The sequence below is a fragment of the Mesoplodon mirus genome, assembly GCF_964341445.2.
Source record: "Mesoplodon mirus genome assembly, chromosome: 5".
Lineage (NCBI taxonomy): Eukaryota > Metazoa > Chordata > Mammalia > Artiodactyla > Ziphiidae > Mesoplodon > Mesoplodon mirus.
In genome coordinates this window covers 56,632,590-56,704,113 of record NC_138980.1, presented here as the reverse complement: position 1 = coordinate 56,704,113, position 71,524 = coordinate 56,632,590, and the positions used below count along the sequence as shown (strand labels likewise).

Here is a 71,524-nt window from a genome sequence, read left to right as displayed (position 1 = left end):
CCCCTCATGACCCTCCTGTGACCTGCAGTGGTCCCTCTGGCTGCCTCCCAGCTCTACCTGTCTGCCTTTGGGGACCTCCTCTCAGGGCTGCAGGGCTAGTTTTTTCTGAGTAGGGCTCTGAATGGCTCCATTCACCTTAGCAGGGGAACCCAGAGAAAAGAATTTTGTGTGGAGTCCACTGGAGAAGCCAGAACTTTGATTTGCCTTTGAAATTAGCCCCCCTCCTCTCCCACTCCCAGGGGTCCCTCGCCACTTCCCTGATCACACCCGGCTGGCACCGACCATCTCTCCCCTGCAGCCCCACCGTCTCATCAGCATCTCAGCTCCAGGTGGCTCCACCATGTACCCCAGAGCGCCCTGCTTCCTGTGCCTGCTCATCTGAGTCATGTCAGGTATGGGCATCTTCTTCCATCTTGGCAGATCTTTTTCCTCCCTTGGGACTCCTGAGGACAACCCCCCCCCCCATTGTCTCTGCCTTTCCCAGGACTGCCCTGTCGACAGCAGGGGGAGGGAAGTGAGCCCTGGTTCTGAGCACTCAGCTCAGCTCCTCCCCTCACTGTCTGTGCCCCGTGGCTGGGTACTGTCGCCTCTGTGAGCTCAGCTTCCTCATCTTATGGTGACAAGGACGGACTGTGTGTGTTATCGCCCAAGTCCTTTCCAGACCCAGCAGGCCTCTCTGATCTGAAAGTCAGAGGCTATCATTTTAAGTCTAGCAGTCTGGGATTCATCGGCGGTACAGTGTGTGCACCTCTGAAATCTGACAGTATAAACCCTGGCTCCTGCGATCACTGGCAAGATTTAATAAAACCAAGACTCAGTTTATTCAGGAGTAGAGTGGGAATAACAGTAATCTTACAATTATAGGGTAGTTTCGACGATTAAATGATGTATATAAACACCTGGCCTGGAGCCTAGCACAAAAACAATAAGTGGTAGCAGTATTATTTTAACTTAAAGGAACCTGATTATACCAAGATTATGTAATTCTAAGAGTTTGATGTTTATTTCTAGATTCTTTGACTCTAAGAATCTATGATTTTGCTTACAAATATCAACAGTTGTGAGGGTCAGCAGGGGCACAGCCTGAAGGATTTCTGGCCCAGAACCTGACAGTAGGTAAATACCCGGGGGAGGCTGAGGCCCCAGGGAGACTGTCCCTCTGTCTCTCTGCTTCCAACCATCCCAGGAAGAGGTTAGGGCTGTAATAATCTCTGCGAGAGAACAGCTGTGCTTGAAACAGGATTTAGAGAGCTGGTGTCATCCCAGACGTCCTCTTCCAGATCTGTCTGGTCATTGGCAATAGCTATTCCCACGTGGTGCTATCCGATGCCCTTTAGGGAGCCTCAGGTGGAAGGGAAGGGACAGGCACCTTCCTGAGAAGAATGTAGCAGTTTATGAAAGGGCTGATGGTTGAGATTGGAGGGCTTATTTGAAGGAGAAGGAGTTGGAGGATGAGGGATACTGGAGGTGACGTGATCATTCATTTAGAACATGGGCACTGAGCAGGATGCTTGAGAGCTCGTATAGTCCAGGAATTTAAAAACTATGCTCTGAGGAATTAATTCTATTGCCTTACTGCCTGCCTTGGGGTGGGGACAAGAGAGGAGGGGGAGAGCAGTGATTGAAAAGCTGATTGGGTGGGTCTCAGCCCCCCCATCTTCTTCCACCAGAACAATCCTATTATTATTTTTCGACATTTCAAGAGAGGGTTCTGTTATCTAGACTCTATTGATTGGTTTGTTTTTAAGCTTGAAAATCGCAGTTTAGTCCAACCTCTTCCTTTTATAACTGCAAAAACTGAGATCCAGGGCCAGCAGGATGAAGAATACAAAGAGGTAGCCTAAGACAGGATCTCTCTAATGTGGTGACCTTGGGCAAACTATGTAACTTATGTGCTACTCATTTTTCTCATCTGTAAAACGGGGCGTGAGTGAAAGCTTCCTGGCAGGGCTTTGTAGGGTTAGGTCAGATAATGCATGGAAAGCACTCTGCACAGTGCCTGGGTTCCCAGTTTTTGAGTTTTTTTTTTTTTTTTTTTTTTTTTTGCAGTACGCGGGCCTCTCACTGCTGTGGCCTCTCCCGTTGTGGAGCACAGGCTCCAGACGCGCAGGCTCAGCAGCCATGGCTCACGGGCCCAGCCTCTCTGCGGCATGTGGGATCTTCCCGGACTGGGGCACGAACCAGTGTCCCCTGCATCGGCAGGTGGACTCCCAATCACTGCGCCACCAAGGAAGCCCAGTTTTTGAGTTTTGATCGTTATCATCCAAACCTGAAGTCAAGCTTGACATCTTCCTTTAATTTGCTTCAGCGACTTGTTGGCTTGGCGAACCCGTGAGCTCCAAAGCTGTAGGTATCTTGTGATGGCTCCCACAGAACCCCATCTTCCATGGAAGCGCTCCGTCCTGGGAGGTAGGACCTCTGCTATTGAAGTGTTTGCAGCCACCCTGTAATCAGGGTTTGGTGCGGGCCCTGGCAGAATCCAGCCACGACAGCCCCAGCTCTGAGAGCTACTCTAACCCAGCCCTTGGTCAGATTTCAACTCCAGACCAAACAGGATTCCAGATCCCAGAGGTACCTCCAGCTCGCTGCTCGGACAACAGCTTCTCAATTAGGGCAATCAAAGAACCAGTGGGCGTTCCTGGCCCCTCTCTTATCCTGCCCACTGACTGGCTTGCTTCTGTTTCATGGAAGGCCCCTATCCATAGACGTTTGGCTATTAAAGCATTAGCGTTATATTTAGATTTAAAAAAATATACTGTGGTCTTGCAAAGATGTCCACATCCTCACACCCAGAACTTTATACAGCAGAGAGGAGTTAAGGCCGTAGATGTAGTTAAGGTTGCCAATCAACTGACCTTAAAATAGGGAGAGTATGCTGGATTATTCATTCAGGTGGGCCCAATGTAATCACAAACCTCCTTAAATGTGGAAGAAATGAAACCATGAGTTAAATCCAGTTCACCTGCCTCCACTAATCCAGGTCATGTCCTCCAAGCAGCACGTAGCCTAAACAACGTTTGCCTGAGTTATTTTCCGGGAACTTGGAATCAGCCGTGTCTAGCTCGAGCTGGGCTGGTTTGGACTGGATAGGACCACTGACCCTTCAACTGGGCATGCGCGAGTGATCTTTTGCCAGCAGAGGGCCGAAAACTCCTCAGAACGTGCAGAACGTGTAGCCTAGTTACGCCTGCGCAGAAAAGCACTTATCGCACCTTTTCCCAATCACCTTTCCCGAGGCTTCCCACGCTCTCCCCGCTCCGCACGCCTCAGACCGCACTGCTTCTTTATCCTTTATTCGATAAGTACGCGGAGCCCCTTGCCTTTGGGGATGTGGATTTGAGACTTGATCTCCCTGTTCTCAAACCCCGCGTCTCAGCGTTTTGGCTGGCTGTTCGCTGAGATAACAAACCTGGTTCTGAAACAAAGGGACTCACATCAGAGAACCAGAGAGATGGCACCGTGAGGAAGACTCGGTCCAACGATGCTGGCTTTGAAGATAGAGAAAAGGGGGCCATAAGCGAAGGAATATGGGCAGCCTCTAGAAGCCAGAAAAGGCAAGTTAAAATCTTCCAAGAGCCCCCGCTGACGCCTTGATTTTGGCCCAGTGAGACCCGTTTCAGGCTTCTGACCTTCAGAACTGTAAGATAATAAATTTGGGTCGTCCTAAGCCTCTGAGTTTGTGGCAGTTTGTTACAGCAGTGATAGGAAATGAATACGCTATTCATGATAACTTTATTGAATGTCTATCATAGCCCAGGCATTGTGCTGTTTCACGCTTATCATTTAATACATATAATAGTTCTGCCAAGCAGGGGTCTTGTTCCCATTTTCTAAATGAAGAAACAGGGACTCAGGGAAATTATTGACCTGGCCAAGGCCACACGGCTAGTGTGTAGCAGAGCAAAAATTCAAAGCCCAGCACCACCGGCTCTAAAGGCCATGTTGCCGTCAGTTCGTCCAGGCTTATCCCCACTTCTCTGGAGTGGCTTAGAGAATCCTGCCTTAGAGAATCTTTGTTTTCAGATGCCAGACCTCAGTGCTCTAGGCCACCTCCTCAGTATGTTGAGTCCAGCTGTTCTCTGGGAGGCTTAGTTTCTCAACTTGTAAAAAGGGGATAATAATGCTCATTGGGCTCCCTTTTGGGGCTACAGCAAGGATTAAACCAGAATGTGGGTGGAAAAATTCTCTGCTCTGTTAAGTGTTCTCCATGTAAGAACTTCAGGATAAACCTCCCCCAAACTACCAAAACTTGCCCCAAACCATTGCAATTTCCTTTCCCTCCAAGGCTGGGCATGGCTCCCAGGATATATCCCTGCCAGGGACACTAGGAAAACCTTTTACACTGTGGTGAAACTACAGAAAAAAGAAATATTGGTCTCTGTCCCCCGTTCCTGGCATGAGCTTCTAAAAACCCTTGGAATTTCCCAAGTGACAGGAGTGTCTTTTGTTCTAATGAGGTGACTCTTGGGGGCTCCTGGATGAGGGCTGGTCACCATCAAGAGCAAGCCATGACTAGAAGCTTGGAACTGTCAACTCTACTCCCGTCCTCTGGGAAGGGGAGAGGGGCTGGGGAGTGAGTTGATGGATCATGCCTACGTGAAGAAGCCTCCTCCATAAGTATCCCCAAAGTATGGGGTTTGGAGAGCTTCTGAAGCTAATGGGCAAGTTCTGGGAGAGTGGGGCACCACAGGAGGGCATGGAAGCTGCAAGCCCCTTCCTACACACCTCGTCCTATGTATCTCTTCCATCTGGATGTTTATCTGTATCCTTCGTCACATCTTTTTTTTTTTATTTTATTATTATTTTTTAACTTTTTTATTGGAGTATAGTTGGTTTACAATATTGTGTTAGTTTCAGATGTACAGCAAAGTGATTCAGTTATACATATACATTTATTCTTTTTCAGATTCTTTTCCCATTTAGGTTATTACAGAATACTGAGCACAGTTCCCTGGGCTACACAGTAGGTCCTTGTTGGTTATCTATTTTAATATTTATTTATTTGGCTGCGCTGGGTCTTAGTTGTGCAAGCAGAATCTTTAGTTGTGGCATGCAGGATCTAGTTCCCTGACCAGGGATCAAACCTGGGCTCCCTGCATTGGGAGCATGGAGTCTTAACCACTGGACCACCAGGGAAGTCCCGGTTATCTATTTTAAATATAGCAATGTGTATATGTCAATCCCAAACTCCTAATTTATCCCCCCCCACCTTTCCCCTTTGGTAACCATAAGATTGCTTTCTAAATCTGTGAGTCTGTTTTGTAAATAAGTTCATTTGTATCATTTTTTTAAAAAATTCCGCATGTAAGTGATATCATATGATATTTGTCTTTCTCTGTCTGACTTTACCTAGTATGATAATCTCCAGGTCCATCCATGTTGCTGCAAATGGCATTATTTCATTATTTTTAATGGCTGAGTAATAGTCCATTGTATATATATACCACATCTTCTTTATCCACACCCCTGTCCATGGACACTAAGTTTGCTTCCATGTCTTGGGTATTGTAAATACTGCTGCTATGAACATTGGGGGTACATGTATCTTTTTGGATTAGAGTTTTGTCTGGACATATGCCCAGGAGTGGCATTGCTGGATCATATGGTAGCTCTATTTTTAGTTATTTAAGGAACCTCCATACGGTTCTCCATAGTGGCTGTACCAATTTATATTCCCACCAACACTGTAGGAGGATTCCTGTTTCTCCACACCCTCTCCAGCATTTAATGTTTGTAGACTTTTTGGTGATGGCCATTCTGACTGGTGTGAGGTGATATCTCATTGTAATTTTTTTTTTTTTTTTTTTTTTTTTGCAGTACGCAGGCCTCTCACTGTTGTGGCCTCTCCCATTGCGGAGCACAGGCTCCGGACGTGCAGGCTCATGGGCCCAGCCACTCCATGGCATGTGGGATCTTCCCGGACTGGGGCACGAACCCATGTCCCCTGCATCGGCAGGCGGACTCCCAACCACTGTGCCACCAGGGAAGCCCTCTCATTGTAAGTTTAATTTGCATTTCTCTAATAATTAGTGATGTTGAGCATCTTTTCATGTGCCTCTTGGCCATCTGTATGTCTTCTCTGAAGAAATGTCTATTTAGGTCTTGTGCCCATTTTTTGATTGGGTTGTTTGTTTTTTTGATATTGAGCTACCTGAGCTGTTTGTAGATTTTGGAGATTATTTCCTCTTTCAGTCACATCATTTGCAAATATTTTCTCCCATTCTGTGGGCTGCCTTTTCATTTTGTTGATGGTTTCCTTTGCTGTGCAAAAGCTTTTCAGTCCCATTTGTTTGTTTTTGTTTTTATTTCCATTTGTTTGTTTTTGTTTTTATTTCCATTACTGTAGGACATGGATTGAAAAAAGATATCCCTGTGATTTATGTCAAAGAGTGTTCTGCCTATCTTTTCCTCTAAGAGTTTTATAGTGTCCAGTCTTACATTTAGGTCTTTAATCCATTTTGAGTTTATTTTTGTGTATGGTGTTAGAGAATGTTCTAATTTCATTCTCCTAAATGTAGCTGTTCAGTTTTCCCAGCCCCATTTATTGAAGAGACTGACTTTTCTCCATTGTATAATCTTGCCTCCTTTGTTGTAGATTAATTGACCATAGGTGCATGGGTTTATTTCTGGGCTTTCTATCCTGTTCCATTGATTTATATTTCTGTTTTTGTGCCAGCACCATACTGTTGATTACTGTCGCTTTGTAGTATAGTCTGAAGTCAGGGATCATCATATCTTTTTATAATAAGCTGGTAAACATGTTTCCCTCAGTTCTGTAAACCATTCTAGCAAGTTAACAAGCCCCCAGGAGGTGGTTGTGGGAACCCTGATTTGCAGCCGGTTGGTCACAAGCATAGATGACAGCCTGGGACTTGAGTCTGTCATCTGAAGTAGGGGGGCAGGGGCAGTCTTTTGGGACTGAGCCCTTAACCTGTGTGTGGGGGGGTGTGGTCTGATGCTCTCTCCAGGTGGATATTGTTAGAATTGAATTGAATTGTAGGACATGCAGCTGGTGTCCCAGAATCGTTTAGGGTAGGGGTGGAAAAACCCACACATCTGGTGTCAGAAGTGTTGTGAGTGTGGTCGTAGTGTGAGAACAAAGGAGAAGCAAACAGGAGTGTAGTTTTTTCTTAACAATGGTGAAAACCAGAGGACTCAGGTTTGAAAGTGGTGGTTTGGATCCTTTATTTTGTTGTTTTGTTTCTGCCCATTGGGTGCCTGTGTGTTGGTGATGGTGGTTTGGGGCCATAAAAGAAGGATGATTGCTAAACTCCATTGGGACTTTTTACTATTACTGATGCCCAGACACTGTACCAGAGTCTCCTTGTCCCGATTGGCCCCTGCCATCCATACCAGTGATGGGGTTGCTTTTGTAACATGGTGGTTTAAGAAGATGCATCTGATGTTGTGTGTAAGATAGTAGAACAGAGGTGAGAAGACTAGCTGGGAGGTACTGCAACAGTCTAGATGCGATCTGATCACAGCTTTGACTTTGTGGTGTTAACAGTGGTGATAGAAAAGGATGAATTTGGTAACTATTAGGAAGGAAAAGAGCCTCGGGACTTAGTATAAATTTACAACTTCCTCTGTATGAAGAGAGATTTGGGTGCTGGAGTGGCAGGCAGGCATGTGGAATGATTCCACTTCCTTTTCCACAGGGAAGATAATTAGATCAGTGGTAAAAGCTGGAGATAGTGAGTCCGTATCTGAAAGAACTGTTGAGCAGCCAGAGCCACTCAGCGTCAAGATCACTGCTGGTGGAATTACCGTGGGCTCTGGAGTCAGGCTGAGCTAGGTCTGAGTTCTGGGTCTCCTACTTCCCCACATACCTTGGGAAAGTTAGCCTCCGTGAGCCTCAAGTTCCTCATCTGTAAAATCAGAATAATACTTAGCAGTCATTAAGAGGATGAAATAAGATGTATATAAAGGGCTAGTCTTGTTCCAGAAACACTGTAGGTCCATTAAAGGTAGCTATTGGTATATTTAAATACCAAGCTCCCCATCATGAGACATATCTAAGTGCAGGTTATGCTCCCTCTTTTGGAGCATGCTCTAGAAGGTTTTGAAATACTGGTGGAAGCTTGGATATGAAAATGTGTAAGGTCCCTTGCATAACCTACCATCAGTTCCGCTTCTAAGGAATTCGTTCTAAGGAAGCAATCTGATTGAAGGTGCATGAACAAGATGATAATTGCAAAATTGTTTATTTGGGCTAAGAATGAAAAACCCAAATACCCAAAAATAAGGATACATCACTGTCATGAAATACCATTCAAGTTATTTAAAATGTTGATGTGCATGTGTTTGACATGGAATGGTAATCACATACTAACTGAAAATGCAGATTATTATGTATTATATTCCATTTTAATAATATTTATTTAAAATATTTGCATTAGAAAGCCCTGGGAAAATATGCTTCAAATACTCATGGTGGTTATCTCTGGATTGTAAGTTTTGGGGCAAATTTAATCCTTTTTCTTGGTTTGTCTGTATTCTATAATTTTTCTCTAAAGAGTGAGAATTACTTGTGTAGTAGTAGTAAGTATAAAAAACAACAGAGCGGGCTTCCCTGGTGGCGCAGTGGTTGAGAGTCCGCCTGCCGATGCAGGGGACATGGGTTCGTGCCCTGGTCCAGGAGGATCCCACATGCCGTGGAGCGGCTGGGCCCGTGAGCCATGGCCGCTGGGCCTGTGCTCCGCGACAGGAGAGGCCACAGCAGCGAGAGGTCCGCATACCACAAAAAAAAGAAAAAAGAAAAAAAGGCACAGTAAGATGGGCTCACAGGACCCGTCAGATGCCTAGTGGTTTTACAGAATGGGGGATAAGCCTGTCCACAATCTTGGGATGTCAATTGTGGAGGCAGAAAACAGTGCCTGTAGGGAAAAAGGTGGCACTGGTAAGGCCAAAAGACTGACCTATCTGTGCTTAGCGGTCAGGCTGGAGACCACCCTTCTATCAGGTGCTCCATCACAGGGAAGGCAGAAATAAAGGCAAAGTTGGTCCCACAGTGTTGCCCACCCAAGTCCGGAAGAAAATCGGGCAAAGGTTGGGATATAAAACCGGGTTCAGAAAATGTGTCCTCCCTTAACTGAGTCTTTTTTTTTTTTTTTTTGCTGCACCACACGGCATGCTGGATCTTAGTTGCCCGACCAAGGATCGAACCCATGCCCCCTGCAGTGGGAGCTCGGAGTCTTAATCACTGGACCGCCAGGGAAGTCTCTCACCTGAGTCTCTTAAAATGAGAGTTTTGTGGACTCTGCATCTTTTGGCAGGTGGAGGCATTCAGAGGGCATTTGCTGGCCTGAACAAAGGGACACAAGAAAGGAGCCAAGAAGGGCAAAGGAGTTTGGGAGATTTCATTTGCAATGTGTGGGCAACATCAGTGCAGGGGAAGATGGACCAATCAGAAGTTGCACTTGAGGCCAGTGGGATAGGAGAGCCGATCAAACTGTGGGTAGGGCCAGTACAAATCCTGACAGCTCGACTGGGGAAGACAGGGTGGGTGGAGTGATAAAAATTGGGGAAGGGCACTGTCAGCCAAACAGACGCTGCCACTAGGTGTCTCAGGTCATCCCCATCTCCTGCCCGCCCCGGCCCACTGCCCACCAACTGTCTTTCAGAATCAAGCCCTTCAGCCAGCACAGTCACTTGCAGCTGGTGGAATCTAAGGGCACAGAGATGGGAATACAGCCGGTGGGCTTGGCGCTGCCAGGACAGCATGTGTGTAGACAGCAAGGACCTCCAGGGGAAGACCTTCATCTTCACAGGTGCCCTGGAGTCAGGGTCTCCAAGAAACAACTCAGAAAGCCCTTCAAACCTGTCTTCAGTATTTCTCCTTAGACCCACCTATAAAATGAGAGCATTGCAGTAGAGGATCTCTAAGGTCCTTGTGACATTTTGGGATTCTATGGCTAGTTCCATGTAGAATGGAGGAGTCAGAGTCCACCTTTGTCCAACGGAGGAAAGAGATGACTCTTCTAGACTCAGCAGGGTCTCTCTCTTACTCAGTTCCGACCCTAGCAGTAATGATAAGCTAATCTAGAGGGTCTTTTTTAAAAAATAAATTTATTTTATTTATTTATTTTTGGCTGTGTTGTGTCTTCATTTCTGTGTGTGGGCTTTCTGTAGTTGCAGCGAGCAGGTCCACTCTTTGTTGCCGTGGGTGGGCTTCCCATTGCGTTGGCTTCTCTTGTTGTGGAGCACAGACTCTAGGCGCGCAGGCTTCAGTAGTTGTGGCTCACGGGCTCTAGAGCACAGACTCAGTAGTTGTGGCCCCTAGGCTTTGTGGCTCCACGGCATGTGGGATCTTCCCAAACCAGGGCTCAAATCCATGTCCCCTGCATTGGCAGGCGGATTCTTAACCACTGCGCCACCAGGGAAGCCCCCTAATCTAGAGGGTCTTGATCATGACTACCAGCATCACCTGGGAGCCTGTTAAAAACAGATTCTTAGGCCCCACTGCCATTAACTCTGGACAGAATCTAGAAGCCTAACAAGTCCTATAGGTGATTCCAATCTTCAGGAAGATTTGGGAACCAACAGCCAGTGTGTCCCAGCTATGGCTGCACATCAGGTTCACGTGGGGAGCTTTAAAACCGCTGATACCAAACTCCCGCCTCAAGCCAGGTCCCCATGGACTTAGTCTGGGGCTGGGGCCCAGGAACTGGTTATCTTAAGAGCACCTCAGGTGACTGTACTGTGCAGCCAGGTTAAGAACCTTTGCATTGGTCTAATTCTAGAGCTTCTTCACCCAATACAGAAGCCACTCAACAGATAGGGCTATTTAAACCTAAATGAACTAAAAGCTGAACATTCAGTTAAGTTGCCCTAGCTACATTCAAAGAGCCCTATAGCCACATGTGGCTAGTGGTTACATCTTCAACAACACAGTTACAAGTACAGAAAGTTCTATTGGTAGCACTGCTTTAGAAAGCTAGTCCCCAGTTAATTCCTACTCAGTGCACCATTATGCACTGAAGAATCTGACTTGAGATTGTGTTGCTAAAAGTACCGTGAAAGAGTTTGATGAACGTTTGCCTCCCACAGGCCTGGTGCCTCATATCCAGTATCTCATTTGCTTGTTATCAGCTCTGCAAAATAGGCCAGAGTGGGATTACTGCTCCTACTTGATGAAAAAAAAAAAAAAAAACAAACAAGAACCAAGGCTCGGAGGAAGAAAAGTGATTCGCTTAAGATCCCACAGGTAGTGGGTGGCAAGATTAGGAATCAAACCAGAAATCTGGACTTCTAGTTCAGTATTTCCTGTGATATTTTTCACAAAGAAGGGTCCTTAGAGACTGAGTGGTCTGAACCCCTCATTGTACAAATGAAGACACTAAAGATCAGAGAGGGAAAGAGACTGAAGATGCACAGCAAACTGATGACAAAACCGAAACTAGCAGACTGGTCTTTAGCCTTCAGTACAGGACACCATGTGAGATAGCCAAGAGCATAGCGAATGGGGATGGGCAGGTAAAGTAGGATTTCAAGTCCCCATCAGGGACCTTATGCTTGTGGGTGGTGGTAGAGCATCAGGAAGCAACAAATCTGTCAAGCTCATTCTCTCGCCTTCCAGACCCAGAGGAACTCTTTGTCCTCACAGAGGATTATATGAGGTGGTGCAGCCATGCAGCTATCAGCCAGTTCTAGTTCTCTGTCAGGTGACCAACGCCCTGGCCCAGGTGACACTGCATTGGGAGTTACCCCCTAAGGAGGTCCCCATGGATGAGACCGACGTCTCCTTTTCAAGTTTTATTTTTATTATTTTTTTATTGAAGTATAGTTGGTGTGTAATATTATATAAGTTACAAGTGTACAATATAGTGATTTACAATTTTTAAATGTTATACTCCATTTATATTTTTACAAAATATTGGCTATATTCTCTGTATTGTACAATATATCCATGTAGCTTATTTAGTACATGATAATTTGTATCTCTTAATCCCTTACCCCAGTATAGTAACCCCCACTTCCCTCTCCCCGCTGGTAACCACTAGTTTGTTCTCTGTATCTGTGAGGACAGACATCTCCTTTGTTGTGAAGAGGGCTTCACCATCCACTGGCCCTGAGCTTCCTTGGCTGGCTCTCTCTTCTGCTTGGCCAGCCTGGGCGGCATGAGGCGAATCTCTACCAAGTACGTGCTGATCTGCATCAACTGTGCATGAACCTAGGGCTCTGGGTGGGCAGGGAAGGGGGAGGTTATGGGGAGAGATGCCTCCTTTGGGCACCTCAGGTTGGGGTTCTATGGATTATGGAGCTCTAAACAACCAACCAGATTTAACAGCGCTCCACATTTTCAACCACCTTGTCTGACAGCCAGTCAATCAGCTTAAGCTAGCTTGCATCAGGTCAGCCTGTTTATTCACCCACCCATTCTCAAACTGTTCCACTGATCCACCCTTCCTCCAACCAACCATTCCATTCATCCATCCTCCATTAATTCATTATACCCATTCACACGGCCTCTATCAATTCAACCATCTCAGCCATTTATCCTCTTATCAATTTAACTATTCCACCTATTCATTCTATTCAACTATTCTCCCATTCTGTAGGTGGTCTTTTCATTTTGTCAGTGGTTTCCTTTGCTGCGCAAAAGCTTTTAAGTTTAATTAGGTTCCATTTGTTTATTTTTTGCTTTTATTTCTTTTGTCTTAGGAGACTGATCGAAGAAAATTGCTATGATTTATGTCAAGGAGTGTTCTGCCTATGTTACCTTCTAGGAGTTTTATGGTTTCAGGTCTTACATTTAGGTCTTTAAAACATTTTGAGGGGTTTTTGGGGTATATTTTTGTATATGGTTTGAGGGAATGTTCTAATCTCATTGTTTCACATGTGGCTTTCCAGTTTTTTCAGCACCTCTTCTTGGAGACTGTCTTTTCTCCACTGTATATTCTTGCCTCCTTTGTCATAGGTTAATTGACTCTAGGTGTGTGGGTTTATTTCTGGGCTCTCTATTCTTTTCCATTGATCTATGTGTCTGTTTTTGTGTCAAGATCATGCTGGTTGATTACTGTAGCTTTGCAGTATAGTCTGGTGTCTGCAAGGGTTATACCTCCAGCTTTGTTCTTTTTTCTCAGGATTGCTTTGGCACTTCTGGGTCTTTTGTGGTTCCACATAAGTTTTAGGATTCTTCTAGTTCTGTGAAAAATGTTCTGGGTAGTTTGGTATGGATTGCAATAAATCTGTAGATTGTTTTGGGTAGTATGGCCATTTTAATAATATTAATTCTTCTAATCCAAGAGCATGGGGTATCTTTCCATTTCTTTGAATCATCAGTCTCCTTCATCAGTGTTTTATAGTTTGCAGAGTATAGGTTTCTGACCTCATTGGTTAAGTTTATTCCTAAGTATTAATTTTTTGATGTAATTTTAAATGGGATTTTTTCTTTTTACTTTCTCTGATATTCCATTACTAATGTATAGAAACACAACAGATTTCTGTATATTAATCTTTTATCTTGCTACCTTGGTGAACTCATTTATTCTCATAGTTTTGGGGTGAAGACATAAGGGTTCTCTAGAGTATCATGTTATCAGCAAATAGTGACAGGTCAACCTCTTCCCTTCCAATTTGGATACATTTTATTTCTTTTTCTGGTCTGATTGCTGTGGCTAGGACTTCCAACACTATGTTGAATAGAAGTGGTGAGAGTGGACATCCTTGTCTTGTTCCTGAATTTAGTGGGAAAGCTTTCAGCTTTTCACTGTTGAGTATTAATGATGGCTGTTGTTTTGTTGTAAATGGCCTTTATTTGTTGAGATATGTTCCCTTTATGTCCACTTTGACAGTTTTTATCATGAGTGGATGTTGAATATTGTCAAATCCTTTTTCTGTGTCTATTGAGATCATGTGAGTTTTGTTAACATTGTGTATCACACTGATTTTGCGTATATTGAACAAACCAGCCTTTTGTGACTCAATCATGGTATATGATTCCTTTTATATATTGTTGAATTCAATTTGGTAATATTTTGAGGATTTTTGCATCTATACTGAAAGATATTGACCTATAATTCTCCTTTTTGGTAGTGTCTTTGTCTGGTTTTGGTATCAGGGTAATTGTGGCCTTGTAGAATGACTTTGACAGTGTTCCCTCCTCTTCAGTCTTTTGGAATAGTTTGAGAAGGATCAGTATAAGTTCTTCTTCTTTTTTTTTTTTTTTTGTTTGTTTGTTTTGCGGGACGCTGGCCTCTCACTGTTGTGGCCTCTCCCATTGCGGAGCACAGGCTCCGGACGCGCAGGCTCAGCAGCCATGGCTCACGGGCCCAGCCACTCCGCAGCATGTGGGATCCTCCCAGACCGGGGCACGAACCCGCGTCCCCTGCATCGGCAGGCGGACTTTCAACCACTGCGCCACCAGGGAAGCCCAGTAAAAGTTCTTCTTTATGTTTGGTAGAATTCCCCAGTGAAGCCATCTGGTCCTGGACTTTTGTTTGCTGGGAGTTTTTAAAATTACAGTTTCACTACTAATGATCAGTTTGTTCTTTATTTTTTGGCCATGCCACATGGCTTGCAGGATTAGTTCCCCAACCAGGGATCCCCTGCACTGGAAGCATGGAGTCCCAACCACTAGACCGCCAGGGAATTCCTGATCAGCTTGTTCTAATTGTCTGTTTCTTTTAATATTTTATTTATTTATTTATTTGGTTGCACTGGGTCTTAGTTGTGGCACATGGGTTCCTTTGTTGTGGCATGCAAACTCTAGTTCGGCATGCACATGGGATCTAGTTCCCTGACCAGGGATCGAACCTGGGCCCCCTGCATTGGGAGCGCGGAGTCTTAACCACTGCGTCACCAGGGAAGTGCCCCATCTGTTTCTTCTTGACTCAAGTCCTGGCATGCCATTTGTTTCTAGAAATTGGTACATTTCTTCTAGGTTGTCCAATTTGTTGGTGTATAATGTTCATAGTTTTCCCTTAATGATTTTTTGTATCTCTGTGGTATCAGTTGTTATTTCTCCTTTTTCATTTCTTATTTTATTTGAGTCCCCTCTTTTCTTGGTGAGCCTGGCTAAAGGTTTGTCAATTTTGTTTATCTTTTCAAAAAAAACCAGTTCTTGGTTTCCTTTCTATTATTTTTTTTGATCTGTTTTATTTCCTCTCTGATCTTTTAGTTCCTTCTTTCTACTGACTTTGGGCTTTGTTCTTTTTATTATTCTTTTAAGTTGTAGGTTAGGTTGTTTGAGATTTTTCTTGTTTCTTAAGGAAGGCGTGTATCACTATGAACTTCCCTCTTAGAACTGCTTTTGCTGTATCCCATAGATACTGGAAAGTAGTGTTTTCATTTTCGTTTGCCTTGAGGTATTTTCTGATTTCTTCTTTGCTTTCATTGCTGACATGCTGGCTTTTTTTAGGAGCATATTGTTTAGTCCTCACATGTTTTTCCATTTCTCTTTCTGTAGTTGATTTCTAGCTTCATATTGTTGTGGTCAGAAAAGATGCTTGATACAATTTCTAGCCTCTTAAATTTGTTGAGGCTTGTTTGTGACCTAGTTTGTGATCTATCCTGGAGAACATTCTATGCAGGCTTGAAAAGAATGTATATTATGCTTTTTTTCTATGTAGTGTCCTGTGGATGTCAATTAAGTCCACCTGCTCTATTGTGTCTGTTAGGATCTCTGCCTTATTGATTTTTTCTGTCTGGATGATCTGTCCATTGATGTCAGTGAGGTGTTATAGTCTCTATTATTGTATTATTGTCAGTTTGTCCCCTTATGTCTGTTAGTGTTTGCTTTATATATTTAAGTGTGCCTATATTGGGTATGTATGTTAACGAGTATGATATTCTCTTCTTGTACTGCTCCTTTTATCATTATATAATGTCCTTTGACTTTTGTTATAGTCTTTGTTTTAAAGTCTGTTGCTTTCTTGTCATTTCTATTTGCATGAAATAGCTTTTTCTATCCCCTTGCTTTTAGTCTGTGCGTCTTTGACCCCGAAGTGAGTCTCTTATAGGCAGCATACTAAAAGGTCTTGTTTTTATCCAATCAGCCACCCTGTGTGTTTTGATTGGAACATGTAGTCCATCGACATTTTTTTCATACATATTTATTTTAATTTTTATTGGAGTATAGTTGATTTACAATGTTATGTTACTTTCAGGTGCATGACAAAGTGAATCAATTTTATTTATATATATATATATATATATATATATATATATATATATATATATATATATATATACACACACACACATATCTCCACTCTTTTTTTTAGAGTCTTTTCCCATATAGGCCATTACAGAGCATTGAGTAGATTTCCCTGTGCTATATAGCAGGTTCTTATTAGTTATCTATTTTATATATAGTAGTGTGTATATGTCAATCCCAGTCTCCCAATTTATCCCTCCCCCACCATCCCTGGTAACCATAAGTTTGTTTTCAACATCCATGACTTGACTTGTGTTTTGTAAATAAGTTCATTTGTACCCATTTTTTTAGATTCCACATATAAGGGATATCATATTTGTCTTTGTCTGACTTACTTCACTCAGTATGACAATCTCTGGGTCCATCCATGTTGCTGAAAATGGAATTATTTTGTTCTTTTTTATGGCTGAGTAATATTCCATTGTATATATGTATCACATCTTCTTTATCCATTCCTCTGCTGATGGACATTTAGTTTGCTTCTATGTCCTGGCTATTGTAAAAGTGTTGCAATGAACATTGGGGTGCATGTATCTTTATGAACTTTGTTTTTTTCTGGGTATATGCCCAGGAGTGGGATTGCTGTGTCATATGGTAGTTCTATTTTTAGTTTTTAAGGAACTTCCATACTATTCTCCATAGTGGCTCTACCAATCCTTTGACATTTAAAGTAATTTTTGATAGGTATGTGCTTATTACCACTTTATTCCTTGTTTTCCAGTTGTTTTTGTAGTTGTTTGTTCATTTCTTCTTTTTGTTTCTCCCATTGTGGTTTGTTTGTTTGTTTATTTAGGGCAAACCACATGGCTTGTGGGATTTTAGTTTCCCTTGGCAGTGAAAGCACAGAGTCCTAACCACTGGACCACCAGGGAATTCCCTCATTGTGGTGTAATTTTCTTTTGTAGTATGCTTGAGTTCCTTTCTTCTTGGTTTGTGTATGTATTATAGATTTTTGATTTGTGGTTACCATGATCTAGTTTAAATTGATAATCATTTAAGTTCAAACACGTTCGAAAAGATCTATGTTTTTACTCCCCCTCCCCACATTTTGCTCTTGATGTCATATTTTACATCTTCATCCTTAACTATTTACTGTTTGTTTTAGTTGTAGTTGCTTAAAATTTTTTTTTGATCCAAGTACTGGCTTATTTAAGTGATCTTCAGTCTTTATATTTGCTTTTCTTATTGGGATTTTCCCTTTCCTGCAGAGTCTTACTACTTTTCCATTTAGTGAAGACTCTTCAACATTTCTTTTAGGGTAGGTTTAGTATTGATGAATTCTTTTAGTTTTTGCTTGTCTGAGAAATTCTTAGTTTCTCCTTCTATTCTAAATGATAATCTTAATGGGTAGAGTATCCTAGGTTGCAGGGTTTTCCCTTTTAGGACTTTGAATATGTCATGCCACTCCCTTCTGGCTTGCACAGTTTCTGCAGAGAAAGCAGCTGGCAGCCTTATGGAGTTTCTTTGTATATGAATCTTTGTTTTTCCTCTTGCTGCCTTTAGAATTCTCTTTAACTTTTGCTGTTTTGATTATGATATACCTTGGTATGGGTCTGTTTGATTTCATCTTTTTTGGGACTCTGTTCTTTCTGTACCTGGATATCTGTTTTTTTAGGCTTGGGAAGTTTTCAGGCATAATTTCTTCAAATATATTTTTGATCCCCTTCTCTCCCTTCTTCTTCTCTGGAACCCCTGTAATGTGGATGTTAGCACATTTTATATTATCCCATAGATCTTGTATATTTCTTCCTTCCTTGCTCCCTCCCTCCCTCCCCCCTCCCTTTCTCTTTTTTCCCCTTCCTCCCTCCCTCCCTCCCCCCCTCTTTCTTTCTTTCTTTCTTTCTTCTCACTTATCTTTCTGCCTGCTGTTCTGATTAGGTGATTTGCATTATTCTGTCTTCCAGATCACTTAGGAGTTCTGTGTCATTTAGTCTACTATTCATTGCTTTTAGATTGCTTTTAATCTCAGAGACTGAATTACCTTTTTTTTTTTTTTTTGCGATACGCGGGCCTCTCACCGTTGTGGCCTCTCCCGTTGCGGAGCACAGGCTCCGGACGTGCAGGCCCTGCGGCCATGGCTCACGGGCCCAGCCGCTCTGCGGCATGTGGGATCTTCCCGGACCAGGGCACAAACCCGTGTCCCCTGCATCGGCAGGTGGACTCTCAACCACTGTGCCACCAGGGAAGCCCCATGAATTACCTATTTTTGATTGGGTCTTTATAGTTTCTAGTTCCTTATTAAAATGATCTGTGCTTAGATCAATTCTCTTAACTCAGTTCACATTTTTATTACCAACTTTTTGAACTCATTGTCTGGTAGTCTGACTTATCTGTTTCATTATTTTTTCAAGGGTTTTCTCTTGCTCTTTAAATTGGGAGTAGTTCCTCTGCCTTTTCATTTTATTTAACTTTCTCTATGAATTTAGGCGAAACAGTTACTTATTGTGGTCTCAAAGTGGTGTTTTTATGTGGGAGCATCCCTATGTAGACTGTGTGTGCCAGTGTCTTCAGTGTGAGGGCTGGATTTGATATGGACACCAGCCACATCTTTCCTCAGGGTGTGCTGACCACTATCACCTTGAGAAGGGGTGTGATTGGTATTGGAGAAGCCAGAGCCTGCACAGGGTGTGAGGTGGGACTCACTGTCTGCTCAGTGGTGGTCGTAGGCCTGTTGGGTGGGGCCTGCTCCCAAGTTGATGGAGTAGATGACTTGAGAGTCAGGCTCAAGCTGGTTCTGTTGCCTTTTTTTTTTGTTTTGCGGTACGCGGGCCTCTCACTGTTGTGGCCTCTCCCGTTGCGGAGCACAGGCTCCGGACGCGCAGGCCCAGCGGCCATGGCTCACGGGCCCAGCCGCTCCGCGGCATGTGGGATCTTCCCAGACCGGGGCACGAACCCGTGTCCCCTGCATCGGCAGGCGGACTCTCAACCACTGCGCCACCAGGGAAGCCCTGGTTCTGTTTCCTTTTAAGTGTGTTTTCCTCCTCCCTGCACTGAGGCCTTTGCCCCAAAGGAGGGTAACGCTGAAACAAGTGGGGCTCTGGTGCTTACAGGCGTCTGATGCACTGCCTGTGTAGGTGGCTGCTGCTCCATTCAGACGCAGCCCATGATCGCGTCGCTCCCCGTTCTGTTCGTCTGTCCCGGATCTAGTGCAAGGCTGTGGTATGGGGTGGGTGGAGCTGGAGCGTTCACTAGGCTGCTACTGGCGATGGTGGCCTTGTGGTGGTGGGAACTGAAGTGGCTGCGCTGCAGTCAGAAGTCTGGGCTGCTTCTGTGGTGCTGTTTAAGTAAGCGCCAGCAGTGGCCACTGCTGCCCCACCTGGACCACACCCCAGGCCCCCAGGTCACCTCTGCATCCCTAGATAGTCTTTTCCCAGGTCCGGGCTTTCCTAGATCCAGTGCCAGGCCGTGGTGTGGAGTGAGTGGGGCCGGGGTGTTCGCTCAGCTCAGGTTGGGGATTGTGGCGAGGCAGTTGCTGCTAGGGCAGACCTCTCCACCCTGTCTGTTGGCAGGCTGGTAGCCCTGTACTCCTCATGAGTGGAGTCCTGGCTTTGCCAGCATTTCTGTCTGTCCCACTGGTTCTCCAAGCAGCCAAGAGGGCTTGTCCCCTCCGTGTAGGACCCCAGGACGGGGACACCCAGTATGTGGCTCAACCTACTCACTCCCCAGGGTGAGCATCCACCCCTCTGATTTACCTCTTAGTCCCCTCCCAGGCTCACAGGTGCTGACCCGATGCTTTTCTTCCCATCCTACCCGATTCTGCAGGAATCTTTTTGTAGACTTGGTTACACAGGAACTCTTACAGTTTCCAGTTAGTATTCTGAGACTTGTTGCACACGTAGATGTATTTTTGATGTGTTTGTGGGAGGGACGTGAGCTCCATGTCCTCTTGCTCAGCCATCTTGTTCAGGCTCTGACCCAGACCTTCACTCCAACCATTCTAACAATAATTCAACATATGTGTCCCCCTTTCTCTCCCCTTCTCTCCACGGTAGACCCTTCTTTCTCCCCCGAACCCACCATCCAAGCTTCAGCCACATTGGTACGACTGGGAGAGAACTTCAGTGTGATCTGCATAGTTCCGAGTGAGCCAGAGGTGGCTGTGGACTTGAGTTGGGAATATCCAGGGCAGAAGGTAAGAGGAGGCAGTGTGTATGTGGTGGTGGTGTATCAGGGCGGGGGCGTGGGAGTGAAGGCTTGGGATGAGGGCCAGGAGCCAGAGGGGAGACATGGCTTGACTGGGAACCTGAGCAATCTGCATTCTAGTCCCAACTCTGACACTGCTGCTTTGAGTGACCTTGGGGAAGTCACTTCCTTTTCTGGGCCTCAGTTTCCTCATTTGTCAAGTAGAACTACTTATCAGCTTATTGTATTAAAATATATAATTTGTTTTAATTTGTCCAACAATTATTGAGCACCCACCACGGAGCAGACACTGAACTAGGTGCTGAGACTACAATGACGAATTAAAGAGAAAGATGGCTCCCCCCGCTTTGCAAGCTTACAGTCTAAATGGGGAGGAAGAAGTGGGAGATGAACAAACACGATCATCTACACAGTACTAAGTGCTCCATCGAGGATACAATAAGGCAATGTGAGTGGGTCTACTGAGATAGTGGTCAGGGAGTCTTCTGAGGTGACACTCAAGCTGACACCAAAGTGGCCCAAATCCCATGAAAATGGGTCTTGAACAAATGCTCATGCCCTGTGGCTGGGTGTCTATGTGATAGGAAATGGACTATATGCATTAGTAACTGTTTCGTGACCATCCCATGTGGGCCCAGACCTTCCCCAGGTGGTGGTGGTGATGTTCTTTTCTCTCAAAGAACTTAACCCGTAACCTCAAACATCTAAAGAAGAACTGTCCTAAGCAGTAGGCTACCAACCGTGCGGACTTTAGGAATTCTTAAAAGAGCCTCCTGGAGGGGCCGGAATTTGAGGTGCAAAGACTTGAAGGTGAGCCCCCCAGAGGCCTTAGGAAGTAGAGAGAGTGAGGTATCGTTCTCCCACTTGTCAAAAGTGGAAACTTGAGACCCAACAAAGGGAAAAGAACACCCCGATGGCTGGGAGACACTGGCTTTGCTAGGCCAGCATTTCCACAGACATGTTCCTTGGAATGGCAGAAAACCAAAAAAAATCATACCACCCCCTCCTCCAAAAAAAAGCATTCTTTGGAAAACACTGCCTCTTAAAAGCATTTGCCTTGGAGATTCAAAACATACAGGGACACGTGTTAGACTCAGTGGTCTGAGTCTCCCCAGTTTTACTTTGCTTGACTATTTAGCAAACAATTTTGCACCCCCTCTGTGGAGGAAACACCCCTTAACATCCCCACAGAAGCAGAGTGCAATAAAACCCACACCGGAAAGTGCCGTTACCTCCTGCTTCTCCTTGAGTTGGGGAGGAGACCCCAGCTTCCCTCCAGGGACTTGAACAGCTTATTTTTCCACAGAGAACCTGGCCTTTCAGGTGTTCTAATACTGAGGTGTGACCTTGGCCAAGTCGCTCCTCCTTTCCCTGAAGGGGTACCTTGTGCCTCTTACCTGCCCACTGTGCCCTAGTCAGAGATGGCACCTGGGGCAGCTGATGGACAGGATTTTTTGTCCCTGCAGCTGGGTCCACCCCCCGATGTCAGTGAGCAGGCCATGGAGATGTGGACAGGTACGCCAGGAAAGCCAGGTAGGATGCAGGGAACACCCTATATGTGGAAGAGACCCTGGGCCAGGGACGCTGCCATTGACACCTGCCAGGCCATGAACCTTCAGGGCCCAGGGACAGCTACCACCTGTGTCCTTGTGTTCCCCCGCTCCCTGGCATCAAGGTGTAGAGCAATAGGTAGAAGCAGGGGTAGGTAACCGTATAAACCTCGGTGGTTTTGATGCCAAGGAGGTGCCCCTTGCAGAGCAGAAAGAACCTTCACGTTCACCGCCTACACTCTGCCAGCCCATCACTGCTTTCACCTCTTGTTTCAGCCTCATGGCCTCACTCCAGGCCTCGCCCTATTCTGACAGCCAGGCTTTGAGCCAGCCTTTACGCCAAGCCTGGGCAAAGCCAGGGCCCGTGGGGCCCCAGTACCGGAGGAGGAGCCCAGAACTGCTGGTGAGTCCCCCCAGGCCCCAGGACTTACTCCTCAAGGATCCCTGCCCCTAGCAGAGGCCTTGAGTAAGGACCCACCTCCACCCTCTCCCAGAAAAACAGAGGCCAAATCAATGCAGTAGCACATGTTTTTTAGTCTCCATAGCTTGCCTACCCCAGGGTGAGGGTAGGACCTCAGTTCACCTCCTCACAACCACCACGGGCTGCATGAGGGAAACCCCACTTCCCACGACCTGCCCCTTCTCCAGCCCTCAACTCTCTCATTTAGAACGATGTTTTCTAAAGTGCATTCTGCAGCCTGAAGTGCTCAGGTTGGGGGAGAAACTTGGTCAAAGATGTTTAGGAGATGCTGGACACTTTGCTTCCTCCTTGGGAGTTTGCAGTGCATGTTAGCATCTTAAAGCCTCTGAGAAATCCTGCAGTTTGCAGAGCTGTTTAACTTGAGTGAACCTAGAGTTTCCCAAATTACTTGGCTACCCATTCTTTTCTTGGTTGTGACCGTTAACGTCCAACGAACTAGCCTATCCTAGTCAGCCTTTGGGAAAAGTTATAGGAAGGAGTATGTGTGTGTTTCATTCCAGAGCTGTCCCCAAGGCTCCTGGAAAACCTGTTTGCCCAGGGCTGGAGAAACAGAGTCACATCCGAACCCCTAGAACTAGAAATGGATGAAGCCCAGATCTGGGGGAATGAAGAAGGCAGTCTGGGATGCCAGAGGAAACCTCAGTTCCTGTGAGTTGACTTTCCCTACATGATGGTCTGGGGGTCTGGGGGACCCCAGGCAAGGCCCATTGGCTCCTGTGATCTCAGCTTGCTCTCTGCTAAAGCTGGGTAAGAACCTGCTTTGAGGATCTTTTGCAGATCAAGGAGAGAGGTGTGTATGAAAGCATTTAATTAAAATGCTTATACAGGCGTGGGATTGTTATTGTTTCCAGATGACCCAACACTTCCTGAGAAGAATCTTGAATCCACAGACAGTCAGGATTGGACAGGCCTGCCGGGGTTAGTTATTCGAGCCACCCCTTTGCACTGACAGGGAGGCTGAGGGCCAGGATCCGTGGGCCTGGAGTCAGGGGTGGTAGAAGGAATTAAGTGGAGAGCAGGAATGAAAGACAGCACTGCTAAGGGTGGGGGGCAGTCAGAGCAAGGAGGAGGAAGACCAAGTCTCAGACATGACCTCCCAGAGCCTGGGGAGGAAGAAAAAGTACGATAAGGTGAAACCTGGATGACAGATGAGGCCCTAGTCCTGGCTCTGCGGGTCCCACTCCCCACCTTGGTTTCCTCCTCAGTACAGGGATGAGGTTCCAGCTCTGGCTGTCGAGGGTACTTAGATCCACTAGGTGGCCCCCGTGTCCTGATGGCACTGAGGCTGAGGGACCGGGAGTACCAGGCAGTGAGCCTTGCCCGGTCCAGGAGGAGCAGCTCTGCCGGTAACCCCTAGACTGACCGGATTCTGGGCCTGGGACCGGTGCCATGCCCAATTCACTGCCCAGTCGGCAGGGCCTCCAGTGCCCCCTCCCAGCCACTCACCCTCCCCAGTTTGATTCACAGCATGTGGCCCGTGTCCTCCCCTGCCCCCCCAGCCCCTAGTCTAAACTTCAGACGAGCCTAGAATGGGACACTAGGGCCGTCTGTTCAGTTCCCCCAACTGGTTCAGAGGCTGAGAAAAGGCTGGGGCGGGAGTGGGGCTTGGGTAGGGGGGTGGCTGCGGGAAGTGAGGACCAGGGGGTTGTCTCCTCTTGGTCAGATGACCAATGTGGCATGGCTGCCCCTGGGGAAAGCCTCAGAACTCCCCGATCTGAAGACAGAAGGGGAGGGAGGAAAGGGCTCCTTTTGCTTGTCCCCTGCGCCAACTTGAGGGGCCTCCGAAGCCTCGTGGGTGAGTCTACGTGGCCCAAGCCCCCAGGGCTCACTGGCCACACATCCTGGCTCCCCATCTCACTCCCACCCTTGTCCCCTCCTAGGGACAAGAGGCCCCTGCTGTTTTCTCTGCCAAGTCCTCGAGAGAAAGCTGTGACCACAGCATCCCGGCAGTCCAGGCGCTATGTGGCAAGGAAGGAGACCTCAGTCGGGGTGAGAGAGGCCAGCGGGAAGGCGGGGGAGGCGTCGGCCCCGAGGACCCGGTACAGTAGCTGCTCCTTCTCCTGCTGGAGCTGCCGGCGTAACTGCGACTCCTTCTCCAGGGCCTCTTGGGTGAGAAGCAGGTCCTCAGAGAGCTGCCTGTGGACACAGACAGAGCCCAGGGTTGCCTGTGGGGAACCACCCCTCGGGGTCTCCATCGACTGCAGCGACCAGCCCACTTCCCCAGGAAGCCTGCCTGGGGGCCCACCGCCCCGCCCCGTCTGCCTGTCCGCAAAAGGCCACTCAGTTTGTCTCCATCCTGGCTAAGTGGGCTCCATGGGAAAGCCCAATCCAGGAAGAAGGAACAGGAAGCTTAGGGTTCAAGAGGCCAAATGAATGAATGAATCAGTTGTAAGGGATCCGTAAATGAGAACTAAGATCATGTGTCAGATCAGATGTAATTTGTTGGTCTGTTGAAAAAAAAGCTTTTGACCAAGGAGTGTGGCCCTCAGACACCCCCCAAGCCCCACTCCCACCCCGGCCTTTTCTCAGCCTCTGAACCAGTTGGGGGAACTGAACAGACGGCCCTAGTGTCCCATTCTAGGCTTGTCTGAAGTTTAGCAGACAGCTCTGGGTTCAGATCTGCTCTACCACTGAGACGTGTAACTCTGGACAAGGTATTCACTCTTGGTGAATTTGTAAAATGGGAATGATAACAGGACTGGCTCTTAGAGTAATTACGAGGATTAGATGAGATGATGTGTAGTCAACAAATTACATCTGACACATGATCTTAGTTCTCATTTACGGATCCCTTACAACTGATTCATTCATTCATTTGGCCTCTTGAACCCTAAGCTTCCTGTTCCTTCTTCCTGGATTGGGCTTTCCCATGGAGCCCACTTAGCCAGGATGGAGACAAAGAGATATTAATCAGCCCTGTGACTTCTGTTTCCGGGCAGAGCCGGTCCTTTGGGATTTCCCTTTGCTGACCCCCAAGCAAAGAGGAGCCGCATTCCCCAGACAGGCCTGGGCCCACGTCAATCCATTCCCAGGGCCTCTTGGAGACTCTCCCAACTGGAAGTTCACAAAAAAAGCGGTGGGGATGGGAGGAGGGGGGTGGGAACAGCTACCTGGACACAGCCATCTGGTTGCGGCCTCGGGCGTGGAGGTCCTCGTTCTCCTGCTGCAGGGTGGTGATCTTCTCCTCCAACAGCAGGTTCTTTTCTCTCTGTGACAAATAAGAGCGAGCTCAGAAAGCCACCAACCTCACTCGACACAGTGTGTGCTGTCACCTCCCTCTTATCTGTGGTCACTGGAAACACTGATTTACCTGAGACCAAATGTCACATTCGTGAAGCAATAAGATTACTTGGAACAATACAGCTAAGGCATAAACACAGGACTGCCCACTTTTCAGTTTGCCACTTTGCCAGATGAGTATTAAAAAAAGAGGAGCGCCACTACTATTTAAAATCTCCATCAGTTCACAAGAGAAAGAGTATTTTGGTTCTCCAGAAGTCAGAAGTATCTAATGTATAAAAATGTAAGTGTATCTGTTATGCTATTGCACAGAAATGGTTGAAAAAATTTATAGGGAAGCTCTGAGATGGTCTGATTTAAAATTTAGGTTGTGCGCCACACAAGAGGACAGGGAACTTCTTCCAGGACAACGTAACATAATCCGTTTGGATTCAACCCTAGGTTCCCAAGGCCTCCCTTCTCCTGGAGACAAAGCCACCTGTGTCCCCAGTGCCCACCACTGCCCAGGCCTGTCCTTGCTGACGCTGGCTTTCCAAATCTGTCTGACTTTTTTTTTTTTTTCAGCCTTGACTTCTTCCTGAGCCCCTGCCCGACCTGTGACATCTGCCAGCCCCTCCTGATTAGCCCGGCTACCTGCCCAGTGTCACCCAAGTGACAGCGACATGAGCAGTCAAGAAAAGTATAGGACCTGGATGACAAGGAGGCACTGTTGGCCCGAGACCAGCCTCAGTGGCTCAAGGGCCAGCACAGGGGCAGGTCACAGCTGGTATGGACCAGGCTGGGCCCTCCTCAAAGTGCCTTCCCTCTGCACACCTGACAGAGGAAACGCCCAGAAAGCAGAAGCATGAGCTGCCCCCCACACCATCCCCCACCAGCCGCTGCCAGCCACGGACCACTGTCTCCATGAGGATGAGCCGCTTGTCTAGCTCGTGGATTCGCTCGTTCTTCATCTCGATGACAAAGTGTAAGCTCTCCAGCTCCTGCTCCCAGAACTGGCTGGGGCTCCCGTACTCCTAGACAGGAGCACAGAGCCATCTCAGCAGACCATCCGGCAGAGGGGGCAGCGGGGCACAGGCGACCTCCCTCCTACCCACTCTGCCCCCAGCTCTGACTTTCACAAGTCACCTCCCTCTCTTGGCCCATGGAAAGTGCTTAATGTGCTTTATCTTACTCTATTCAATAGTGCATGTTGTGCTCACACCATCACAGATGGGGAAACCGTGGTTCACAGAGGTCAAGTCGCTTGTGCTAAGTGGTAGGTTTGCTCTTTGCACCTAGTTCTGAGTCCAGAGCCTGAGCACTTGACCATCCCATATGCCTCTCTCTGTACCTTACCTGCCCCCTCAGTGACATGGGGACACTGTTTCTTCCAGACCCTTGTGAAGGTACGAGTGTCAGGTCTGAGCCCTGTCCTTGAAGAGGGACTGGCCTTTCCTGTTGCCTAGACCTGGACCTGCCTGGAGGTGGAAGAAGGAGAAGCTGCGGGTGAACTGCTGCCTACCTGGATGTACTGCTTGTAGTCTTGGCTCAGGATGGACTCCTCTACCCTCTTCATCTTGGCCTGGAAGGTCTCCAGCTCTGTGGTCAGTCTGTCCGTGGTCTCCTGGAGAAGGGAGTGGGATGGAGATGATGAAACCCTGGCCCATAAGGCTGGAGGTGGACTTCTCCACCCCACAGGGAGGGGTCAGTATTGGGTTCTTCAGTCTGTTGTTGCTCTGCCCAACAGTGCAGGCTCTAGCTACTTCAGCCACTGCTTGAAACACACAGCCCCACCTCTCCATACCCTTGGGGACGATGTCAGGGTATTCAAGGCCGGTGGTAGTCTGGCATTCAAAATACATGCAAACCAGGCTCAGTGTCCTTGCCCTTTCTCTTCTCTCATTGCTCCCTCTACACGCCTTCTCCTGCAGCCAACATCACATCACTCTTCCAGCTGCCAGGTTCATTCCTGTCTCCATACTGCTCCCCTGCCAAGGATTTCTTCCACCCGAACCTTGCCCATTGCCTTTAGGATAGTGCACCCCCTTACTGTGGCTCACAGACTCCCACCGTTTGGTCCTTGCCTCCCTCTCTGACCTCAGCTATCTCCCACTTATACTCTATACCCATTCATCTTGAACTTGTTTCAGTTCCACAGGTACTCTATATTTTTTCCCTTTCTTCCATGCCTTTAAACACTTTTTTTTCCCTACCTAAGGCACTCTTCCTACCCTTCTTCATCCCACCCTCAGACTCCAGCTTAGATCTCAATCCCTCTAGGAAATCCCTGACCAGCCAGATTGGGTCGGACACCTTCTTTCCTGCTTCCACAGGTCCCCATGCATCCACCCATCGCTCTAATCACACTGTGACACCAGGCCCATGAAGCCTCCAAGATGCTCCCAACGGTCCTTGAAAAACAGGCCAACCCTTATCTCAGACCAAGTCCTCCTCCTGAGCTAATATAATAGTGTGGTGGGGGCTTCCCTGGTGGCGCAGTGGTTGAGAGTCCGCCTGCCGATGCAGGGGACATGGGTTTGTGCCCTGGTCCGGGAAGATCCCGCATGCCGTGGAGTGGCTGGGCCCATGAGCCATGGCCGCTGAGCCTGTGCGTCCGGAGCCTGTGCTTCGCAGCGGGAGAGGCCACAACAGTGAGAGGCCCGCGTACCGCAAAAAAAAAAATAGTGTGGTGCCCACATCACAGAGACTGACATGGCCCAACCCGTCTCACCTGCAGGGCTGCCTTGGCCTCCTGGAAGGAGTGGGTAAGGGCTTCTTTATCCTGCTCATGGGAGGCCTGGAGGACTGGAGGGAAAGGAGACCACTGTGAGCTCAGATCCCTGACACTTCACCCTAAAGCTGTCCGGCAGGCCCCATGAGCTTCAGAGAGCCCAGGTGACCCCCTGGGATCATGGGGGCCAGGAGTCTGAGAATGCTTTTATTCCTCCTCCTATCTCATGGGCTTGGGGCTGTACCAGAACTATAGTAGATATTTAATAGAAGCTCATGGAAGGGGAAACAAATGAGATCCTGGGAAGAACTGTGAATCCTACCAGATTGTGAGTGCCACCCACACCTGGCTGAGGGGAAGATCCAAACATATGCGGCAGGCTGTTAATCTCAGGCCACATCATGCTGTGGAAAATGCACAGGGCCAATGTTCTATAAGTTGGGTTAGCCAAATCACAAAATCATCGACTCATTAGTTGTCAAACTATGGCACAAAACTACAGTAAGTACATTAGATTTGGGGCCAGGAAATCTACCTGGTCCTAATTCTTCTTTAAAACTGAGAAACCTGGAGATCACTTGAAATACCTAAAACTCCTGTTGACTCAATTGTGAAATGGGTCAAAATAAGCCTGGCCTAGTTGTCTCTAAGGGGTGAGAAAAGGACATGCAAGGGCTCTCCAGGCTGGGCAGTGCTGTGCAGAGCTGGACTTATCACTCTCCAAATTCACAGAGTTTACTTTTCATCCTGCCTCCTCTACAAAGTTCCTTTTGGAAAATTCCAACCTTGTCTTGGCTGAAAGAAGATAAGAGGGAAATGACTAGTCACTGGGTGGGATGGGAAATAGGACAGACAACAGGAAAGTGTAGTACAGCCAAAGGCCCAGGTATATAAGGGGCCTGTGTCACAGTGGGCAGTGACACAAGGAAAAGAATATTCAGTAACATAAATGTGATAGAGCTGTCAAAAATTGATAAGATCAGCTATGTAAAAACCACAGGCTTAATTTTTATAAATTATGGGCTTAATTAACTGGCCTATCAAGACAGGTTTGTTTCCAGGTAAAATGGAGGAAGCACACTCCATGCAGTCTACTGAATTTAGCTATAAAGGCAGGACAGAATGAATGGAACAACTATTTTCAGACTCTGAAAAGTAAATGGTAGCAGGCAGACTGGGCAAGAAGATCAGAATTCAAAGCACCACTCAACCAGTACATTTAATTTAAACAAGACCCGGAATCTGATGTATTCAAACATCCAAAATATCCAGAATGCAATACAAAACTGCTCAGCATACAAATCCAAAATTCCTCAGCTTGCACTTCTAAACACTCAGCATACAAAGAAGTGGGAAAATCTCAATTCTCCTGAGAAAAGACATTCAACAGATGCCAACAGTGAGGTGCCACAGATGTTGAAATTATTAAGGGACTTTAAGGAAGCCACTATACAAATGCTCTGAAATAAGGGTGAACACTTTTCAAAAGGATGGAAAACTAGAAAGTGTAACCCAACATTAAAACTAGGAGGGAATTTTAGAACAAAAAAATGAAGTAAAAAACTCACTTGGTAGGCTCAATAGAAGAACGGAAATGACATAAAAAAGAGCTAGTGAACTTTTGAAGATCAATAGAAATTACCCAATCTGAAAGAAAGTGAAAAAATATTGGAAAAAAATGGACAGAGCCTCAGGGACCCAAAAGATAATCCCAGGATATCTGACATTTGAGTCAAAGACTCAGAAAAGATGCAGCACAGAAAAACTATAGGAAGGAATGGTTGGATGCTTCCCAAATTTGGCAAAACATAATCCTACAGATTAAAGATGCTCACTGAACATCAAAGTAAACCCAACGAAATCCACACTCAGATGTATCATTTTTAAAAACTAATAACAATCAGCCATAAAAAGAAACGAAATTGAGTTATTTGTAGCAAGGTGAATGGACCTAGAGACTGTCATACAGACAGAGTGAAGTAAGTCAGAAAGAGAAGAACAAATACCGTATGCTAACACATGTATATGGAACCTGAAAAAAAAAAAAAAACGGTTATGAAGAACCTAGGGGCAGGAAAGAGGCAGATGTAGAGAATGGACTTGAGGAGGGGGAAGGGGAAGGTGGGACAAAGTGAGAGAGTGGCATGGACTTATATATACTACCAAATGTAAAATAGCTAGTGGGAAGCAGCCGCATAGCACAGGGAGATCAGCTCAGTACTTTGTGTCCACCTAGAGGGGTGGAATGGGGGGGTGGGAGGGAGATGCAAGAGGGAGGAGATACGGGGATGTATGTATATGTATAGCTGATTCACTTTGTTATAAAGCAGAAACTAACACACCATTGTAAAGCAATTATACTCCAATAAAGGTGTTAAAATAAAAACTAATAACAAAAAATCTGGAACAGAATCAAAGAAAAATGGTGCGTTACATGGAAGAAGTACGTTTGAATGAGTTGTGGATTTCTCATTAGAAAGCTTGGAGACTAGAAGGCATAAGAACATTTTAAAACTGCTGAAATAAAAGAACTGTAAATCAAGAATCCTATCTTCAGTAAAAATATCCTTCAGGAAAGAAGGTGAAATAAAGACATTCTAGATGAAGAAACACTAAAAATTCATCACCAATAGACCTGCTCTAAAAGAACTGCTCAAGGAAATTCTTTTTTTTTTTTTTTTTTTTTTGCCGTACGCGGGCCTCTCACTGTTGTGGCCTCTCCCGTTGTGGAGCGCAGGCTCCGGACGCGCAGGCTCAGTGGCCATGGTTCACGGGCCCAGCCACTCCGCGGCATGTGGGATCTTCCCAGACCGGGGCACAAACCCGTGTCCCCTGCATCGGCAGGCTGACTCTCAACCACTGCACCACCAGGGAAGCCAAAGGAAATTCTTTAAATAGAAGACAAATGGTACCAGAGGGCAACTTGAAACTTCAGGAATTTAGGAAGAACAACAGAACTGGTAAACACCTGGGTAAATGTAATAGACTCTTCTTTTTCCTTTGAGCTCTTTAAAATATGATGGTTAAAAGCAAAAATTATAATGTTGTCTGACGGGGTATTCAGTGTATGCAGATGTAATACATAAGAGTACAACAAAAAGGAGAGATGATAGACCTATATGATGATAAGGCTTGTACATTCCACTTGAACTGGTAAGATATTAATTCTAAGTAGACTGTTAATGCATATTGTAATTCTTAGTGCAATCACTAATACATACATACACATACACACATATATACATACACAAAGAGATATAGTAAAAGAGAATAGGTAAGTTAAAAAGGAATACTAAAAAATGTTCAGATACTACAAAAGAAAGCAGGGAAGGGAAAATAGAGGATAAAAAACAGAACAAACAGAAGACAAATACCAAAACGACAGACCTAAATTCAACCATATCAATAACAACATTAAACTGCCTAAACACTCCAAATAAAAGAAACCCCAACTATGTGCTATTGACATGATATAACACCTACTTTTTTTTGTTTGTTTTTGGCCGTGCTGTGATTTTGTTTGTTTTTGGCCGTGCTGTGAGGCTCACAGGATCTTAGTTCCCCGACTAGGGATCCAACCCATGCCCTTGGCAGTGAAAGCACAGAGTTGTAACCACTGGACCACCAGGGTCCCTACAAAACCTACGTTAAATATGTCATAGGTAGGTTAAAAGTAAGAGTGGAGGGGCTTCCCTGGTGGCGCAGTGGTTGAGAGTCCGCCTGCCGATGCAGGGGACATGGGTTCGTGCCCCGGTCCAGGAGGATCCCACATGCCGCGGAGTGGCTAGGCCCGTGAGCCATGGCCGCTGAGCCTGCATGTCCGGAGCCTGTGCTCCGCAACGGGAGAGGCCACAACAGTGAGAGGCCCGCGTACCGCAAGAAAAAAAAAAAAGAGTGGAAAAGCAACATTTAAGAATAAGGAAGATTCTTGGGACTTCCCTGGTGGTACAGTGGTTAAGAATCCGCCTCCCACTGCAGGGGATGCAGGTTCGATCCCTGGTCAGGGAACTAGATCCCACATGCATGCCGCAACTAAGGAGCCCGCGAGCTGCAACTAAGGAGCTGGTGAGCCGCAACTAAAGAGCCCTCCTGCTGCTACTAAGACCTGGCACAACCAAAAAATAAATAAATTAAATTAAAAAAAATAAGGAAGATTCTCAGGGATGAAGACGTACACTACATCATGATAAAGGGGTCCATTCTCCAGGAAGACATAACAAACCTTAAATATTTATACATGAACAGTCATTCTTCAAATTACATGAAGCAAAAACTGACAGAACTGAAAGGAGAAACAGACAAATACACAATTACAGTTGAAGACGTCAGCACTCCTCAGTATCCGATAGAAAAGGTAGACACAGTAAGAATATAAACTGAACAATACTGTCAATGACTTGTTTCAATTGATTCATTTATAAAATATTCAATACACATTCTTTCCAAGTACACATGAAACATTCACAAGATAGACCATATCCTGAATCATAAAACAAGCTGTAAAATATTATAAAAGAAATGAAATATAAACTGTGTTCTCTGACCATAATGGAATCAAACTGGAAATCAGTAACAAAAAGACAACTGGAAAATGTCCAAACACTTGGAAGGAAATACACTTCTAAATATTCAGTGAGCCAAAGAGGAAGTCTCAAGGTAATCTCCCTTGAATATATTTTGAACTGAACAAAAATAAAAATATAAAACATCAGTTTGTAGGATGCAGATAATGCAGTGCTGAGGGGGAAATTTATAGCACCAAATGCTTATGTTAGAAAAGGAGATAGGTCTCAAATCAATAAACTTCTAGTTTAAGAAACTAGAAAAAAAAGAGCTAACTAGATACAAAGCAAACAAGCAGGAGGAAGGAAATAAAAAGAGAGGTCAGTGAGATTGAAAATAGAAAAATAGGAAAAAGAAATCAATGGAACCGAAAGCTGATTCTTGGAAAGGATTAATAATATTGATAAACCTCAAGCAAGACTGACAGAGAAAAAAAATTAAATGCACAGATTACCAATTACAGAAACTTAAGAGGGGATAGCATTATAGATACAGAAGATATTTAAAACAATACTAAGGGACCACTATGAACAATTCCTATGCACATAAACTTGACAACTTAGATAAAGAGTACCAATTACTGAAAAACTACAATCTTCCAAAACTCATCCAAGAAAAAATACATAACCTGGACATTCCTTTAACTACTGAAGTTAAATCTGTACTTAAATACTTTCTGGAAAGGAAATGTCCAAGCCCATCTTTTCTTGTGTTTATTTGCTGTCTGTATATCCTCTTTGGTCAAGTATTTGTTTAAATCTTTAGGTTTCTCTGACAAATTCTACTGAATATTTAAAAATGATATAGTACCAACTCTACACAATCTCTTTTAGAGATAGAAGAGGAAGGAGCATTTCCCAACTCATTCCATGAGGCAAGCTTTACCCTGATACTAAAACCAGACAGATGGTACAAGAAAAAACTACAGACCAGTAGCCCTTATGAACATAGAAACAAACATCTTCAGTAAAGTATTAGCAAATCAAATTCAGCAATATATAAAAAGACCAAGTGGGGTTTTGTAACACAAGTCCAAAATTTGAAAACTCAAATCAATGCAATCTACCATGTTGACAGTATAAAGAAGAAAAATCACATGATTATATGGATCATAGACCTAAATGTAAAACTTAAAACCATATAACTTTTGGAAGAAAGCATAGAAGATCTTTGTTACCTAGAGTTCAGCAAAGAGTTCTTAGATATGACACCAAAAGCATAATTGATAAAAGAAAAAATAACTTTGGAATTTATCAAAGTTAAAGCTTTGCTTTGTGAAAGCCATTAAGAGAATGAAAAAGAAAAGAAAAGAAAACAAAACCAAAACACCCACACAGACTAGGAGGAAATATTTGCAAATACAGAGGACTTGTATCCAAAATATATAAAGATCTCTCAAAACTCTACAGTAAGAACAAACAAGCTAATTAAAATGGGCAAAGGATTTGAACAGACATTTTACCAAAGAGGTTATACAGACAGCAAATAAACACAAGAAGAGATGTTCAACATGATTAGTCATTACTGAAATGCAGATTACACCCACAGTGAGTCATCACTGCTTATTTATTAGAACAGCAAAAAATAAAAAGTATTGACAAGTGTTGGTGGAAAGGAACAGTGGAACTCATCCATCGCCGATGGGAATGTAAAAAGATGGCCCCTTAGGAAAGCAGTTTAGTCATTTCTCATAAAGCTGAACATACATTTATCATATCCATTCCACTCCTAGGTGTTTACCCAAGAAACTTAAGAACACACAGAGACCTGTACACAAATGTTTAGAAGAGCTCTATTCATAATTGCCTCAAGTTGGAAATGACCTGTCCCCCCTGGGACAAGGGGATGAGTGAACACTAGATCACAACTCAGCCATGAAAAAGAAGGTACTATTGATACACCCAGCCACTTGGATGACTCTCAAAGGCATCATGATGAGGGAAAGAGGACAATGTTAAAAATTATATTGTATTATTTTGTTTCTCTAACAGTCTCAAAAAGACAAAACCATAGTGGTGGAGAACAGATCCGTGGTTGTCAGGGGTTGGGGTGGGAGAGGATGTGAATACAAATGGGCAGTCTGAGAGAGTGTTTTGGGGGTGACGGAACTGTTCTATATTGGATTATGGTGATGGTTGTATGAATCTACACGTGTTAAAGTTTATGAAACTGTATATCAGAAAGTCAATTTTAATGTATAATAATTAAAAAATAAAGACAAAAATAGAAAATAAAAGACAACAAGGTTATCAAATGTGAATAACCACCTCTAGCCTCTCCCAGTTATACTTCCCCCATGCTGTTATTTTAGTCATTCATTTAATACGCACTTTGGCAGCACCTAATCGGTGCCAAGCAATTTAAAAGTAACTATGAAAGAATTCTGACTGATGGGAAGAACTCGAGACAGGCAGTCCCTTCCCCTCTGGGGTTTTTACAGTAGGAAAATTTTCTTATCAATATATTTACAATGCTAAAATTAATATCAAAGCAATGCTCTGCTTGGAGAAGAAAGTTGTTTTCCCATAATAGCCTTGAGAGGGAGGGAAGGAAGATTTTAGAGATACACATACTGAAAGGAGATTCAAGGTAGGTTTTAGAGATATACAAGTGAACTAAGGTCCAGTGACAGACCCAGTTTCACGGGGTGTATTAGTATTAAAATGCAACCCTTCAAATTCCCAGGGCAAGGGCTTCAATTCTATTTCAAAATTGCGTTAATGTTGCAATATGTTTCAAGATTCTTAAAATTGTTCAGACCTCTGTTCTAGTTATTCCATTTCTGGGAATCTAAGGATATAATGTAAAATGTGGGCATATCTTTACGCAAAACACGTTTAGTGCAGTGTTACTTACAATAGTTAAAACCTATATGTCTAGACTCACAGGAAATAAGGAGAACCACGTATGCAGTGGTCTAGATTTTACATTTTAGTAGCAGAAGAATTACTTGGAAACATGTTTGATACAATGTTAAATAAAAAGAACAAGATATAAATTTTTACATATAAAATAATCTTAACTGTGTTTTAAAAAAGATAAATAATTCTGGGGAAAGTCATACAAATACTGATGATTAAAGAAAAATTGGTATAACATTTTCAAGGTCAATTTCAATAGCATCAAAGACCTAGATAACCTTCCCCAAAGAAGCTATACAAATGGCCAACATGCACATGAAAAGGTGCTCAGCAAAATTAGTCATTAGGGAAATGCAAATCAAAACCATGATGAGATACCACTTTGTGATCACTAGGATGGCAATAATAATAATAGCAACAACAATGGAAACTAGCAAGTGTTGGCAAGGATGTGGTGCAGTTGGAACCTTTGTGCATTGACATTGGAACTGAAAAGTGGTGCAGCCGCTGTGGAAAACAGTTTGGTGGTTTCTCAAAAAGTTAAGCATAGAATTACCACGTGACCCAGCAGTTCTACTCCTAAGCGTACACCCAGGGGGAACTGAAAGCAGGTGTTCAAGTAGGTGCTTGTACTGGTGGCACTGGTTCATAGCCCAGGTATCTATCAACTGATGAATGGATAAGAGAGTGTGGGGTACCCAGGCAATGGAATATTATTCAGCCACAAAAAGGAATGGAGTAATTTTAAAAATGGAGGGAGAAAAAGGAATGGAGTGCAAATGCACACTGCGGCATGGATGAGCCTTGGAAGTGTTATGCTGGGTGAAGGAAGCCAGATGTAGGGGTTGTATGATTCCATTTACATGAGTGTCCGCAGTGGAAAAGCCATGAGACTCAGAGCAGATTGGTAGTTGCTGGGAGGTTGGAAGGGTGAGGGTGGGGTTTGGGAGTGACTGCTTAGTGGGTATGGGGTTTGCCTTTAGGATGAGAGAGTTCTGGAAGTGGACAGTGGTGATGGTTGCAGGGCACTGTGAATGGAGGAAATGTCACTAATGGTAAATCTTATGTGTATTTTACCAAAATAAAAGATATACGTACATAAACTTTGCCATACCAACCCTACTAGGATGTTATTCTAACGATAAAATCATGAGTGTGGCAAATATTTTACAAAATGAGGTTCGCTGTGTATCACTGCTATTATAAACAATGGCAAAAGTTTGAAGCTGCCGAAATGCCTAACCAAAGGGGCTCAGTTAAATGAGCAAGGGTACACACTGGAATGCTATGTAGTTACTAAAACTGTGCTACAGGAGTTTAATGACAAGATGTTAATACAGTTCAAAGTGAAAAAATCAATTTATCTCCTCCCCCCAAAGTGTGTGTATGTGCATAGATATATATTCTAGGTAAATACACACAAAAGAAGTAAAAGGGATCTATAAACAAAGGGGTAGCAGTGATTAGTTCTGGGTGGAATTATACACAATTTTAATTTTCTCAGTAATAAAATAATAAATACTAATAAATACTTGCTAAGTATCTTGTGAACTATCAGGGACTGTTCTAGATTCCTTCATCTATCTATCTATCTATCTATCTAACTATAAATTAAATTGTTTGATTCTCATAAAGACCCTATGAGCAAGGGTTAACTAACTTCTTCAAGGTTACACAGATGGTAAATGGTGAAGCTGGGATTCAAACCCAGAGACCATTTGCAGAGTCTGAGATCCAACCATTATGCTGTAAGATCTTTTTGTTTAATCCGTACATTCTAAATTTTCTATCATGAGCACATCACATGTAAAAGGAAAGAAAGTTACTTGAAAAAAATAATCAACCTAACCATAAAGTGTAAGAGCCGTCATCATTGTGGGGAAGGACAACAGATATTTTAAAATTCTCCTATTTGTCAAGGTTTTCCATATTTCCTGTAATGAATACGAATTGCTTTTAAAATGGAAAGGAAAAACACCTCTCAACTAAGGTAAAACAAAGGATGGGGTCAGATTTTACATGCCTGAAAGGACAAGCTGAAGGACCCTGCAAACTCTAGCCCTGAAGTGACCAACTGCTTATGGACCAGGGGTGAGAGGGAGGGGACAGTGGGAGTCCCGTTTGAACTCAGCAGGTGGAACAGAAGGAGTCCGTTCCACACCTTCCCAAGTGCATCTTGTCCTTACCTCTCAGGGCCTCCGCATGCTCTCCCTCCAGGACTCTTCGCTGTTCATTCAGTTTCTCTCCAAGCTCTAGTTCCCTCTCCTTCTCCACCTGGGGGCGGAGGGTCCAGAGCAGGATGAGATTGTGTAGGTTCAGGGCAGCCTCACCTATTCACTCACCGACACTGGAGCCTTTTGGAAGTTGGTGACCAGAGTCCTACCCGCTGATCTGAGTGATGGGAATGACATGTGCCCAGAGAGGGCACAAGGCCTCCAAGACACAGCAGGTGTGGCTGACTTTGCCCTCTTTAGGGCTTAGAAGGGGGCTCCCAGAGATTTACCAGGTGGAAAGGGATTTTGGAATCTTCTAATCCTGATGCCACTGAAGGCAGGAAGCCCTTTGTTATGTTAGTGTTTCCCCACCTTTTATTGCATAGAATGAATATAATGAATTATATGCCAGCAGTTACAAATATTTGTTCAACAGATAAAGGACTCTCTTCCTGGCAAAACAAGTAAGAGATACTTACACCAACAATAAAACCAAAAGATGCCTCACTCTGGGATTTAACATGGTTAGCAGAGCAGGAGGAAAAGAGAGGGGCTGGGACTTACCTTCTGTGCCCATTTCTTCTTGTCCTCTTCGTGTTGCTGGAGAATTCTGGTGATAGCCTTCTGGTACTGCTCATGCTCCTCAGATGCACAGAGATGGACAGTTGTGGCTATAGGTGAGGGAGGAAAAAAAAAAATCACAGAGCAGAGGTTGGGACCAGGCCCAGCAGAGAGGGTGTATGAGGCTCAAGCTAAGGGGTGGGGAACCTGTCTCCTCCTCAAGAATGGTCTCAGCTCGGGGATCAACCTCCAGAGGCAGCCCTTTAAATCTCCCTGGCTTTGGAGACCCTCCTTCATAAAGTGCAGGAGCCAGGGGTCTCATTTTGCCCCTGGGATCTATAGCAGAGCCGGTAACTCACGGGACACGTTCAGCCCATAAAGGTGCTATTTGCTCTACCCCAGGGGTCCCTAACCCCCCGGGATCTAATGCCCGATGATCTGAGACGGAGCTGATGTAATAATAATAGAAATAAAGTGCACAATGAAAGTAATGCGCTTGAGTCACCCCGAAACCATCCCCCCCGCCCCCGCCTCACGCCCCAGTCCTTGGGAAAATTGTCTTCCACGAAAACGGTCCCTGGTACCAAAAAGGTTGGGGACCGCTGCTCTACCTAATATCTAAATTAAAAACAAACAGTGGCTGATGCTTAATAACTAGGCAGATTTTACTTAATACGACAGATTTCCAACTTATCTTGAAGAAGCCAAAGAAGTGGCGGTGTGTGCCTTAGTGTCAAAGCAGGAGCTGGGCTGAGGGGCAGCTGCCTTCCCCTCCGTCCAGGATGTGGCTCTGCCCTTTGCCACTGTCCTTACCTCTCCTCACAGAGGACGCGTGTAAGGGGCCACTTGGTCACACACTTTACCTGCTGGGCCCTGTGTCTGAGTGTGTGACCCCCTCACCTTCAGCATCCCCCGAAGCGGGGGGCAGAGAGGCTGGTGTGAACAGTGAGGAGACGCAAACAGGAAGTCTACAGGGAAACCCTGAAACAGGCCTGGTGATGCCACTCTGAGTCCAACAGGCTCTGGGTCTCACCTAAGGCAGGGACCCACCCTCGCCTTAATTACCCAATACGTTAAATCAGGATAATGATAATACCTACCTCCTGGGGCTACTGAGATGATTAAGTCAGAAAACAATGGCGATAAAAATAACAACAGCAGGTCAACAATAAAGAACGCTTACCCTGCTCAGAAACATGCCCAGCTCTGTTCCAAGTATCTCACAGGTATTACTCACTGAATCCTCACAACCACCCAGAGTGGTGGGCACTATGATTATCCCCATGTCACAGATAAGGGAACTGAGGGAAAAAGAAATCATGTAACCTGTGCAAGATCACCCAGTTCACAATCGGGATAAAGGACTGTGAACCTACACAACTGGATTCCACAGCAAACATTCTGAGCTACCACCTTGTTCTACCAGCTTATGCATAAAAAGCAGTAATTGTACAATAGCCAACACATGGAAGCAACCTAAGTGTCCATCAACATATGAATGGATAAAGTAGATGCAGTATATACATGTAAAGGAGTATTACTCAGCCATAAAAAAGAATGAAATTCTGCCATTTGCAACAACATGGTTGGACCTAGAGAGTATTATGCTTAGTGCGCTAAGTCAGAGAAAGACCAATACTGTATGTTACCACTTATATGTAGAATCTAAAAAACACAACAAATGAATGAATTTTAAAAAGCACTAAGTGTAGTGCCAGGCATTTGGAGGTGCTCAATAAGTACTCTTCATTGTTCACTAACTGTTCTCTAAATATTCCTCGGTGCTCATGACAAGCATTGGAGGCTAATACTAGCATTGTTAGCAATATTATAAATGTAGTAGAGTAATAGGGACTTCCCTGGTGGCGCAGTGGTTAAGAATCCGCCTGCCAATGCAGGGGACACGGGTTCGATCCCTGGTCTGGGAAGATCCCACATGCCGCGGAGCAACTAAGCCCGTGTGCGCCACAACTACTGAGCCTGCACTCTAGAGCCTGCAAGCCACAACTACTGAGCCCACGTGCCACAACTACTGAAGCCCGCGAGCCTAGAGCCCGTGCTCTGAAACGAGAGGCCATTGCAATGAGAAGCCAGCTCACTGCAATGAAGAGTAGCCCCTGCTCACAGCAACTAGAGAAAGCCTGCGAGCAGCAACGAAGACCCAACGCAGCCATAGATAAATAAATAAATAAAAGGAAATGTAGTAGTAATATTACTACAGAACTTCATGGGCCAGGTTGGGTACAAGATATGACAAGAAATGTGAGGAAAGAGGCTGTGGTCAGTCCATCAGATAGGAAGTCTGGGCGGAGGCAGTGGTCATGATCAGCTCTCATAAATCTTTTGGCTCAGGGTCCCAAACGTTGGTCAGCAGTACCAGACTGGCCCCAACTGGGGAGAAGCTTATTCAAAAGATTTATCATCACTAACAATGCAGAGTCTTCAGCCCTGCTCCCAGAGATCCTTATTTAGTTGGTCTGTGGTGAGGCCCCTGAATCTGTACTTTTGAAAATCACACACCCCAGGTAATTCTTATGTACATTCAGATTGGAGAACCTCTGAATTCTGACCCAGGTGCTTATCTGGTACTTGAACTTCATCTACAATATCCCTGACAGCCTCCAGGTGGTAATGAAACACTTTCAGAGATGGAGAGCTCGTCCTATTATGAAGTATCTCTGATGATGTTAAACCAACAACCACACAAAACATCCTTTGAGATTGAACTGAATTCTGCCAGCCTGTTTCTGCTACATTGAGGCCCTAGTACTGAACTCTGGGTCACTGAACAAGCCTCATCTTTCTTCTCCATGAGGGCACTTCAGTCACTTGGAGAGAACTGTTGTGTTTTATCGTAACATCCTCTGTTTCTTTAACTGTTCCTTCAAGACATGGTTTCCAGATTCCTTACCAGCCTCATCTTTCTCCACTGTACTCTCCAATTTTTCTGGATTCCTCTGAAAATGTATTTTCCAGAAATAAACTCAGCACTCCAGGTGTGGTATCAATAGTCGGGAACAGGGAAGAACTATCACCTCCCTGATTTTAGACATGATACTCCTATTAATGTAACCTAAGTAAAATCTTGTGAGGTAATTAAATAGCCATATCATGTCTGTTGATTATAAAGTAGGAAATCTCATAGATGTCAGGGAGGGCATTTATAGGGCTGCCTACTCACCTGTGTCACCATTGAAGGGACCCAGTTCCTGCAGCTCTGGTCTGGGAGGCTGATCTGGTCCTTGGCACCTCTGGAAGAAATGAGACAACAATGAGGATGAAGGAAGAAGGTAGGAGGTCAGTGTGGGGATGGATGCTACGGTAAGATTCTTCTAAAGGCAAGACAGGCATTCCAGTTGTGCCAAACCCGGCTCTAGGCCCAGTTCACTTAGGCTTCCTTCCTCACCATACCGAGGCAGCACTCCCTCTGTGGGGAAAGGGTTCTCAGAGCAGAATTTCTCATCTTGGCCAGGGAAACCCTCCGCGGGGAGTTTGATGCTGGTTGGTCTCTCCTTAGATTCTTGTGATTTGGGTTGGCCACCAACCATGGGCCCCTCTCTGCCCTTATCTTCCTTCTCTAGGGACTTGGCCAGACCTTCTGCTATTACCCTCACCCCAGTTATGGCCTTTAGGTGTCCTAAAACTTCCTAACCCCCAGTTCAGAGACAATTCCCCTTCCCTCTCAGGGCTTGTGGCTACCACAACTTCCAGCCAACTTCCCTGTATTGAAAGCAGAGCATCCAAGTTCGAGCCATGTTTTACTATTGCTGCTTCTCTGCTAGAAGGGCTGTTTCCCCAACTATAAGGAGTACTTAACGTGACAGGTGGGGGTGAGATACTGCAGCCAGGGTGTCCCAGGCACTATGCTGTCTTATCTATACTATCTCAGGTAACCTTTAGAAGGACCTTGGGAAATACGCATGCCCCCCAATTTAAAGATGAGAAGGCTGAGGTAGGTGAGGAGTCAATCAAGGTAAATCAGGGGACAACTGGCAGAGTCAAGTATTTAAGCCATACCTAGTGGGCACTTTAACCAACCTTGGCCAGTGTGGGTTGAATCTGATCACAGGAGAGAACTGAGGCGAAAGGGCCTTCTGTACCACAAGGCAGAGTCAGTGGCTCCCAGAGTTCAGTTTTCATAAATAATATTTTGAAATAGGAGAACTGATGTGGGTTGACAAGAAAGGATGCTGACAAAAATTATTTACAGACTATCACTATCATCTCATAAAATAGAAGACATTTTAACCTTCCAAAGTATATTAAGGAAAGTTCAAGATAGTTCTTCCAGGAAAGGGGAAGTAACATCTTACCTAACGTTACACACACATTCACACCTTTAATTTTCTCATTTCACCCCAGAGAGGTGAAAAGCTGGTCAAAGTCTGGCACTGGCCACTGGACCAGGATCTGGGGTAGAAAAAAAATTTAAGCCATTTTGTATACTTTTCAAAATGCTCTAGGATGTTAGCTAGACTTATTGTGATCATTTCACAATGGATATAAATATTGAATCCTTAGGTTGTACACCTGAAATTAATATGTTACTTCTCAATTATACCTTGAAAAAGTGTTCTGATTAAAAAAAATAGATATTCTAGACCCCATTTTATTTTTATTAATTAATTAATTTATTTTTGGCTGCGTTGGGTCTTCGTTGCTGCACGCGGGCTTTCTCTGGTTGCAGTGAGCGGGGGCTACTCTTCGTTGCGGAGTGCGGGCTTCTCATTGCAGTGGCTTCTCTTGTTGCGGAGCACAGGCTCTAGGCGCGCGAGCTTCAGTAGTTGTGATGCATGGGCTTAGTTGCTCCGCAGCATATGGGATTTTCCCAGACCGGGGCTCGAACCCGTGACCCCTGCATTGGCAGGCAGATTCTTAACCACTGCGCCACCAGGCAAGTCCCTAGGCCCCATTTTAAAAAACACTTCAATAAGTCAGCCTGTGAAAAGGCTATGAAAGCATTCAATTGTGAATTATCATTGTAAAGGAAAAGTTTTACTTTTTTCTGTGATAATAGATTAATAAAATAAAAATTGTTAACAACTTCCTGAACTTGAGAATGAATGAAATGCTGCTAGAAAGCATACTTCCGGTTGAGAAAGGAAGAGAAGGGAAGGCTTCTAGGACATTCTGCTCCTGCCCCACAGTGCCTGGGACAGGGCCTGGTGCAGCGTGAAATCCTGGCAAACTGAGCAAGGCACAGTGCTTCCCCCAGGCCCTGGTCCCCACATCTGCTCAGTGGCTGGCACGCCTGTCACCCTCCCTCCACCCACCCTGTGAAGTCTCCGCCCTCCTGCCCATGGGAGAGGGGACGCCTGGCCCAGGCACAAGCTGTCAACACAGGATTCTGGAGAAATGACAGGAGCCAGCCTCTCCACCCTGGGCTGGAGGAAGGAGGGAGATAAACACCAACGGTTGTCTTGTCCCCGTTGCCACCACTGGTTACACTAATCTGGTCAACGTTTTTATGAGAGTGAGATTTCCAGAATTCCAGTCTTGGCTTTTTGACGAATTTGGACAAGTCTCCTTCCTCCTCCGGGCTCCCACTTCCTGAAGTGGAAGTGAGGAGGTCTTAGTTTCACCCAACGACGCCCATGGCGTTCAAACTCTGAGTATCTGATTTCAGATCCTCTCAACCGCACTGAGAGGCAAGGGTTATTACAAGGGAGGAAACTGGAGCTGGGGAGGTAAGACACTGTCTAACGGGACCTCGATGTCAAAATCAGCATAAGAACAAGGTCTCAGAACAGTAGAGACGTTATGTCTGAAAAGCATGGCAAGAGCAAAGACGCACAGTGCTTTCCTAGATCTTCTGGGCTGCCATTGGCCTCAGGTTGCCTGAAAAAAGTTCATAAAGCTCATGAGAAACTGTCTTCTCCCAAATAACCACCACAGAAGGTGAAAAACTCTTCTCCACTAACAGCTTCCAGACCTTAGGCAGGACATGGCCTTGTGCTGGAGTCTCCAGATTCTGATGGCACCCCTGCCCCCAGGATAACTCCTTCAGAATGACATTCAAGACTCATAAACTGTCCTCACTCTACTGTTCTCCTCTCCATTTTCTTAATATCTAAATATTGGTAAACATCTTTTGCCAATTATAGTGGTAATAAATAATACATATTTATTCATTATTGGAATATTATATATACTTTCTTACATCTTTTTCAAATATGAGCATTTACTAGATGGCATTAAATATTCTGTAAATATATTAATTTTAATGACTTGAGTATGACATCCTTACGGGTGAATTTAATCATTTAATCAATAATCCACAGTTGAATGGTTTTTTAATCCATACAACCTCCACTGTTTTTTTTTTTTTTTTTTTTTTTTTTTTTGCCGTACACGGGCCTCTCACTGCTGTGGCCTCTCCCGTTGTGGAGCACAGGCTCCGGACGCGCAGGCTCAGCAGCCGTGGCTCACGGGCCCAGCCGCTCCGCGGCATGTGGGATCCTCCCGGACTGGGGCACGAACCCGTGTCCCCTGCATCAGCAGGCGGACGCTTAACCACTGTGCCACCAGGGAAGCCCCCTCCACTGGTTGGTTTTTTTTTTTTTTTTTTTTTTTTCTTTTTGCGGTATGCGGGCCTCTCACTGTTGTGGCCTCTCCCGTTGCGGAGCACAGGCTCCGGACGCGCAGGCCCAGCGGCCATGGCTCACGGGCCCAGCCGCTCCGCGGCATATGGGATCCTCCCAGACCGGGGCACGAACCCGTATCCCCTGCATCGGCAGGCGGACTCTCAACCACTGCGCCACCAGGGAGGCCCCCTCCACTGGTTTTATTTTTTTTTTATTTTTTTTATTTTTTTTATTTTTTTTTTTTGCGGTATGCGGGCCTCTCACTGTTGTGGCCTCTCCCGTTGCGGAGCACAGGCTCCGGATGCGCAGGCCCAGCGGCCATGGCTCACGGGCCCAGCCGCTCCGCGGCATATGGGATCCTCCCAGACCGGGGCACGAACCCGTATCCCCTGCATCGGCAGGCGGACTCTCAACCACTGCGCCACCAGGGAGGCCCCCTCCACTGGTTTTAAATCATTAATATTACTCAATATCTAATTGAGTGTTTCATTTTCAAAATAGTTTGCAAGAATATGTTTGCCACAAAGAATTTGCTTTTTAAAAAAAATAATGCCTTCATGTATCTCCTTCCACTCTCTAACATTTCTATGAAGCTCCCACTTTGAGTAGCTTTCTGATATTTGTGATCTAACTGTAAAATGTTATTCCCTCCCACATGTGAATAAACATAAATCCAGATGTGAAAAAAAATCCACAACTTTTTTTTTTCACATTGAGGGAAAAAAAGTTGAGGGACTTCCCTGGTGGTCCAGTGGTTAAGACTCCGTGCTCCCAATGCAGGGAGCACAGGTTCGATCCCTGGTTGGGGAACTAAGATCCCACATGACGCATGGCATGGCCAAAAAAAAAAAAAAAAAATCCACTGTTGAATATTTACATTATTTCCATTTTTTAATTTCCAAATCATGCTTTAGAGAACATACTGATTTATAAAATTTTTCACACATCTAAAATTACTGGCTCTGCCTGTGCTCTGCAACAAGAGAAGCCACCACAATGAGAAGCCCGGGCACCGCAATGAAGAGTAGCCCCCGCTCGCCGCAACTAGAGAAAGCCCACGTGCAGCAATGAAGACCTAACGTAGCCAAAAATAAATTAATTAAAAAAAAAGACATATAAGATTAAAAAATAATAATAAAATAAAATTACTGGCTCTACTCTCCAGAAAGTTCTATCAATTAACTCACCCACTAATAACACACAGAAGGCCAGTTTCACTGCAACCTTGTCTACATGGACTAGTGTCTTTTTTTTCTTTAATTAAAAAAATTTTTTTTCATGTTGACCAATTTGCTAGGCCAAAACCTACTGTGTTCCTGGCCGCAAGATGCACAACCGTGTGTTCAAGACCATACCAGCATGACACGTGGTCAATAATTTCTCAGGCCTCCAGGCCCAGCTCATATATTATTTCTACTTGGTCTCTCCCCAGGGCTGAGTTAGCTCCTGTCAGCGCTACGCTCCAGGGCCTGTTCAGACACCTATGTGAGTAGCTACCCAGTTACCTGTACTTCTGCTAGTCCAAGGGGCTCCCTGAGGACAGGGACCATTTTTGAAATCGACTTTGGATTTGCCCCAGTATCTGTTATGATGCCCAGAACAATATTTCTAGGAATTTCCAGGCCTAATAGAGGGTCTCCTGTATTAGAACCACCTGAAGTCCTTGCTTAACACAGCTCCCAGGCCCAGTTCTAGACCTACAGCATCCGAGGGTGGTGTGTGTGTGCTGGGAAGCTCTGATCTACCAACCCATCCAGGTGATTTTGAGGCTCCCCAAAGCCTGAGGACACACAGCCCAGAGCTGAGCAGGAATCGATAAGCAACTACTGCATGGAAAATTCCCACGGTGGGGCCTTGGCTGCTTCCTCCTCAGAGGTCATGGAGCACAGTTCACCCTGCAGTGGGAGAGGACAGGAGCTGGGAGGGGGCCACAAAAATTTTCCCTTCCAAAAGCAGAGTGGGGCAGGCCTCAGACTGGGAGGGGCATCCTGCCTGAGCTCTGGAAGAGGGATGGCAGCTTCCTGTGTCAATGGAAACTTGGGCAAAGAAAGCTATGAGGTGGCAGCTGGCAGCACAGGATGGAGGGAGAACCCAGGACTGGGGGAGAGGCCAGAAGACCCAGGTTCCAGCTTCACTGTGTGACTTGAGGGAAGTGCTGTCCCCTCTCTGGACCTATCTGTGATGGGTCAGGGTTGGAACAGATGTTCTCCTCAGTCCTTCTGGGCTCCAGGGCAGCCCTTCAACTAAGAGGGCTGGAAACAGGGCCCCTCCATCTTGGTGACATGCACCGTTCTGGGGCCCAGGCTCCTTGCTGTCAAGCAGACCAGAGCTCTGCTCTGGGGTCAACCAGAAGCAAACCTGGTCTGCGGTAGAAGGTAGAACACGGCTCCGAAAGCAGACAGGGTCCAGGCAGAGCGGGAGGACAGGGCCCAGAGCCGTGAGGAAGCCAGGCAAGCTCGGACTGGGCCTGGTGAGACCCTCTCGAATATGCTTGCATTTTGGAGGGTAAACTGACCAAATGGAAGGTGTCCAAGAGGATCTGACAAGATGTGGTAGGAGATTCAAACCAAGTGACAGAAGGGACTGTTAATAATAGTTGATCAGCCTCGAGAATAGGCAAAAAACCAAAAACAAAAAGAAAAAACTCTGGACTCCGTCTTCAAATCTCTGCAGGACTGCCATGAGGTAGAAGCTGCTAGTGTGTGGTCCACAGCCTTGAAGGGCAAGATGGTGTCCAAGGACTAGAAGTTTCAAGTGCAATATGAAGAATCTCAGAACTGTCCCAAATAGAGATAGGCTGCCTTATTGGAGGGTGGGGTGGTGGTAGTGAGCTCCCTGTCACTGGTAGCATACAAGAAGAGGCAAACTTCATTTTGCAGGTTGGACTGACTGAGTGATCTCAGAGGGCCCTCAACTCTAACTGTCAATAATTCTATAAAATATCCCTGATGTTCAACAAGTAAAGACCTCTGGTAAGCATCAAGTGTTTAGCTAGTGCAGGCCGTATGTAAAACCCACCAACATTAACAGAGTCCCTGGGGGCTCTGTTGAGTATTATTCAGGTTGCAGTACTTTGGGGTGAATTTTCATAGTCTCATACTAAAGTGTCCAGGATAGACTCCTCACTTCCCTCAAATTCTGAGCCTCATCAGGAAGGAATGAGGAAGGCAGAAGCAACTTGAATAGAAACTTCCCAGCTATTCCTTCCCTTGGGAATCCCACTAGGATGGAAGCCAAGCCCTAAGGCTGGCTTGGCCTTTCCTGAAGACACTGGGTTTAACCTTGGTTTAGGGACCATCACTCGGTCTTCTTCATAGGCCTTTAGGCATTGTGTATTTCTGATTGCATGGTGTGATTTATGGCCTCATTACTCCTGCTTAGCTTCGAGAATTTAGTAATCAAAGGGCACTTAAGAGTTCACCAAGCTCCTCTGCCACCCCCATAAGCCACAGCCCTGGCTTCCCTTGGCCGCATAGTTCTATCACACCCACCTTGGCTGAGGAAGGCTTACTGGGACCCAGAAGACAGGGATGGAAGGGCCCCTAGAGACAGTTTATTCCAATCCTCACCTCCTATTTCCAGATGGAAAAACTGAGGCCCAGAGGGGAGGTGAGCAGTGCTTGTCAGAGGCCGCAAAGCAGGGAGCAGAGCCCTAAAGGGAATCCAGACTCGAGGCGGAGGCCCTTCCGCGTCCTTCCTGCACGCACCAGATTGATCCAAGTAGCCAAACGTTTAGGGGATTCTGAGCCTCAAGGGACTCATGTCACAACCCTCTGCAGTATCAGAGCTGCCTTTCCGGTGTCAGAACTCAGCGTGGGTGGGGCCCCTGGCACCACTGGTTTCGGGATCTGAACAACCACAGCAGAGCCCATTGGCTGAGGGTAGAGGCAGGAAGGAGGTGGCGGCGGAGGCCTGTGGAGGCGGAGGCCCAAGGGGCCCCGCCAGGACTTCGGGTGGAGGAGAGGCAAGACCTAAATGTTCAGGGCTGTTGAGAAATGTTAGCGTTCACACCCAAACTACAGAGCCTCGGACGTAAGAACACCATAATCACAGGCCTCAGCTTCCCCATCTCTAAGATGGGCAGAAGTATTTTGCCAAAGCAATGCCTGAATGTGATTTCATTTTCACGCAGCCAGGGACACCAAAGGTTTACTTCAACTTGTTCATTTTACACAGGACGGCGTCAGCATCAGCCAGTGTCTGCCTGGGGACATACCGACGTGACCACGCAACCGAATGAAAGGTAGGAGCACCAGCCAGTACCTCTCAGCTGTGTCAGGAGGCCCCGCCTATTCTCTGAATACCTACAATGCCCCTAGAACACCCCAAGTCAGGGGCGGATGTGGCCTCCATCCCTCCCATCTGACCAGCTGACGAAAGACATCTCAGGGGAGGGCAGAACCACTTCCCTCCCACGCACCTGCTGAGCCCACCCACGGCAGACAGTGAGCGCAGGGCCCAACCCCTCACTCACAGATGGAGGGGCTGAGGCCAGGAAAGGGTTCCCAGTATACCATATCCCCTTCCTTCCTCCCTAGAGCCCACCTTTTCCTGTCCCGTATCAGCCTCCCAGGGGGTCTGCCAGCTCTGCTCGCCTGAGAGGGCCCGGAGCTGGCAGAAGCACTCGGTACCATTTCCAGCATTTGGGTCAGCCCGCCAGGCAGAAGGACCCTGAAGGAGTGGGACAGAAAACGGTGTCAGTGGCCACAGCGGGGGAAGAGAAGGGCTGAGGGCATAGATACACGGCTGGATATTCCCCTGTCTCATCAGCCCAATGGCAAACTCCCCAGTCGGAGTCCAGAGTCAGGCCCCTGACTTGCTACGTGCTTGCTGTGTGACCTTGGGGAAGCACCCTCCCCTCTCTGGGCTTCTGTTTCCTCCTCTCTCTGGCATGGACTTGGGCAATGGGATACATCAGGGCCCTTCTGGCTTTGGTATGCTGTGGATGCAAAAGCAGGCGCAGAGTGAGGTCACCCTGACACCTCGTCCTCTATCAGTCCTGTCACGCTCGCTGGCTCCAGGCACGGCAGAGCTCGCAGTAGGACACACTCAGCTGTCAGCCCCTGCGTGGAGATGGCTTCTCTGCAGGACAAGGAAGGAGGGGCCCTTGCTCAGGAGGGTCTGGGGGGTGTCCTGAACCCTGCATACCACCCTCTGTTCTTGAGCAGCTCCTGTGGAGAGGATGTAAAAGGGGGGGCTGCAGTGCCTGGAGCAGATGACAGAGCCCGGCAGCCACCTCGCAAGGTACACGCGGCAAGCACCCCCACCCTGCCATAGCACGGCCAGCAGAGACCAGCACCCGTTAGCGAGGACGGTGGCTCCTCCAGGGTGCTCAGGGCGGGGTCACTTGTAACAGGGAAACGCTGGAAACCAGCCTCATATCCACAACAGGCCACCAGCTCAATACACCAAGGTATATAACACTAGGCAATGCCACTCATATGTTTAAAAAAAATGAAGTAGGAATTTACCAACAAGAGTGGAAAGCCATTTGGTAGAATATCAATAGGCAAAACAAACGATTTCTACTGTACGTAAATGCACAGGAAAAACTACCTAGAAAAGCGCACACTCACGGCAGTCAGTCATCATCTCTAGAGAAAGGACTAGAATTATTGCAGTCAAGGAGGGGGAGCTTCAATTTTGCCTAAATTCTTAGAATTTTTCAAACAGTAGTGTATTCACGTTTGACTTGTGTACAATGAACAACATGCAGAATAAATACCTCTCTTGGAACCTAAAAGCAGCCATGGCGATCATTTTACTGGTGGGGAGATCAAGGCCCGGGGAGAGAACCAGCTGAGATCACACAGCAAGTCAGTGAAAGAGGCAGGAGTGGGACCCACTCTTGACCTCTGGCCCAGTGCGCTTTCCTCTGCAGATGCTGCAGCTGGTGTCCAACAGCATTTGGGCCTTGTCCAAGCACCTCCTTGCTTGCAGTGCTCCCTACCCTTCTGCCAAGCCATGGTTCCAAAGGGGAGGCACTGGGTTCTTCCTGCCCATTTCTACTGGTGGCAAGGTGGGGGAGGGGTGGGGAGTAATTAACCTTAAAATATATATGTTTCCTAGGGCTGCTGTAACAAATCACCAGGACGTTGGTGACTTAAAACAACAGAAATTTATTCTCTTCCAGTTCTGAAGGCTAGAAGTCCCAAACCAAGGTATCAGGTGGGTTGGGTCCTTCTGGAGGCTCTGAGGGAGTTTCTGTTCCATCCCTCTCTCCTAGCTTCCAGTGGTTGTCAGCAATCCTTGGTGTTCCTTGGCTTGTAGCTGCATCACTCCAATCTCTGCTTCTGTCATCACATGGCCTTCTCCCCGTGTATCTGTGTCCAAAGTTCCCTCTTCTTACAAGGACACCAGTCCTCGGATTAGGGCCCACCATCATCCAGTACGACCTCATCTTGACTGATTACATCGGTAAAAACCCTGTTTCAAATAAGCTCATACTCATAGGCTCTGGGTGTACGTGAGTTTGGGTAGGGACACTAATCAACCCATTAAAGGGACTTCCCTGGCGGTCCAGTGGTTAAGACTCCGTGCTTCCACTGTAGGGGGCACGAGTTTGATCCCTGGTCAGGGAACTATGATCCCGCATGCCGCGTGGCACGGCCACAAATAAACAAACATTACAAAATCCATTACAGATAACTTTTCTGATGTCAGAGCTGTTTTCTCAAGGAGAGGGCAGGGGCTAGGGTTGCACAGGGCGGTGGAGAAATGACAAGGTTCGTTGTACACTCTGAAAAAGAACTTCACTGTTGGGGAGGAAGGAAAACTGGAAGTAGGTCGGTTTGTACATCATTTATCTGGGGGGAAAGCATGGGTGTGGGATGGCTGTATTGTGAGGCATTTGGCCTAGATGTTCTGGAAGATTCAGATTTGAAAATAAAGTGACACAAGATAAATGATTTTTAAGGATTCACATTTACCTGGTGAGAGAAGTCGATGGCTTGTCTTCGGGTGATGGATAGATTTAGATCTATCTATGCTAAAGATAGATGGAATTTCTCATTTTCTCTCTCTCCTTCTCTTTGCCTGGGGCGGGGCCCCAGGAGCTCCCCCTGCACCCACCTGCAGGTCCTGCTCCCTTCCTGGCCCAGTCCCTGGTCGACCAGTCATCCGGGATAGCTCACAGTGCTTTGAGGGTGGAGGACACTGAGAGGACAAAGTGCAGGCCTTGAGGATGGAAACCCAAGTACACCCCGAGATGTCAGAGCCAGGACTCAGGCCATCCATCAGACTCTGCCTTTTATGGGGGCTACCCAACTTTCTCCAAGTTTGGTTTTTGAACATGAACGCTCATGAATGTTATACTGAGGTCTCTTGGAACTCTTTTTCAGGTAGATTTCAGACTTTTGCTTACTAGCCAACCTATGAACACTGAGATGTCTAGTGGCAGCCCCTCCTACCAGGAGTGTCACCATCTTGACTTATATGGCATCCTGTTTCCGGACGAACAATTTGAAGTTTTATCTTTTCGGCCCTTTTTATAACAAAAAAATACAGGTGATGACGTGAAGCATGGGCCCCAAACTCAACACCCAACTGAGGCAGCAACGGAAGTCCTGAGGTGGCTGGGGGCATCTCAGGCTCTCAGGGACCCATGCTAGCTGATTGGGAATTCAGCTACAAAGGAACAGAATTAAAAAACATGTATGTGCAGAAAATGTGTTACCAATGGTTGTGTGTCCAAGGCAAGGATTTATTAGGAAATATTCTGATGGGTTTTAGGTCACAGGGCACAGATGTCTCTTTATAACATAGAAATCGGGCATTGAACCTCACAAGGTTGTCAGAGGTCATATATATGGAAGCCTGTATTGACTTTAACTAGGATGATTTTTCCGGTGGGGGGGGGCATCATTTTGGGGGTTGGGCAAAGCTCAGAGGCCACATACACAGCAACGTCCCCACAATGTTTGGGACAGACGGCTCAGTGCCAGGGAAAGACACTTTCCTTTCATAGACTCTCTGTCCCACCCTCAGCAAAGCAAGTTCAAAGGTCAGATTTACCCTGCTCCTACCGACCAGGTGTCAGGGGCCCTGCCTCTTGTGTACCCCATTCACCCTGACACAAGTGTCTGGCTCCCCTTCACCTTCAAAAGCCAGCCAAGATGACATCTCTCCCTGGAGGCCCTCCCTCCCCCAACCTCTCCCCTCTGACAAAAAGGCACAGTCTCCCGGCTTAGGATGAAAACACAAGGGTGGGCAGGAGTGGGGAGTGTAAATAACCAAGTGTCCAAACTGGTTAAATAAGCCACAGAACATCCACAGAACATTAGGTGGCCATTAAAAATCACATTTCCACGGACTATTTAACATGGGAGAACGCCCCCAACAAAATATTAAGTAACTAGAATATAATCATTTAAAATATATTCCCAGGGACTTCCCTGGCAGTCCAGTGGTTAAGAATCCACCTTCCAATGCAGGGGACGTGGGTTTGAACCGTGGTCGGGGAACTAAGATCCCACACGCCATGGGGCAACTAAGCCCCCGCGCTATAACTACAGAGCCCACGAGCTCTGGAGCCCTTGCGCCACAACTAGAGAGAAGCCCGCACGCTGCAACCAAGACCCGACGCAGCCAAAAAACAAATGCATAAATAAATATCAAATAAATAAATAAAATATTTTCCCAATTCTGCAAAAATAGTCACATTCACATATATCATACATGTAGGAAAACAGTAGAAAGAATGCCACTGAAACGTACACAGAGGCTACCTCTTCATGGTGGGATTAAAAGCTACTTTAAAACTTCTTTATACTTTTCAAAATTCTGAAATTTTGCCTCAAACATTATAGTAATCACAATAATGAGATGTCTTGAGTGGAATCCTAAGTACTTCCTTGTCCGAGGCTTGCATCCCCTCTTCTATTTTTGCTACAATCGCAGCTGACCTCTGCTTGAACTACTCCAGGTTGGGGAACTCACTACCCTTATTCCTGGTGAGAAGTAGAATCTGGCTCCCTTTAGATTCCCCTCATTGGCCACAACTCTGCCTCCTGGAACCAGAGAACAAGGCTGTGCCCTGTGCCCGTGCCTCTTGACAACACTTCAGAGGTTGGAAGGCAGTGGCCAGGCTCCAGGCTTCATCTTCCTAACCCAACAGCCTGCCAAGGACATTAATGTCCCCCTGTCTTCCGCAACCCTGTTTGCTTTTCTTGGGTACAATCCAGGCGGTGATATCCTCACCCACATTCCGTCTTATCGAGGGTATGCCACTTACCAGTTGGTGTATCAGGGGCTCTATTACATGCATTCTTTCATCTAATCTTAGAACCCTATGACTCAGGAGCTAACATCACACGTATTTTACAGATGAGGAAACTGAGGCACGGAAAAGCCAAGTCCCTTCCACGGTCACTTAATGGATCCATGATGGTGCCAGGACTGAAGTGGCACCTGGCCCAGAGTCGGACAGCTGAGTTAATAAATGAATATGTGGACCCAGTTCTAAAGCCCATGTCCTTAGTGTCTATGGCTTTGTTTCAAAATTAGCTGTGCCCATGCCAGGCTCTCCCATGGTGTTCACTTCTGCATCTCTGCCTCTCTCACCTGGCCTGCTACATGGAAACCCTCCTGAAGGGCCACTGAACACAGAGAACCTCTTGTGCGAGGCCTGTCTCCGGGAGCAGTGCTGAGCCAGGGTCTCTGATGCACTGCTCAGAGCTGTGGTGCCAGAGCCGAAGCCCTGGGGACACCAGGCACACATACAGGGGACTGACCATGAGGCACTAGCTGTCCCTCCCCACCTTGGACCCAGACGGGTAACCTGTTGGGGATGGAAGGCCCCTGCGTACTCTCCATGTCACTCCTACAGGCAAGTCCGTGGGCTTGCTTCCTCGGCCCTTCCCCTTTCTGTCTGGCCTTCTCCCAAATCCTCCCAGGGATGTGGCCACATCAGCCACAGTCTCTGCCAAAAAGGGTTTCGGAAGGACCACACAATGCAGGTGGTTCTTCGGTATCCACATCCAGCCTGCTAGGGATCCCCTCATTTTTTCACCAGGATTTCAACTTTCCCCAAAAGTCCCAGTAACACTCAGCCCCAGGTCAGGCCTCTCAGTGGGATCTAGGACAGCTGGTCAGCTAAGGCCACCAGGTACTGTTGACCACAGGACTCAGCAAACCCTCAGGGCCTGGCCCCTGGAGGGACTTTGAGAAGTCCTAGTGATGAAGCCCCTGTCCCTAGCCAGCGAAGGCCCCGCTGAGAGCGCCGGCCTCATCCCTCACAGCTGGCCACGCCCACGCTCCACAACCAGCACTGTCACTCTGTGCTTCTCAGGCTCAGCCGCTGCTCAGACTGACCTTTCTGCCTGGACTGGGTAACTCCTACCAAACCTTCAACACTCAGCCAAGGTGTGCCCAGCCCTCATCCAAGAAGCCTTCCTGTGTCTCTCAAAGCTGGATGAGATACTCCTGCTGCACCCTGGGCTGACCCCTAGTCTGGCTCTCATGTGGCCCTCATTCACTCACTCAAATATTTATGTAGCACCTGCTCTGGGCTCTGTGCGGGGCAGTGAGCACTAGCCGGGGAGGGCAGAAAAACCAGGCCCCACTGAAAAGCTTGGCCACCAACTGACTATGGGACATCACTCCTCCCTTGAACCTCAGTCTCCTCCCCTATAAAGTGGGGAAGATTTGGCAGCTCAGCCTGGCTTCCAGGCTTCTGTGAGGTCGGCAGGATGTGAAAGTACTCTGTCAACTGCCACTCAGGGTGAGTCACTGTTGTCGTGACCTGAGCCTCCTGCGGTCTGAGCTCATTTTTGTACATCCCATCCTCAGAGGCCCCCTCTCCCCCAGGGGGCTGAGAGCCTACCGGGGATGAGCTTGGAAGCTCACGCCTTCTAGGGGTTGGCACTTGGATGAGAAACCAGGCAGGAGCACGGCACGAAGGGATGGAAACAGGCGTGAACTTTAAACAAAATCAGCTTATAAATCCTGCCACTCAGGGGCAGGGGCCTGGCACTGCTGGGGCAGGAAGAAAAGCCAGGCTGCTCTGAGGCAACAGGGTAAAGGCTTTAATGTCAAAGGGCTTTGGAATCAACAAGAAGCCACTGGAAGCACTGAGTAGGGGCAGAGACAAAGAACACTGGGCTAGGAGACTGGACACCTGGGTTCTACTCTAAGTGGCTCTGTGACCTCGGTCAAGACCCTTCCTTCTCCAGGCTTTAACCTCCCATCTGTATGTTGGGTGCATCAGCTCAGGTGGTACCCAAGGCCCTTTCCCACAGGGATAGTCTCTGCTGACTTTACTTGCCCTTCACAGCTTGAGACAGGGGGTCCAGTTCAGGCTGTGCCAGGGACAGACAGGGACAGCTGGCGAGGCTTTCAGAAAGGCCACGAGGCAGGGGAACCCATGCTCACTGCGGTCTCCTCTTCTGGACTATGGAAGAGTCAAGGCCTGGAACAGGGCTCCTCCTCGTCTCCTCCCACCACTGTGTAGATGGAATTCACCCTTGGCCCACTTTGCAGACTAAGAGGTTGACACAGGTGCAGAGAACACAGATTCTCAGACTCTTAGAAATCATCCTGCTCATTGCCCTCCCTCTCCATATAGAGGGAGAAACTGAGGCCCAGAGAGTGCTAATGGCTTACTTGGGGTCACACAGGATGTTTGTGGCAGAGGTAGGGTTAACACCGAGGATCGATGTCCAACTATCACCAGTTTGTTATAAGTCTCAAGCCAGGCTCAGGTTTATGTGCTCATCATCCCATCAGCCAGCCTCTGCTTCCACTGATGGAGGCAAGCCTCAGTTTCCCTGTTGGAGCCAGGGAAGACAGGAGGGTTTCTGGGTTAGAGCTCGGTGAGGTTTTTTGACCTGGGAATAAAGGAGGAGCAAGGAAAGCGGGGGAGGCACTGTACTTGGGACAGAAACTCTTCTCCCTGGACTAGGCACAGGGCAGGAAATAGAATCATCCAGGTTGGGGACAGTACTGCATACTCAATAGGCAGAAAAGCTTGTGCTCAAGCACAGGCAAAGCAGCAGACACTCAAGTTCAATGAAAAATTACTAGATAGTGTCACAGTGTGTGTGTGTGTGGGGGGGTGTCTCTTGAGGTCTCAGGGGACTTGATCAAGTTTATAGGACCACCTATTCCCACCTGGCTGGAGGGCAGGCAGTCGTAGGAAAAAGGCTCAGGACGTGGGGGTCCTCCCTTCCCTCTCTGTGCCTCAGGTTGTCCTCTGGCTCCAGACTCTGACCTTCTGGGCTTGTCAGAACCCAAGGGGCAGCTGGCCCCACTGCAAGAAACCCGAGTAGAGTCTCCTGGGCCCTGCCCCGGCTCAGAGGCCCCTTGGGGGAGGGACAGGAAGGGAGGGGACGGGAGCAGAAGGCGGTAAATCTCCCCCCCACCTCGTTGGCCCCTCCCAGCTACCCTTAGGACAGCCCACATGCACCGGCTCCGGGGCCTGAAAAGGCTCTAAACCAGCACTTCTCAAACTTTAAAGCGTAGTGTAATCACCTGGGCATCTTGTTAAAAGGTTCTCTTTTAGTAAGTCTGCGGCACAGCCAGAGATTCTGCATTTCTAACAGGTCCCAGGTGATGCCGATGATGTAAAGCCGTGGACCACTCTGCTTGCGAGTAGCGACCCTACAGATAATCTGCCTCTTGATGGTGGGAAAACCCAAGGCCCAGAGAGGTCAAGTCACATGTCCACGGTCACACAGCGAGCAGCCCCAGACCGAAGGAAAAGGGCACCTGCCATAGGCACTAGACATTTCCCCAGCCCGCCAGCCGGAATCAGCTGCCCTTCCCGGGCCCTGGGGCCGTGTTTGTAAACTCGGCTGCCCGGCGCGGCTCAGCCCAGGGCCGTGGGGGAGAGAGCGCCGCCCGGCCGAGTCTTCCCCGCCTCCCTCCGCACCGGCCTCTAGCTGTTCTCCGTCCGGCATCCCCGGCCGACCCGAGGGAACCCGGGGCGCCGAGGGTCCCCTGAGGCGGAGTGGTTCCGCACCCTCCTTCCCCTCCGAAGACAAACTTCTCCGCCGGCGCCCTTTACCTTTCTAGGGGGTTTGCAGCAGCTCAGCCTGCTGTGTCCGCAGCCCATCGTCCTCGGGGGACTCCCGGACGCCGCCTCCCAACTCCGGGGCCCCCAGAGGACCCTGCCGTTCTGGCCCCGCTGCCGGCTCCGCGCCCGCCGGCCGGGGCTGCCGGCGAGACCCTGAAATGAACCTGGAAGCGCAGACTTGAGCGGGAGCTGGGGCGGCCGCGCGCCGTAAATACTCGAAAAACAGGGCCTCAGCGAAGCCGGCTGGGCGCACGGAACAGCCGCCTGAGCAGGTGACCAGAATCTTTGTAAATGATAGAAAACTCGGGCCAGGGCCGAAAAGATCCCTACGATAAATGGATTCCTTTCCAGGCCCATAGCAGAGAAAAGGCCAGGAAAAAAAAATAAAACAATTATTTAGTAAACACAACAGCTACCGTTTATTGAGTTGTTTCTGTCCCGGCTTCTTTGCACATATTATTTCGATTTCTTGCAATCTCCTTGCAACAAAGGTATTAGTTCCTCCATTTTACAGGTGAGGAAAATCAGGCTTCGATATGTGATTTGCCTAAGCCCACAAAGCTAGTAAGTATCAGAGCCCAGATAAAAATCCAGTTCTAACTCCAGAACCTAAGCTTCCAACCATTTCCCTACAAATACATAATAATGGGAAGTTTAATTGTAATGCCTCCCCACTTATGGGTCCACAGCTCCTTCCAGCTCACAAGCACCTGTAATATTCTACTCTATCCATTTTGAATCGATGTTGCCCATCACAACAACTTCGTGAGGCAGACAGGCAGATGCAGGGAGAATAAGGGATGTAAAATGTCAGAGTCTGGGAAAAAGAACTTTTGTTTACCCTTGCTTTGTTACGAGCTGAGGTTTCTGGGAGTGGCAATGCAGGAAAAAGACACCTAACTTTGAAAATCAGTGTGAGTGTGTACCACTTGGAAAGATGTGCTGATGAAAGGGACTTACAGTCATGAATGGGAAAAGAATGTGAGACCACTACAGAACTTCCCCCTCCACAGAGTAAAAACCCAATTGCAGCAGGTTCAAAGAAAGGAAACTGAGAACACAGGTGATATTAGGTTCTTGGGAAGAAGAATAAGACGGTGGTTCACAAGGTGTGGCACCCAAATCAACAGCATAAGCACTACCAGAAATCTTTGATAGAAATACAAATTCTCAGACCCCACCTAGACCTACAGATCCTAAACTCTGGAGATGGGGTTCAGCAATCTCTAGCTTCCTAAGCCCTCCCAGTGAGTCTGAGCCATGCTTATGTGTGAGAACCACTGCTGTAGGATGCGCTGAACAGGTAATGAGGAAAGAGTATCTACTTAAATTAACAATGATTATGAAACAGTGCTCATGATTTACTAAAAACCCAAACCAACAAACAAGCAAAAAACCAGAACAAAGTAAATATCCAAGAAAAGGCGCTTGGTTAAAAAAATTATGATATATCCATAAAAATAGAATATCATGTAACCTGCTAAAATACTGATGAGGATGAAATTTTTAATGTCATAAAATGTAACAAATTCATTCTTATTTTTAAAAAGTGTTAATAGTGATTACCTCTACATGAGGGTGAGATTTTGGATATTCATTTTCTTATGTTAAAAAAAATGAGTATACACTTCTACTATTATAATAAGAAAATTATTGTCATAATAAGAAAAAAGTTCCTAAAAAATGTTTTTAGGGCTTCCCTGGTGGCACAGTGGTTAAGAATCTGTCTGCCAATGCAGGGGACACGGGTTCAAGCCCTGGTCTGGGAAGATCCCACATGCCGTGGAGCAACTAAGCCTGTGTGCCACAACTACTGAGCCCGCATGCCACAACTAGAAGCCACCGCAGTGAGAAGCCCACACACCACGCAGCAACGAAGACCCAATGCAACCAAAAATAAATAAATTTTTTAAAAATATATGTTTTTAAACCCAGGCATGAGATTGAGACTAGTTTTTCACCATCAAGTGGGTAAGGATGTGAAATCCCAAGGAAATAGACAATGATTGTGATGAACTATGTAGGAAAGCAATGTAAAGGACAAACAGGGCCAAAAATGTGTAGGGAGATCATAACCAGTAATGTCTTGGGTGATCCTGAACCTGTTGCTTCTCTTTTTGGAGAGTTTCCCATCTGAACATCGAAGAGTTGAACTTTCTAAAAATGATCTGGAATTTTAATGTCAGCAGTTGGAATCAATAACTTGGGCTGGTGGGTAGGAACCAGGAAGGCAAATTCTGTTCCCAGAGACTGTTCTCAGGAGCTCTTGCCTCCGGCTTCTTTAAGCTTCCTGGGAGACCAGGCTCAGATTTCCTATGTTCACACAACTGGCTTTTTGGTTATGTGCTTTGAAGTTCCACCTGAGAAAAAACCCTAAGGAGTTTTTTTTTTTTGCTTTAGGAACTTGAGTTTAAATAAGTTGCTAATGAGATTTTTGGTGGTGGTCGTGCCAGTCAGGTTAGGTAAGGTTTTGCTGCAGTGATGAAAAACATACAAATCTCAGCAACTTATGAGTGAAGCTAAGTTTTGCTCACACTACCCGTCTAGCATGGGGAAGCCGAGGGCTCTGCTTCACAGAGATATTCGACACCATTCTAAGATGCAGCCATCCCAACTCCATGGCTTGCCAGGCCAAGAGAAGACAGTGTATGGAGAATGGTGCATGGGTCTTAAATTCTTCCACTCAGGAGTGACACACATTAAGTCCACTCACATTTTACTGGCTAAAGCAAGTCGCATGGTCATGCGCAACTTCAAGGGGATGGAGAAGTGTAATGTGTGCCCAGAAGGAGAAGAGAACCAGAAATGCTGGTGAACAGCAGAAATGTCTACCACAGTTAGCAATCAACAAGCAGGTACTATGATGTGCCCATTTCTTGGGCAAGTAGGGTAACTAACTCATCCTGGTCTGCTCAGGATTTCCCCACTTTCAGCACTGAAAGTCCCATGTCTCAGGAAACTCCTCAGTCCTAGGCACACTGGGACGGTTGGTCACCCTATGGGCAAGGACAGTGAAGACTCAGTTCTTGTCTTGAATGAGTTATAATCTATTTTCTTGACATTAGACCTATACATAGGAAAAGATGGGAAACTTACAAAAACAGGTTATAAAGCAAATGTCAAGTTGCATATTGCATGCAGGAAGTATTAGCATTAAAAGGAGATAAGAGACAGTGGTGGATGGGGATGGGAAAGGAAGACTTCCTGGAGAAATACTAAAGCCAAAAGCCATTCATGGCAAAAGGAATCCTAGAATCTCAGGCTGGGATGGGATCTGATGCTTCACTTCTGTTGCTTCTAACTCAGATAAATCTCTTTTATAATTTCCCTTCTATAATTACCTTTCCTACTGTATTTGTGCAGTCTATGTTTGAATACTTCCAGTGATGGGGAAATCACTACCTATCTTTCCATATCTAGGGGGAAGAGGAGAAGCAGGAAGGAGTAATCACAAGGGGGAGGAACAGCATGGGTCAAGTCAGGGTAGAGTGTGGAGGCTGGGGAGTTGGGGGAAAAGGAGGAATTAGTGTTGGTGACTAGGTTGCGTGTAAAGGGACAAAAGTTGAGGATGGGGTGAGCAATTTTTGGGAAAGATTGGAAAGAACAGTATGGGAATTATCTTGAACACCTTTCATATGAAATGTACAATATACTCACAAAAGTTTCGCCTAGAATTTCAGGAATTTCAGGGCTCCCTGCAGCCCACACAGTGGGGCTGTGTGTGGATCCTAGGTTAAGAACCTCTCAGTGCAGTGGTCACTAAACATCATTCTAGTCCTGAAGGCTTTCTCTGTGGGGGTTCTGACTGAGCCCAATTGTTTCCCAAACATGTTGTCTGCCCAGAGTAACTTTCTTTACTATCCACCTGTGTGAGTTATCATTCTACCTGTACATCAAGAAACAACTCAAATGCCCTCGCCTTACAAAAGCCCTGCAGCACCTGTTCTACAACTCTCTTACTTGTTTGTGTGCTCTGTGAGTGCTCCCTAATGGACTACGGGTTACACAGCTCCGTCACCTGCCTCCTTATTCCACCTGGTCCTTATTAGGTCATGGCAGAGACTTCCAGTCACCTTACTCAACTTCCATTCTTCTCTCTTCCTTAGTGATGGAATCCTGATATTCTCTGGGTCAGGGGTGTGCTACTTCCTCAGCTTCACTTGCATCAAGGGGCGCTCAGTGATATGTAAGGGGGCATTACTGGTTGGGGCTTCCAGGACAACATTTAACAGAAGAATGACTCAGCTGGGAGCAGGTCTCCCTCTTTTCTTGCCCCCGCTTTTCCTGCCTGGAATACAGACAAGATGGAATACAGCCATTTTATTACCCTGAGCAAGAAGGTGGAAGGAGCCTTGATCTCTGATGAACTGATGGAGCCCCAGTCCCAACTTTGATCAGCCACTTCCTAATATTTTCATGTAATAGAATAAACAACAAATTTGTTTAAGCCACTGCCACTGAGATCACTGCCACTGAGATTCTGTCACTAGCATCAGAATGCAATTTCTAACCAATTCATAGGTCACTAATTAACATTTGTTATATTGAATTTAATTAGAATAATTTACTCTTGGAGATACTGTATGTACCCCAGCTTCAGTTCTGGGGGTGGGACACGAGGCTCTGCTGAGAAAGTTATCCTGGATTTGCCAGACTCTTGATGGAAATGTTGGTTTTGACAAATTTCTCCTGGAAATATATGTAAGAGAAGGAAATGAGAGGGGACCTAAAATTGTCGAGTTCTTAGGCTTCTATTGGAGTGTTGCTCAGGGAATGGGCAGGCTCATGTGCTTCAGAATCATCTGGATCCTTTTCCCATCTATTCAATCAGGCCCTGGAGGGCTGAGTCTGAGGAATTTTCACAATAAAATTGGAAGCTTATTGCTCCAGTTGTTGTGGTAGGTTATCTCACCAGGGAATCAAATTATTACATTAATTATATCGAATTGTGTTGAACTGAATTAATACGGAGGTCCTTGGAAAGGAGAATCGAGTCTGAGTAGTGCTAATTAGCAAGAAGCCATCCCTGCCTATTTTCCCAGAAGACCTGTAGTTTGGGTCTTGGGGCTGCCTTGGGAGAGGCGGCAAGATTCACTTTACCACTTTCTTTATACCAAGAGTGAATTCATGCCACCAATCATTGGTTAATGCTTTCTCTGTTCGATGAAGTTTGGATGGAGGTCCTCAAGGAGCTTCTGTGGTGATGCAGATTAGGAGGGTACAGAGCATCACCTAGGGATTCTAGGGAAAATTACACATCACCTCTTTAAGTGGGCTCTAGGGTCTGGAGACTGCTAATAAACATTTCTTTACACCAGTAGTTCTCAAAATGTGGTCTGGGGATCAGTAGCATCAGCATCTCTTGGGAAATGGTTAGAAATGCAAATTTTTGGGCTCCACCCCAGACGAGCTGCCTCAGAAACACTGGGTATGGGGCCCAGGAATCTGTGTTTTAATTCTGATGTGTGCTTATGTTTGAGCTACTTTCAACCTTTATGTCCTCCTGCCAGCCATTAAAAAAAAATTAATTTTAGGGCTTCCCTGGTGGTGCAGTGGTTGAGAGTCTGCCTGCCGATGCAGGGGACACGGGTTCGTGCCCCGGTCCGGGAAGATCCCACATGCCGCAGAGCAGCTGGGCCCGTGGGCCATGGCCATTGAGCCTGTGCGTCTGGAGCCTGTGCTCTGCAATGGGAGAGGCCACAGCAGTGAGAGGCCCACGTACTGCAAAAAAAATAAAAATAAAAATAAAATAATAATTTTATTTATTTATTTTTGGCTGTTGGGTCTTCGTTGCTGCGCACGGGCTTCCTCTAGTTGCGGCGAGCGGGGGCTACTCTTCGTTGCGGTGTGCGGGCTTCTCATTGCCGTGGCTTCTCTTGTTGCGGAGCACGGGCTCTAGGAGCGCAGGCTTCAGTAGTTGTGGTATGCGAGCTCAGTAGTTGTGGTGCATGGCCTCTAGAGCGCAGGCTCAGTAGTTGTGGTGCACGGGCTCTAGAATGCAGGCTCAGTAGTTGTGGCACATGGGTTTAGTTGCTCCACGGCATGTGGGATCTTCCCGGACCAGGGATCGAACCTGTGTGCCCTGCATTCGTAGGTGGATTCTTAACCACTGCGCCACCAGGGAAGTCCCTATCAGCCATTTTTTAATGGGCACAGAGATGAGAGATGGAGTGAGGTCCTGGGCTCAGTGAGTCTCCAGTAAGCCCCATTTTCCATGTTTGAGACATCCTTGGCTGGGCTGAGTGTCTGGTTTCCAGGCCACTCCTAACCGTGCCCTTGTGTGACACACAGAGGACTGTTCCACGGGTTCTGAGCCAGGCCCTGAGCCATCTCACATCTAGGGACTAAGGGTGATTCCTTCCAGATAGAGTCCCCTGATGATCAGCTTGTTTGTTTAAATGCAATTGAATCGTGGGACTTCCCTGGTGCTCCAGTGGCTAACGCTCCACGCTCCCAATGCAGGGGGCTCGGGTTCTATCCCTGTTCAGAGAACTAGATCCACATGCCGCAACTAAGAGTTCGCATGCTGCAACGAAGATCCCACATGCCACAACTAAGACCCAGCACAGCCAAATAAATAAATAAATATAAAAAAATTAAATAAATGTAATTGAATGAGCAGGACTTCAATACTAGCTGGGGGCTGGGAGCTTTCCAGGCCTATATCAAGGATGGATATTGACTTGTCTGGCTGGAAGTCGGCCATCTACCTGTCCCCTCCTGTATGCCCCAGACTGTTTGCACCTTCTGCACGTTCCCACCCCACATCATGTTCTCAATTCCATTCAGTTCCAAACAAACTTACTGTATATTTTTAGTGCAATCCCAGTTTCCACCAGCCCATCTCATTTGAAAAATGAATATTTTTCCACCTATATCATTTGCTATGTAATCAAAATTTAAGTAACCCTTTTTTTCTTTTTAAAATTACTTTATTTTTTATTGAAGAATAGTTGATTTACAATATTGTGTTAGTTTCACATGTATAGAACAGCAGCTCAGTTATACATTTATATATATTTCAGTGTATATATATATATATATATATATATATATATATATATATATATATATATTCTTCTTCAGATTCTCTTCCCTTATAGGTTATTACAAAATTTTGAGTATAGTTCCCTGTGCTATATGGTAGGTCCTTGTTGGTACATACTTGTTTCTTTTTTTAAATTAATTAATTAATTTTTGGCTGCGTTGGGTCTTCGTTACTGCACGCGGACTTTCTCTAGTTGCAGCGAGCGGGGGCTTAAGTAACCCTTTTTGAACAGATAACTGCCCTAAACCTCTCCTTTCTGGAAAACTTGTGTTTCCTGCCCCGATGTCACCTTCCTTGCTCCACTCCAATAGGAGCATCTTACCCACAGGGAACTAACTGGAGTGAGAGTTGGAAGATGGTGAGGCAGGGACTGTTTTCCAAGTCAAAAGTTGGAACACATGATTTAACAAAGGAATTTGTGACATTTATATTCTTTATTGACCTGATTCTATTCATTTACTCTTTGCCAACATATTGGAATTTCTAGGACAGCTAAACGGTTTATGGGGACAAGGAGGCGGAATATTTGTAAATGGGAACAGAACACATGAGAAGCATGATCCAGCTCCAAGGCTTAAAACCTAACTGTCTACAAGGCTGGGTAGGTACATAAATGAGAAGACGGCATAAGACAGGGGTGGGGTTAAACTGGGGACCACATACCGCTCTAAAAGGAGCACAAGTGGATGTGTTGCGGTGGATGGTTGTTAGAAGGAAATGAAACTCCAAGGTGGCCTGACCTTCCGATTTTTCAAGAGAAATTAGAAATCTGGGGTTTTTTTGTCTCTCTCTCTCTCTCTCTCTCACACACACACACACGCCATCATGCAAGCTAAACAAAATATTTGCAGGAGGTTACATAGCTTCTGGTTTAGGTAGACAAATAATGTAACAAGGGGTATGGAAAAGTACCATGGAAGCAAAAGGAGTAACGAACTCTATTTGGGAGGAAAGGGAAGGGCAGGCTTCCTCAGGGATGTGATGGTTGACCTGGGCTGTGTAGATTAGGCCAGGATTCCTCTTGTCAAGAAAGTGGGGAAGTGTAACTCTGAGGGGATGACTGTGTTAACTTACATTATTGTGCTGATGATTTTGCTATATATATATATATATATATATATATATATATATATATATATATACATACATACATACACACATACACATACATACTTATGTATACATATGTGTATAAAATTAAAAATTAAAAAAAAAGAAAGTAGAGAGAACATGCGTTGCCCAATGCGCAGTACTGCATGGGTTTTCAGGGGGGCTCAGCTGCTCTGTGTGGCTGGAGTACTGGGTGAGATTAGGGAAGGAGTGGGACGCAGACAGACAGGACAGCCTTGAAGGCCCTTCTCGCGCTGCATGTGGGATCTTAGTTCCCCCACCAGGGAATGAACCCATGCCCCCTGCAGTGCAAGCGCAGAGTCTTAACCACTGGACCGCCAGGGAGGTCCCTGGTCAAGACGTTCTTTTTTTTTTCACATCTTTATTAGAGTATAATTGCTTTACAATGGTGTGTTAGTTTCTGCTTTATAACAAAGTGAATCAGTTATACATATACATATATCCCCATATCTCTTCCCTCTTGCATCTCCCTCCCTCCCACCCTCCCTATCCCACCCCTCTAGGTGGTCACAAAGCACTGAGCTGATCTCCCTGTGCTATGCGGCTGCTTCCCACTAGCTATCTATTTTACATTTGGTAGTGTATATATGTCCATGCCACTCTCTCACTTCGTCCCAGCTTACCCTTGCCCCTCCCCGTATCCTCAAGTCCATTCTCTAGTAGGTCTGCCTCTGTATTCCCGTCTTGCCCCTAGGTTCTTCATGACCATTTTTTTGTTTTGTTTTTTAGATTCCATATATATGTGTTAGCATACAGTATTTGTTTTTCTCTTTCTGACTTACTTCACTCTGTAGAACAGACTCTAGGTCCATCCACCTCACTACAAATAACTCAATTTCGTTTCTTTTTATGGCTGAGTAATATTCCATTGTGTATATGTGCCACCTGTTCCTTATCCATTCATCTGTCTATGGACACTTAGGTTGCTTCCATGTCCTGGCTATTGTAAATAGAGCTGCCATGAACATTGTGGTACATGAGTCTTTTTGAATTATGGTTTTCTCAGACATTCTTAGTTTATCCTGTGGGCAATGGGAGTGGCATGATCAGATTGGCGTTCTTCACGGTCACTCTGGGGACTCAGGTGGAGGGCAGACAGAAAGCTCTCTCCCTGAGCCGTCATACATCTCCTGGGATGGTTCAGGAGGGAACCGGGGCAGTTCCTAAAGGCACTTCGGTCCAGAAGGCCTGCAGCCCCCAGGTCCAACTCTGGCCCTGCCCCCACTGGGCTCCTAGCCTGAGATACTATGGTAATGAGGCGGGTACTGCAAGGAGGCAGTGGAGCTTGGGTGCCATGGGGTAGGCAGTGGGCAGTTTCCTTTCCTCTTGGCCTGGGAAGTGGCTGTAGCAGCCAGTAGTGCTGTGGTTACCAGGGCCTTGGTTTACAACACATGTTTGTTTTTGAAAAAACGTTGCAATACCTTTTAAATCAGCGCCTTGGACAGGATCCAAGGACAGTAGCAAGGACCAGCCTCTGTGATGCTTCTTGAAGAAGTAGCTGCAGAGGGAGGGAGCCTCGGCACCTGGATTGCTGGGAGAGCCCGAGTTCAGGCAGGGCTTGGAAGGTAGGCAAGGTGGAAGGAGATCAGATCTCCAGGTCACCCCATTTCCACTCTTCCTTCCTTAGGACACTTTTGCATCCAGAGCACTTGAAGAAGATCAGTGTTCCAAGCTGTCCTGGAAAACTAGAACTAGTGGGTAAGGTAGCCCAGGAATGTGGGGTCCAGCTCCTTGGGAAGAAAGACCTTCCAACTGGTCCAAGGTTTAGGGGTCTGGCTTGATAGGGAGTGAGGTCCCCATTGTGGGAGGTATGCAAGGAGAGGCTAACATTGATAGGGCATGTTGGAGAAAGTACTGCAAGGGCCTGCTGAGATAGGGGTCCTAAGGGAATGGATGCTCAGATCCACTGTGATTGTGACTGGAAGGGGTATCTACTGTGGTCCCCCTTCAGAGACAGAAGTTCTTCCTCAAAGGAATCAAGATTGGCATTCAAGGGGCTTCCCTGGTGGCGCAGTGGTTGAGAGTCTGCCTGCCGATGCAGGGGACACGGGTTCGTGCCCCGGTCCGGGAAGATCCCACATGCTGCGGAGCGGCTGGGCCCGTGGGCCATGGCCGCTAAGCCTGCGTGTCCGGAGCCTGTGCTCTGCAGCGGGAGAGGCCACAACAGTGAGAGGCCCGCGTATCGCAAAAAAAAAAAAAAAAAAAAAGATTGGCATTCAAGAGACTTTCATTCTGGTACATGTTGGTGGGAATGCCAAATGGTACAGTCACTATGGAAAACAGTATGGACGGTTCTCAAAAAATTAAAAAATATGGTAATATGATCCAGCAGTCTCACTTCTGGGTACATAGCCAAAAGAATTGAAATCAGGACCATGAAGAGTTATCTGCACTCCCAATGTTCACTGAAACATTATTAACAAAAGCCAAGATATGGAAACACCCAAATGTCCACCGACAGATAAATGGTTGTATGCATACAACCAAAGTTTAGTTAGCCTTTAAAAAGAGAGAAATTCTGCCACTTGTGACAACATGGCTGAACCTGGAAGACATTATGCTAAGTGAAATAAACCAGTCACAGAAGGATACTGCATGATTCCACTTGTATGAGGTATCTCAAATAGTCTCAAAGAAGCAGGGAAAGGTGGTTCTAGAGATCTGTGGTACAACATAGGGTCTGCAGTTAACAATACTAAAGTATTGGGCCCTGAAACACTTGTTAAGAGAGTGGATCTCATGTTTCGTGTTCTTACCACAAAAATGAAACCAAAAAAACAAAGGGGCACAAGGAAACTTTTGGAAGTGATGGACATGTCTATTACCTTCACTGTGGTGATGGTATCAGGGGTGCATGCATATGTCCAAACTCATCCAATCATAAATGTTAAATATGTACAGGTTTTTTTGTATATCATTTATACCTCAAGAAAGTTGTTTTAGAAAAGAGAGAGACTTTCATTCTGATCCTTGGCTTGCTACTGATTTGCATTTTGACCCTGGATAATTCACATACATTCACTTCTCTGGCCTCACATCTCCCCACCCAACACTTTACCCAGTGCCTGACAAGGAGTAAGCTCTAGCAAAGATTTGTTTTTTGTTTGTTTTGTTTTTCTAAATTTAATAAACTCCTACAGTATATATACATATATTTTTTTGGCCGTACCACACAGCTTGTGGGATCTTAATTCCCTGACCAGGGACTGAACCCAGCCCCCAGCAGTGGAAGTGTGGAGTCCTAACCACTGGACCGCCAGAAAATTCCCAGCAAAGAATCGTTGAACAAATGAATGAATGGATGAATTAGGTGGATTGGGTCCGAAGTTGGACTGGGATCAGCAGGCCTCAGAGGCTACCTGAACCTCCTGAAATTACATTTACAACTCTGCATGTATGAGCAATTCAGTTTTTTTCTGGGTAGAGGGTCTGTAGCTTTAATCACTATTGCCATCATTTATTGAGGATTTGTTATGGCAAGCTAAGGTCTGTACATATTTCATCACATTTAATCTTCAGGAACCATGAGGGAGGTTGGAGGGGTTACTATTTCCACTGTACTAAAGTGGAAACTTGGGTTTGGGGAGTGTAGGGACTTGCTCAGGGTCATATACTGGAGTCGAACCCAGGTCCATGAGACTCCACAAAATAAGCTCTAAGCCACCGTGGTAAATTACTACAGCTTCTCAGAGGGATCTGTGACCGCAGAAGATGAAAACATTCTAGACCCTGGAGTTCTATTTCTCTGTGGGACTGTGGGGAATGGGGAGAAAGGGGTGGAGGTCGAGGAGGAAGCCAGCCAGCCAGCCGGAGCAGGACAGCGTCCATGCCAGCAAGGGCTGCTATTTAGAGCAGCCCCAGAGCCCCCAGAAAGGATGATAAGGGGTAGGCAGGGAAGAGCAGTTGTAAGAGGAGCCCTGGGAGGGGGAGGCAGCTATCTCCTCCCCCGCCCCTGCTGCCTCCAGCTCACCCTGCCGCCTGATGTCTAAATAAGGCTTAGAAGCACATTCTAGGCAGCTAAAAATAAACCCTGGCTCCCCCTCCTGCCCTTGGGCTTTGGCGACCTCCCCAGCCCCGTCAGGGTTCTCCTGGGCAGGACCAGCTCTCGGAGCCCGCCCTTGCCGGAGCTATAGAATCTTGTGTCGCTGAGGACCCCAGGGTTCTGGTGGGAAAGCTTCCCACCGCAAGAAGACCTGGACCAGAAGTCAGGACGCCCGACTCCAACTCTCGGCTCTGCCCTAACAAAGCTGGGCAAGTCCCTTTTTTCTTTGAACCTCAGTCTCCCCACATGTCAAATGCGGGCGTTAGACGAATGATATAAAGCGCTGGCATTTTTGAATGAATTCAGGATCCCACACTCAAAACTTAAGAGAGTGCCCACTGGGGTTCTTTAGGGTACATCTGTCCTGCAGACTCATGCCGTCTTTTATTAGGATCTTAATTCGCTGCCCAGTCCTTAACGATTTGAAACATTCACATAAAAATCTGGATTTCCAGCTTCTTTTGAAAAATCAGGTCTGTCCACACTGGGCTAGTGTGTCAGGAAACAAGAAGCCCAAATTGGGTAGCTGTCTCCCCCTGCTGGCAGAATGAACGTACTACAGGTGGCGGCTGACGCCCTCACTCACATTTCTGCCCAGCCTTGCAGTTGTGCGAGGCACCTGGAGCAATTCGAGTGAGTGTGCTGGCAGATTCAGTTTTGCAGCCTAGGGTCGGGACACTGGCATTGCTCTGCCCAGCAAATGCTTGTTGAATGAATGAATGAGATAGCTAATAGAATGCTTTGGAGACTGTATTACCAAACGCACCTCGGGTCTGCTCCTCCAACGTGAAGCAAAGCCACTGACACTGGGTTGTGGTGAAGCAAAGAACAGCACTTACTGCAGGGTGCCAAGGTAGGGAGCTGGGAGACAAGCCTCAGATCCACTCCAACTTAGTCTTTGATTACGGATTTTTGTAAGGGGAGGAACAAAGAGGCTGGGATTAATCATCCTCGTGACATTTCTTAATCGTAATTTCAAGAGGTCAGGCTATCTCTGGTTTATGATTCTTTGGCCAGGTGGTCCATGGCTCGGGGGTTTATTAGCTCGTCTTGCCCTGGAGAAACAACCTGAGTTTCTACCTTAATGATGATATCGATAATAGTATTTTTGCTACATTAACATGTTATCAACAACAGCAATTTTAGTTATCTGACTCTAGCTGATTAGTGTTCAGTTAGCACAGCCTTGAGGTCAGAGGGGACAAGAAAGGGAATAAAGTTTTTGA

The 71,524-nt window shown here is 46.4% G+C and overlaps 1 protein-coding gene and 1 long non-coding RNA gene across 3 annotated transcripts; one reads left to right on the top strand and one right to left on the bottom strand.

Annotated features, from left to right (window-relative positions):
• Window positions 1–23,833: 23,833 nt before the first annotated feature.
• On the bottom strand, window positions 23,834–58,222 carry CCDC69 (coiled-coil domain containing 69). 2 transcript variants are annotated; one of them, XM_082622982.1, is made up of 9 exons: window positions 58,069–58,222; window positions 41,663–41,732; window positions 38,485–38,591; window positions 37,894–37,981; window positions 28,284–28,357; window positions 27,075–27,176; window positions 26,467–26,586; window positions 25,444–25,541; window positions 23,834–24,469 (listed from the first exon to the last, which is right to left on the bottom strand). In XM_082622982.1, exons 1-9 carry the CDS (start codon window positions 58,114–58,116, stop codon window positions 24,292–24,294), a joined length of 885 nt encoding a protein of 294 aa, XP_082479108.1. In that variant the 5' UTR covers window positions 58,117–58,222; the 3' UTR covers window positions 23,834–24,291. The 2 variants fall into 2 exon arrangements, with proteins under 2 accessions (XP_082479108.1, XP_082479109.1); XM_082622983.1 differs by lacking the exon at window positions 26,467–26,586.
• On the top strand, window positions 48,985–51,371 carry LOC309804944. The gene is made up of 3 exons (XR_014294198.1): window positions 48,985–49,097; window positions 49,242–49,308; window positions 51,135–51,371. It is a non-coding gene; the product is annotated as an uncharacterized lncRNA (long non-coding RNA).
• Window positions 58,223–71,524: the final 13,302 nt, after the last annotated feature.

Coding starts and splice junctions, on each gene's coding strand:
- CCDC69 (XM_082622982.1), bottom strand. CDS start 58,116: ATGGGCTGCGGACACAGCAGGCTGAGCTGCTGCAAACCCCCTAGAAAG. Junction 41,733..58,068: donor GCTGCAAACCCCCTAGAAAG/GTAAAGGGCGCC, acceptor CATTTCTTCCAG/AGGTGCCAAGGACCAGATCA. Junction 27,177..28,283: donor AGGCCAAGGCAGCCCTGCAG/GTGAGACGGGTT, acceptor TCCCTTCTCCAG/GAGACCACGGACAGACTGAC.